At 40.0% G+C, this 61,243-nt stretch overlaps 4 protein-coding genes across 9 annotated transcripts; 2 read left to right on the top strand and 2 right to left on the bottom strand.

Annotated features, from left to right (window-relative positions):
* Positions 1–3,286: 3,286 nt before the first annotated feature.
* Positions 3,287–6,819, top strand: LOC143875662 (uncharacterized). The gene is made up of 11 exons (XM_077377268.1): positions 3,287–3,457; positions 3,534–4,163; positions 4,253–4,405; positions 4,476–4,559; positions 4,643–4,744; positions 4,830–5,404; positions 5,498–5,585; positions 5,670–5,765; positions 5,881–6,096; positions 6,173–6,270; positions 6,354–6,819. The coding sequence occupies exons 1-11, from the start codon at positions 3,455–3,457 to the stop codon at positions 6,502–6,504; spliced, it is 2,196 nt and encodes a 731-aa protein (XP_077233383.1). The 5' UTR covers positions 3,287–3,454; the 3' UTR covers positions 6,505–6,819.
* A 16,723-nt stretch (positions 6,820–23,542) lies between these two features.
* Positions 23,543–25,975, bottom strand: LOC143875661 (uncharacterized). The gene has a single exon (XM_077377267.1). It carries the CDS (start codon positions 24,953–24,955, stop codon positions 23,543–23,545), a length of 1,413 nt encoding a protein of 470 aa, XP_077233382.1. The 5' UTR covers positions 24,956–25,975.
* A 2,544-nt stretch (positions 25,976–28,519) lies between these two features.
* JAC1 (J-domain protein required for chloroplast accumulation response 1) lies at positions 28,520–36,703 on the top strand. 6 transcript variants are annotated; one of them, XM_077377151.1, is made up of 14 exons: positions 28,522–29,826; positions 30,523–30,704; positions 30,798–31,190; positions 31,290–31,394; positions 31,481–31,887; positions 32,029–32,196; positions 32,331–32,442; positions 32,532–32,707; positions 32,851–32,962; positions 34,218–34,297; positions 34,667–34,732; positions 34,820–34,897; positions 35,719–35,948; positions 35,980–36,358. In XM_077377151.1, the coding sequence occupies exons 1-14, from the start codon at positions 29,351–29,353 to the stop codon at positions 36,023–36,025; spliced, it is 2,631 nt and encodes an 876-aa protein (XP_077233266.1). In that variant the 5' UTR covers positions 28,522–29,350; the 3' UTR covers positions 36,026–36,358. The 6 variants fall into 6 exon arrangements, with proteins under 6 accessions (XP_077233268.1, XP_077233266.1, XP_077233263.1 ...); XM_077377152.1 differs by having other exon boundaries at positions 29,517–29,826; positions 30,791–31,190; positions 35,980–36,357; XM_077377148.1 differs by having other exon boundaries at positions 30,523–31,190.
* Positions 36,704–37,563: 860 nt separating this feature from the next.
* On the bottom strand, positions 37,564–54,400 carry LOC143875563 (serine/threonine/tyrosine-protein kinase HT1-like). Its single transcript, XM_077377147.1, has 6 exons — positions 53,909–54,400; positions 47,543–47,675; positions 44,351–44,546; positions 42,113–42,237; positions 41,878–42,036; positions 37,564–38,539 (listed from the first exon to the last, which is right to left on the bottom strand). Exons 1-6 carry the CDS (start codon positions 54,160–54,162, stop codon positions 38,231–38,233), a joined length of 1,176 nt encoding a protein of 391 aa, XP_077233262.1. The 5' UTR covers positions 54,163–54,400; the 3' UTR covers positions 37,564–38,230.
* Positions 54,401–61,243: the final 6,843 nt, after the last annotated feature.

Below are 61,243 nucleotides of genomic sequence, written 5' to 3'. Positions count from 1 at the left end.
TGGGATTTTAGGGTTTTGAAAAATTAGGGAAACCAAAAATTAGGATTTTAGGGAAACCAAATTTTTGGAAAACCAAATTTTTAGGATTTTAGGGAAACCAAAAATTAGGGGTTTTGAAAACAAAAATCAGTTTGAAAATCAGTTTTCTGAAAACCCCTAATTTTTAACCCCTAATTTTTTAGTAAACCTATGGTTTAAAGTCCTAAAGGTTGGTTTAAACCCCTAAGTTTTTACTAAATGTATGGTTTAAAGCCCTAAAGGTTGGTTTAAACCCCTAATGTGTTACTAAATCTATGATTTAAAGCCCTAAAGGTTGGTTTAAACCCCTAATGTTTTACTAAATGTATGGTTTAAAGCCCTAAAGGTTGGTTTAAACCCCTAATTTTGTACTAAATCTTTGGTTTAAACCCCTAAATGTTCGTTTAAACCCCTAATGTTTTACTAAATTTATGGTTTAAAGCCTTAAAGGTTGGTTTAAACCCCTATTTTTTACTAAATGTATGGTTTAAAGCCCTAAAGGTTGGTTTAAACCCCTAATTTTTTACTAAATCTATGGTTTAAAGCCGTAAAGGTTGGTTTAAACCCCTAATTTTGTACTAAATCTATGGTTTAAAGCCCTAAAGGTTGGTTTAAACCCCTAATGTGTTACTAAATCTATGGTTTAAAGCCCTAAATATTGGTTTAAACCCCTAATGTGTTACTAAATCTATGGTTTAAAGTCCTAAAGGTTGGTTTAAACCCCTATTTTTTTACTAAATGTATGGTTTAAAGCCGTAAAGGTTGGTTTAAACCCCTAATTTTTTACTAAATGTATGGTTTAAAGCCGTAAAGGTTGGTTTAAACCCCTAATTTTGTACTAAATCTATGGTTTAAAGCCCTAAAGGTTGGTTTAAACCCCTAATGTGTTACTAAATCTATGGTTTAAAGCCGTAAATGTTGGTTTAAACCCCTAATGTGTTACTAAATCTATGGTTTAAAGTCCTAAAGGTTGGTTTAAACCCCTAAGTTTTTACTAAATGTATGGTTTAAAGCCATAAAGGTTGGTTTAAACCCCTAATTATTTACTAAATCTTTGGTTTAAAGGCCTAAAGGTTTTTTTAAACCCCTAAATGTTCGTTTAAACCCCTAATGTTTTACTAAATTTATGGTTTAAAGCCTTAAAGGTTGGTTTAAACCCCTAAGTTTTTACTAAATGTATGGTTTAAAGCCGTAAAGGTTGGTTTAAACCCCTAATGTGTTACTAAATCTATGGTTTAAAGCCCTAAATGTTGGTTTAAACCCCTAATGTGTTACTAAATCTATGGTTTAAAGTCTTAAAGGTTGGTTTAAACCACTAAGTTTTTACTAAATGTATGGTTTAAAGCCGTAAAGGTTGGTTTAAACCCCTAATTATTTACTAAATCTTTTGTTTAAAGGCCTAAAGGTTGGTTTAAACCCCTAATTTTTTAGTAAATCTATGGTTTAAAGCCCTAAAGGTTGGTTTAAACCCCTAATGTATTACTAAATCTATGGTTTAAAGCCCTAAAGGTTGGTTTAAACCCCTAATGTTTTACTAAATCTATGGTTTAAAGCCCTAAAGGTTGGTTTAAACCCGTAATGTTTTACTAAATCTATGGTTTAAAGCCCTAAAGGTTGGTTTAAACCCCTAATGTTGTACTAAATCTTTGATTTAAACCCCTAAATGTTGGTTTAAACCCCTAATGTTGTACTAAATCTTTGGTTTAAACCCCTAAATGTTCGTTTAAACCCCTAATATTTTACTAAATTTATTGTTTAAAGTCTTATAGGTTGGTTTAAACCCCTAATTGTTTACTAAATCTATGGTTTAAAGCCCTAAAGGTTGGTTTAAATCCCTAATTTTGTACTAAATCTATGGTTTAAAGCCCTAAAGGTTGGTTTAAACCCCTAATGTGTTACTAAATCTATGGTTTAAAGTCCTAAATGTTGGTTTAAACCCCTAAGTTTTTACTAAATGTATGGTTTAAAGCCCTAAAGGTTGCTTTAAACCCCTAATTATTTACTAAATCTTTGGTTTAAAGGCCTAAAGGTTGGTTTAAACCCCTAAGTTTTTACTAAATGTATGGTTTAAAGCCCTAATGTGTTACTAAATCTATGGTTTAAAGCCCTAAAGGTTGGTTTAAAGCCCTAATGTGTAACTAAATGTATGGTTTAAAGCCCTAAAGGTTGGTTTAAACCCCTAATGTGTTACTAAATCTATGGTTTAAAGCCCTAAAGGTTGGTTTAAACCCCTAATGTGTTACTAAATCTATGGTTTAAAGCCCTAAATGTTGGTTTAAACCCCTAATGTGTTACTAAATCTATGGTTTAAAGTCCTAAAGGTTGGTTTAAACCCCTAATGTATTACTAAATCTATGGTTTAAAGCCCTAAAGGTTGGTTTAAACCCCTAATGTTTTACTAAATCTATGGTTTAAAGCCCTAAAGGTTGGTTTAAACCCGTAATGTTTTACTAAATCTATGGTTTAAAGCCCTAAAGGTTGGTTTAAACCCCTAATGTTGTACTAAATCTTTGGTTTAAACCCCTAAATGTTGGTTTAAACCCCTTATGTTGTACTAAATCTTTGGTTTAAACCCCTAAATGTTCGTTTAAACCCCTAATATTTTACTAAATTTATTGTTTAAAGTCTTATAGGTTGGTTTAAACCCCTAATTGTTTACTAAATCTATTTTTTAAAGCCCTAAAGGTTGGTTTAAATCCCCAATTTTGTACTAAATCTATGGTTTAAAGCCCTAAAGGTTGGTTTAAACCCCTAATGTGTTACTAAATCTATGGTTTAAAGTCCTAAATGTTGGTTTAAACCCCTAAGTTTTTACTAAATGTATGGTTTAAAGCCCTAAAGGTTGCTTTAAACCCCTAATTATTTACTAAATCTTTGGTTTAAAGGCCTAAAGGTTGGTTTAAACCCCTAAGTTTTTACTAAATGTATGGTTTAAAGCCCTAATGTGTTACTAAATCTATGGTTTAAAGCCCTAAAGGTTGGTTTAAAGCCCTAATGTGTAACTAAATGTATGGTTTAAAGCCCTAAAGGTTGGTTTAAACCCCTAATGTGTTACTAAATCTATGGTTTAAAGCCCTAAAGGTTGGTTTAAACCCCTAATGTGTTACTAAATCTATGGTTTAAAGCCCTAAATGTTGGTTTAAACCCCTAATGTGTTACTAAATCTATGGTTTAAAGTCCTAAAGGTTGGTTTAAACCCCTAATGTATTACTAAATCTATGGTTTAAAGCCCTAAAGGTTGGTTTAAACCCCTAATGTTTTACTAAATCTATGGTTTAAAGCCCTAAAGGTTGGTTTAAACCCCTTAATATTTGAGAAATCAGTTGGTTTAAAGCAGTTGTTAACTTTTTTTCACCACATTCTGTTTCAACAGGTCGAAATCTGATTTAGTGGATTTGATTCCATCTTTTCCCCCTAGTGATCATCTCATCAAACCATGGTAATGCCTCCGTTATTCTTTTAGGCCTTGTATTTTTTAAAATGTTGTATATATCTAATAATGGTTTGTTTTGCAGGCGTCTTATGCTACGTCGAGATGCTGCCCCTCTAAGTTTGACGAATTCTTCAGGTCCCTTGACTTGAGGAAAGCACATACCGATATGCTAGAGCGCGGCCCATTTGGGGCCTTGCTTAATTTGGAAGGTCTGAAATTGCACAAGGCAATTTTGACCGTCCTCGTGCGATGTTGGATACCCGAGTCAAGGGCATTTCAAATAGGTGGCATATTACTCCCCTTTGAGGTAAGGGATTTAGCATTGGCATTGGGCCTAAGCTTGGTAGGAGATAGAATACGAATAGACTGGGATTCGACAGAGGAGGTCGAAGGTTGGAGGTTTTCCGGTGCTTGGGCGAGATTTAGTGAGATTGCAGATGTTATAAGGGCGGAGTCGAGATCGGATGAGATTGCATCCGTCCACGCAACAGTGAGACATTTGTTACTGCTTCTGTGCTGCTGTGTTCTTTTTGCCCGAGCTGACCCTGTGGATCACAGGACAAAATCCTGCCTCTTCCCTTACTTAGGAGCAGAGGCCGTGGGAAGAATTGCTTGGGCATACCCTGTGTACGACTTCCTGGTAGACTCATTGGATTCATATTCGAAAAACGGGAAGACAGGATATATCACCGGATGCGCTATTGTGCTACAGGTGAAGAGTACATATATTATATACATGATTACTCTTTTGTAAGTTTGGTTTTTTCTTCTCTAAAGGTTGACTGTCTGTCTTCATTCCAGGTGTGGCTCTTTGAGCATACTACCTTGTGGGCACCTTCAGCACCAGATGCACATCCACGCCTATTAAAGTGGATCACAGGGATCGATACAAGGCGGACTGACCATGCAGCCTTTATCAGACAGATCCGTGATGGGAGGCTAAAGAAGACCCAGGTAAGACCTAGAGCGTCTGTACTCCCCTAGTACTCACTTCTTGTAACCGAGATTAACTATTTGATTTCAGGTTGTGAGGTGCCTACTACCTCTTCCTCGAGAAGAGGGCCTGCTATCTTTCACGGCAGATGAGGCTGATACTGTGATGGGAGAGGTAACGAAAATGACTCTCTTTCTTGCATAGGGTCGTTATATTCAAGTTATCTAAATTTTCTGTATTGTTGATACATTTATAAGAAAGAAGCTTCTGCGACCGCCCCAACAGTTGAGGAATGCCTCCAAGACATTCGGATTTTAGAGGAAGAAACGATAGCGTCTCTGAGTGATATGTTACGTAAGGTACTGAATTTTAAGTCTATATTCAATTACTATATAGTACATTCTCTGAGTGATATGTTAATAATTTTCCATTTCCACTTTTCAGAGGAGCATACCTTTTAAGGGGAGGACAGGGAGAAAAAGACATGTTGATAGGGAAGTGAAGGAAGACCATGTGTCTATAAGCAAGGCTGATTTTGATTTGTTAGTGGAGAGGGTTAGAGACCTTGAAAGGAGGTCAGTACGACATGAAAATGAAATAGCCGAGCTTAAGAGGATCATTGCCTCGAGTGGAATGGAGGCCGAATCACAGGATGAAGGAAAGGGGGAGATGATGGAAGGGGATGACGGAGGGGTGGCCGAATCGCAGGATGAAGGAAAGGGGGAGATGATGGGACGGGATGACGGAGGGGTGGTAGTCATCCCCAGCCACGATTCGTTGGAGGAGGAAATAAAACGGAATGTCATTTCCATCCCCGACAGTCCACTGAAACCTGTGGCAAAAGTGATTTGGAGTATTGAGAGAGGAGTGAGGCTGCGTTTGAGGAAAACTAAACCCTCTAAACATACTACTACGCCGTATATGGCTTTCGGGACTAAGAAGGTCAATGATAAAGCATTGCTGGTGGCAGACCCGCAATGCCATCGGTTGCTCCCAAAGCTTCTTGCGCTTCCCCCAAGGTAAATTGGATTTAAGCCCTTTTCCAAAACTATCATTTGTAAATCCTAAACTATCTAGCCTTTGTAAATCCTAAACTATCAGGTGTTTTGCAGCGAACGAGTTATACAGGTCAACGACGACTTCCTGTGTGCTGAGGACTTGGTTATCCTTAACAACCCCAATGAGTGGTTAAGTTCTCCGGTAAATAATTTGGTTATTTATGCTAAAGCTGAATTCTTTCACCATCGATATTTGTCTCAAATCTCTATATGTTATTTTATGTAGATTATGAATGTATACGCCGAATATCTAAACGTTCGGGACGAAAATAAAAGAAAGCCTGCAGAAAGAGCCTGTGTGGCCATTAGTACCTTCCTCTTTGTAAGAATAGATAGTTTTTCATTCCCAATCACAAGTTATTTTTTAGAGGTGGTTGTTCACAAGGTTTGAATTTGTTTTCGTCACTCCATTAACTTCTCTTGTATTATGTTTTTAGGATTGTCTAACTAACAAAGAGTACACTGGCGGAGATAGTCTTATGAAGTATGTGAAACGATTAAACGACTACCCGCCGGATACCCTAAAAAGAGTCTTATTCCCGCTGCATGTCCCTAACCATTGGATTCTCCTGGTCCTCGATATGGTGGATGAGAAGTTCTACATCTTCAACTCCTTGCGAGAGCAGATCTACTATAGAGATGTTCTACCATTGGTGAGTTCGCGTCCCACTTTCCTTCGTTATATTTCAATGTATATAAAATCCTTAGCTTGTATGGATTGTTTTATAGATACGATACCTTGAACGGCTATACATAAGTATGTGGGACTTCGATGTAAGCAAGTTTAGAGTGGTGGAAGTCGAGAAGAGGCCCTTACAACTCAACAGGTAATAAAGTTCACTTAAAATCAGTTTGGAAGTTTAAATTTATTGTGGAAGAGCGTGGTCGATGATGTGTTGTTGTTTTGCAGCAATGATTGCGGGCTGTTTGTGCTTAAGGAGATGGACTGCCTTGCACGTGACGTTCCGCCTGAGTTCAGTCAGGCAGATATAGCGCTGATGAGACGACAATTGTTTGAGGATTTCTTAGAAGGCCGGTGTGGCACGGTTCTGAACTTGTAGGAGTTCATGAACAGGCAGGCTTGGCGAGGTTGAATTCCATTTGAAATGTAGGTTTGTAAGAAAAAATATCCTTGTAATGTTTATATGTGGGTAAAGGCTCGGAAGAATTCGAAATCGTTTTTGATATCAACATTGTATTTGGTTTGTCTTTTTCTACCAACCAGCAGAAAATGCTGTTGTAAATAAGATAGGCTGTACACGGATATGTAAGTGGTACACATTCCAACACGAAAACATGTCATCTCTGTTGTTCTATATGTGGATCTTATCAAATACATGGATGATGGTTTTTACTCTATAAATTTGTTTTAGATTTTGAGATCCAATGTAAGCCGAAAGTTGATTACTTCAGTCGGTAATAAATTTGTGACCAATAATCAGTTTTGATCCCAGAATTCCGTGGCCAAAAAAAAATTCGTCGGAACCTTACTGCGGAATTCCGAAAAATGATTCGGAATTCCGACTTCGGAATTCCGAATTATTTCTCGGAATTCCGCAGTACCCATATCCCAAACGTCGACATTCGAGTTGCGTACTGCGGAATTCCGCGCTATTTGTCGCGGAATTCCGCATGTTTTTTTCGGAATTCCGAGTTTCGGAACAGGCGCGCATAAAGAGTGGACCGACTCGTTTTTCTCATTTTTGTTTCTCCCTTTTTCTCCTCCATCTCATTTTGTTTTTTATTTTTTTTCCCCTAAATTAGTTCCTCTTCTTCCTTACGAAACCCTACATTCCTCTCCTAAACCCTACCCACACCATTTTTCTTGAAACCCTTTCCTCTTTCTCTCATTTTTCGATCTTTTAGGTGTCCCTTCCTCTTCTTTTCCCCAATCTCTCCTCTCCATCCTACATGCAACCCGTTTTTCTTCCTTCTCCCCCCTTCTTTCGTCATATTCTTCCATTTAGGGCTTCAAATCCCTCTTTTTCTCTCTTTTCTTTCCTTCTCTTCAAACCCTAATTTTCCAACCATGCCTAGAACGAAAAATCCTAAGTTTGGCCGTTCCTCCGGCGGCCGAGACGATGAAGGACCATCAAGAAAGAGAGCCAAGGCTAAAGCTCCGCTTCGGGAAACTGAGTTTATTTCCGATTCATACTTCTCCTCCGCCCAAGCCAAGAAGACATGGCCAAAACTGGCTAATCGGGGCATCCTCACCGGCCGATTCATTGAGCCCGACGTTCTCCACCATTTCGACCTTCAAGCGCGATTTGATGCCGTTGGGTGGACCCAATTTCTTCATCTCAACGAGCTTGTCTACCCTCGGTTAGTTCGTCTTTTCTATACCAATCTCACTATCACTCCCTCTTACTTCGGAATTGAATCTCGTGTCAAGAACACCCCCATCAAACTCAATATTCATCAACTTGCTGAGATTCTCGCAATTAGTTCCGACGGCTTTGACCATTACTTTTGGCCAAGCAATGGAATCCATTCCCTCCCAGATCTTGATCACGACACTGTGTTTGGCCGAATTACGAAGCACTATCGGCCCAACATGCTTGTGCAAACTTCTCACCTCATACCCGTGGCCAAAATGCTTCATAACTTCATGTTCAACAACTTCACCCCACGCGGTGGCATGACCGATGCCATCCGACCCCTTGAGGCATACATCATATATTGCATCCTTGAGGGTCGCCGGCTTTGTCTACCATACATCATCTTTCGCTTCATGTTCCAGACTCTTTCTCGACATCGCGCCTCATTGCCGTATGGCATGCTCCTTACCTGTGTATTTCGCCACTTCGGTATCACTCTGGAGAGTGAGGCAACCGACACTCCCACCGCTCCTTTTGATGATCGGACCTTCCGGCGCATGGCACTTGCGAATCAAGAAGTTGCCGTTGACCCTGATGAAGAAGTTGCCGTAGACCCTGATGAAGAAGAAGACGAGGACGCTCCGGACACTGAGGCCCCTGCGGCGCCCTATGCCTCTTCGGATTTGTCTCAGGGTTTCGCAGCCATGCAGGAGGCCCTTGAGCGATCTATGACCACACAGTTTGAGCGGCTCACTACCCATGTTGACACAGAGATGTCTACGCGTTTCCAATCGCTCTCGACTCACGTTGACGCCCAGTTCTCTACCCTTTATCAGTACCTCACCGGTGGTCCGTCGAGTAAGCACCCGGGCAATTCCTCTTCTTATCCGCCACCACCTCCTCCAGACCAGTAGATGGATGCAGTTATTTGCTGATGGCTCAATTTTTTTGGTCCGACTCCTTTGCTATATTGTGAGTCTCTTTCTGGATGTTTTGGGCTGTATTAGCTTTATATTTCTACAGCTGCTATATGATGGTTGGATATTTTTGGAGCTTTATATTTCTACAGCTGCTATATGATGGTTGGATATTTTTGGAGCTTTATATAGCTTTATACTTTTTGACAGTGAGTGTGCTTGATCAAGGATACCCATTTTAGGCAGAACAAAACTTGCATTCATAATTGCCCCCATCTGCAAATGGCATGAAAGTAGCATCTAAAATTAAACCTGTGTTGCAAACTTCATTAATCAACCATTTTGTACGTACAAATTGAAGGCTGTACATTATAGGGTATCAAACAGTAAAATTTCTCAAAAATAGACTACACATAATTCTAGGCCATTCCCATATAACTTCATAATCTTCAGATGAATCCAAACTTCTGAATTGCGCAGTGCTTCATTGGTCCTTAGACCAGAAGTTTTCGATAAAGCATTAGATGACGACCCTCCAAACAGTTTCTATCAACGAAATCCAAGTCCCTTCAATTCAAATGATCCGAAAAATAGAACAAAAGAATCCTACTTAAAAGAACGGAGGCGGGCGGGATAGGACGGGCCTGCAATCAAATTTAGTAGAATAGTTTCAAGATGGGGCACGGATTGTATTGAGGATCATAATATAAGAGTAAACAGAAGTTCAAAAATTACATACCAATTTTCCATTGCTGCGGAAGGCCCGATTGTGACCACGTTTGGTTGAGGAGTTACGATGGGCGGATTCTTGCACGATCTCTTATTATGTCCAAGTTGACGGCAAATACCGCACTTATGGTGCACTCCTCTTTGCATCCCTCTCTCCGTTCTCACTTTTTTCGGTCGGCCTGGCTGTCGTCTTGATTTTGGCGGCAATACCAACGGCAAAGGATGGGTACACTCCGGCCATTGCGATCGGTCTAACGTGGGATAAATTGCTCCATCGTAAGTCCTCCGATACGTATCGGCATGATACCATTCCCCGCAGTAACTGTATGGGTCTCGTTGGTCCAGTCCCATGGCTGCTATTGCATGGGAGCACGGCATTCCCATCGTTTGAAACAAACGACACGTACATGTTTTCTTTTCTAAGTCCACCTGTGGAACCAGATCCGGGACGGGGCGGGAGGGGACGGGCCCCCGCGCGAGTCTCTCTAGATCGTCCACGTGAAGGAGAGCTCCGCCAAGGAACTCTCGAAAGAGTGCCCCTCACAGCATGAGCGGCGATGTAAAGTGAGATACCTCTCGATTCGGGGGACTAGCCCAGATTCGAGGCGTACCTTAAACAAAGAAGAGTCGCCATCCAAGGAAGTGGGCCCTGGATCCCATGCTGTGCTCTGTTGCAACGGATAACCAGAGATATAAAATAGGGTTCGTGCCTGATGACGAATGAGGAAGGGATTAGGCGCCCCCAATTCGCCCAAGTGCTAGCACCTGGTCTCTTATGCCATTTATTATTAATTTTGAAGAGTTTTGGGCGAAAATCATGCGAAATGAGAACGAATATCTCCGAGATAACGTCTAGCTAATCATGCATGTCTCGGAGATGAATAAGAAGCACACACAAAAGAAATGAAAGATATGTCGCCTAAGAATAGCTAGGTTGTGAGTGCCATGCCTAATTGGTGTCTAAGTTCTGGTGGACAAGCACATGCATGCTACAGCTAAAGGTATAGGATCTGTACATAAAAATAAGAAAACACAGCAAAACACACAACACAACACGACTCGACACATGACCCGACACGACAAACCCTAGACTCTAATGCAATACTTGACTCGGACCAGGATGGCCATCCATCCTAGCTGCACTACGTATCCCGGCCTCGGGAAGAATCAGAGCCAACGTAGTTCGGTGCCCTATTCTAAACTACGATGCCTAAAACTCTAGGACCGCTATCCTAGACTCGATCCACTAGACTCGACTGATGTTTAAAGCTTTTTGTGCGATTGCTTAAATTCAAGTGGATTGTAATTTTTAGGACTCTATATGCCCTAACTAATGCAAGTTGATTAGCCTTAAGCTAATGCAGGTGGGCCCTATATCCTATGTGTATCTAGGCTGTGCAACATAAAGAAAACCATGGGCTGACTATATGCTTCCTAGTCTAGCCATCGGTTCGACTAAGTGTCTGACCGATCGACTCGAGGCCTCCTAACTCTAGGGACACTCACACGACAGGACACACCACATCAATACAAATCAAGACCGACTCCTAACTCTAAAACACCCTAAATATCTAGGACAGACTCCTAACTCTAGGGGAAGATCTTTTTGAAAAGGTTTTGAAGTTTTTTGTATTTTTTGGAGGTTTTGAAGTTATGAAAAATGGTGAAAGTTGTGAGAAATATTTACAAAAAATGGTGACTGAAAATGGTGAAAGGGTGTAAAAATGGTGTCTAAAAATGGTGACTGAACTCAGGGTGCCAGCAGCACGCCTGAGCTGCCTACGTACCCCTCAGCTAGGGATCAAGCCATCCGTAGTTCGGACAGATTTTCCTAACTACACTCTACTGACTCGAGATTTTTGAGATTTTTGATTTTTCAGATGTTTTTGAATTTTTCGACACAAGAGGACAAAATCCTATCATCACAAGGGGAGGACAGACTCCTGATATCCCGCAAAGGTTGGACAGCATCCTATGCTTTGCGGGGGGATGAACAGAATAACAACTCTGCAAGGGTTGGACAGCATCCTATACCTTGCAGGAGTGAATAAAATCACGTGATTGGATGAGGGGATGGACAGAATCCTAACCCCTATGATGATAGGACAGACCCCTGAAAGACTGAAGGACTGACTCCTATGCTGAAGACTGACTCTGAAAGATGGAAGGACGGAATCCTAAACTCTCTATGACAGACTCTAAAAAAAAGAAGAAAACCACACAAACGGGCCCCACATCAGCGGGCCCCACATAAACGGGTCCCACACACAGCGGGCCCCACACGTCAGCGGGTCCCACACCAGCGGGTCCCACACCAGCGGGTCCCACACAGCGGGCCCCACACACAGCGGGCCCCACACACAGCGGGCCCCACACAGCAGCGGGCCCCACACAACAGCGGGCCCCACACAGCAGCGGGCCCCACACACAGCGGGTCCCACACACAGCGGGCCCCACACATCAGCGGGCCCCACACATCAGCGGGCCCCACACATCAGCGGGCCCCACACATCAGCAGGCCCCACACATCAGCGGGCCCCACACACAGCGGGCCCCACACATCAGCGGGCCCCACACATCAGCGGGTCCCATATCAGCAGGCCCCACACTCAGCGGGCCCCACACAGCAGCGGGCCCCACACATCAGCGGGTCCAACATCAGCGGGCCCCACACATCAGCGGGGTGTCTACAATCACAAGCAACTCAAGCCTCCAAATAAAACTCAAGAACAAAAACAAACATTCAAGAGAAACTACTTACATGGACTGCTAATCGAGTTTAAAAAAAATGATCAAAGCTCGGAAAGATTTGAAATCAGCAGCTTGATCCTCACTCCTTTCAGATTTGCAGACCTCGGATCTTGGCCGGAGATGGAATCATTGCAGGAGGTAGTAAAAATCGACGGAATCCGATGATACTGACCGAAGAAGGGAGAAATTTGCCGGAGATCCGCCGGATCTGAGACGCTTGTGGCGTAGATGGAGATGAAGAAGGTGACTGGTAATGAGAGATGTGCGATCGGATTCCGGCAAGGAATTCGCCGGAGAAGATGACTGGCCGGATCTCTCTCTCTGCCGATTTTCTTCTTTTTTTTTTCTTTTTTCCCCCTGGTTTTTCTCCTCTGCTCCCTTTTTTTCCACTGTCGATTTCCTTTTTTTTTTTTTGGTTTTTTTCCTTCGTTCTCCCCTCATGCGAGAGACCAGGGGGAGACACATCATGAGTCCGAGACTCATCATGAGTCTTCATGAGGGGAGAAAAATGAGGGTTTTTTTGTCCCCCTCATGTCCCCCCATTTCCTCCCCATTTTCTCATTTTTTCGTAAAAAAAAATAAAAACAATCATCACAAATGGCATCGGATGCCATAAAAAAAATAATAAAAAAAAAAAAAACATACTCATTACCGGCCATTTTAAAAACAAAGGAAATGATGACTGTCCTTATTCTCTCTTTGAATACAAGCGCATCCCACATTAGCGGGTCCCACACAAGCGGGTCCCACACCAGCGGGCCCCACACAAGCGAGTCCCACACAAACGGGTCCCACATCAGCGGGCCCCACATCAGCGGGCCCCACACAAGCGGGTCCCACACAAATGGGCCCCACACAAACGGGCCCCACATCAGCGGGTCCCACACAAAAGCGGGTCCCACACAAGCGGGCCCCACATTCCCTTTTGCTCGGATTAATTTCATTCATTTTCCGTCTGACCTCGGGATTTTATTCGAATATGCGGGTTTAGGGCCTTGTCAAAATGGGGTGTCTACAGATGCCCCTCTTTGGCAGAGTGTGCTTGTCGCGCGAATGTCAAAGCTGAACAGACAACACATTTTGACTGGCCCAAAATTTATTTTACAAAGATTGAACTCGTGGAGGGAACAGATGTCTCAGGGGTCTCACTCGAATTGGAGGGAAGGGATGCCTCAGGGGTTTTGAATGAAAAGGATTTTGATTATTGGCTTGATGCTCTCAAAGATGCTCTCAGAGAGACTTTCGTTTTAAAATTTCACATTCAACATGACTTAATATTAATTTGGTGAAATGCTGGACACATAACTCAGCATTCAAAACATATTGGTGAGATAGCCTCCCACCAGAGAAATAACTCGAGTAACACATCGGTCACACTCGAGTAACACATCGGTCACACAGGTATTCCTGACTCCGCGCTTGGGTGACGGCACACTGTGGAACGACGGACCATGACTTGACAACAAAATAACTAGAGAGAGTTGTTGTCCAGCTTTTCACCAAATTAGACAAGGAAGAACAACAGTTGAATGAAAATTTTGATCAGGGGTCCATGGTAATAAGCCATGAAGAGCCTTGCAGAAAACGAGGGTCCACGGTGGTGAACCGTGAAGAGCCAAGCAAACGGGAATCGAGGGTCCATGGTAGTAAGCCACGAAGAGCCTCGCGGAACGAAATTTATTTATATTTTTTTATTTTTAGGAAACTAGAAATCGAGGGTCCACGGCAACAAACCGCGAAGAGCCAAGCCATAATCCGGGGTCCGTGGTAATAAGCCACGAAGAACCTTGCAAGAAAGATATTGAGTGATTAATGGATTAGAAAAACTGAGAATCAAGGGTTCATAGCCATAAGCTATGAAGAGCCAAGAAGTAATCGAGGGTCCACGGTGACCAGCCGTGAAGAGCCACGCAATGAATCTAGGGTCCATGGCAAGAAACCATGAAGAGCCCAGCAGAAAGGAATTTAGGGTCCACGGCAATACTCCGTGAAGAGCCAAACATTGAATTTGGGGTCCATGACAATAAGCCATGAAGAGCCCAACATGCAGAAACAAATGATATGTAAAAGATATGAATGGAATGACTATGAATAGTGGGTCCATGATATTTCTGGAAGGACATATCACGAAGAGCCAATCGGGGAGCATGGGTCCATAGTATACCTGAATGGTAGACCATGAAGAGCCAAGAAGTAATCGAGGGTCCACGGCAACAAACCGTGAAGAGCCACGCAATGAATCTAAGGTCCATGGCAAGAAACCATGAAGAGCCCAGCAGAAAGGAATCAAGGGTCCACGGCAATACTCCGTGAAGAGCCAAACATTGAATTTGGGGTCCATGACAATAAGCCATGAAGAGCCCAACATGCAGAAACAAATGACATGTAAAAGATATGAATGGAATGACTATGAATAGTGGGTCCATGATATTTCTGGAAGGACATATCACGAAGAGCCAATCGGGGAGCATGGGTCCGTAGTATACCTGAATGGTAGACCATGAAGAGCCAAGAAGTAATCGAGGGTCCACGGCAACAAACCGTGAAGAGCCACGCAATGAATCTAAGGTCCATGGCAAGAAACCATGAAGAGCCCAGCAGAAAGGAATCAAGGGTCCACGGCAATACTCCGTGAAGAGCCAAACATTGAATTTGGGGTCCATGACAATAAGCCATGAAGAGCCCAACATGCAGAAACAAATGACATGTAAAAGATATGAATGGAATGACTATGAATAGTGGGTTCATGATATTTCTGGAAGGACATATCACGAAGAGCCAATCGGGGAGCATGGGTCCATAGTATACCTGAATGGTAGACCATGAAGAGCCAAGAAGTAATCGAGGGTCCACGGCAACAAACCGTGAAGAGCCACGCAATGAATCTAAGGTCCATGGCAAGAAACCATGAAGAGCCCAGCAGAAAGGAATCAAGGGTCCACGGCAATACTCCGTGAAGAGCCAAACATTGAATTTGGGGTCCATGACAATAAGCCATGAAGAGCCCAACATGCAGAAACAAATGACATGTAAAAGATATGAATGGAATGACTATGAATAGTGGGTCCATGATATTTCTGGAAGGACATATCACGAAGAGCCAATCGGGGAGCATGGGTCCGTAGTATACCTGAATGGTAGACCATGAAGAGCCAAGAAGTAATCGAGGGTCCACGACAACAAACCGTGAAGAGCCACGCAATGAATCTAAGGTCCATGGCAATAAGCCACGAAGAGCCTAGAATGAAATTTGGGGTCCATGACAATAAGCCACGAAGAGCCCAACAAGAATAACAAGTAATGGAGATGAATGAAATGAGCATGGAGAGCGGGTCCATGATATATCCTAAAGGACAGATCACGAAGAGCCATTCAGGGAGCAAGGGTCCATGATGTGCCTGCCTGACAAACCACGAAGAGCCTTGGAAGGACAGTGATATTGCTGAGAATTGATTGATTTCGAATGATGATTTTTTTTTTTTAGACTGATTGCCTCTTGCCGAGGAAATTGGGAGTATGAGTTCCTTGCTGAGAATTGGACTCAGATAACTTGCAGGGATTTGGATATTGACCATTTTTTCTGATTTTGCCGGGGATTGAAGGCTGCGCGAGCAAATTCTAGACTCCGCTTGGGAAACTGATTTTCTTAGGAAGTTGACCTTTCAGAGAGTGCACTTGTCTGAGAAGTTTGAAGTTTGGCTCGAGATATACTCGTACATCTCTTATCTCAAATTACTGAAGACATTGGCACTGATTGCCTTTTGTGCTTGATATCTTTTATGACGCAAGTCATAAAAGATGCCCTTAGTATATTGTGTTTCCATGACAGGAGTTTTAAGGAGGCAGGGCAATGATGGTTGAAGAAAAGATGCTTCGTTTCATGAAGGCTCGAGGATGCAAAGTTCTTTTGTATGGAGAGAATAGGACAATAACCATGATGGCTGAGTCTGGAAATCTCTTCTTTCGCATGGCTCACTTTTGGAGGCTTAAGGTCTTGGGTAGGTTTGAACAAGATGTCTCCCGCCCCTTCTGATACCTAAACCAGGATTTACTCTGAATTTTCTTCGCAATTTGGAGGACACGCTCCCATTCTTCTAGCACCCGACAGTTTGGACTTTGCAAGGAAAGGGAACACAAATATGAAGGAGGAATAGATTTCCAAGGACTCAATCAAAGAAGACTCTTATTGCTCGAAGGACTCGACTCGCTTTCGACTTCGCTCTTGGATCTGATGTGTTATTTTTTAAGGGTATGGCTTAGCCACTCTTAGAGTATTTCGAAGACCGTGTCAAGAGGCACCACTATCCTCTTTCGGTGTTTAGGTCATGGTTATTATCCCTTTTGGATTGCTCGGTTTCAATGCCCCAGTTTAGAGGAATGTTAAAGTAAGCTTGCTGGCACTACTTGGACCCCGAGATTTTACGCTGGTTGAAGGCTGTTTCTCCATCTCAATGATTCGCTTTTTTGTTGGAAGTCATTGCCATTGATCAGATTGCCTTTTCAGGTTTTCAATCTGACGGACCGCTTGCCCTAACTTTTGCCTGGTTCGCCCTTTCGGGTTTTCAATCCAGCGGGCCTGCTACCCTAACTTTTGCCTAAGCCGACTTTTCAGTTGTCAACTTAGCGGGTGAATGACCCTAAATTTTGCCTAGACTGCCCTCTCGGGTTTTCAGCCTAGCGGGTCTTCAGACTCCATCGTTTTTTTTTTTTGACTTTGAACCTCTGCTTGTTCATCAGAAGGACTTTCTAGGCGGGATTGGGTTCAAAAGGGTTGGATATTTCCTTTGGATTTCAAAGTTTCAACCGAACCTGGATTGGTCAGGTTGCCTAAGTACCCCAAAAATGGAGGATCAGGTCCGCGTAGTTTGCTGGGGTTTGGCACAGAATGATTTGGTTTTTAGCTCAAAGGTTGAAAGGGAATAATTTGACTTTTATTCCAAAGGTGGACCGAACCTGGATGGATCAGGTTGCCTACGTACCCTGTAGAAAGGGATCAGGTCAGACGTAGTTCGGGTCGAAATGCCCCTGGTTTGCGGGTGTTTGAAAAGAATGTTTGATTTTGTTGAGGCTCGAAGGTGTTCGCAAAAGGATTTTTTTTGAACTTGGGATTTTTGGCGTTTAAGGCTCAGGCGTCCAAGGATGGCCTTCTGATGTTTTGGCATACAAGCTTCTTGAATGGCTAAGGTTCAATGGCTTTGAACTTTTTTTTTTTTTTAGGAGTCTGGCGGCATTTCCTGGCAAGACTTCATCTGTACTGCGCAAACTTGACTGATTGAATTCCCACTTTGTCTTTGGGATCTTGCACTGATGCTCAGTATTCTAAGACTCAGGGTCTTCTCTATATGCTGAAGATGCTTTAAAACCGACTCAAATTCTCGGGATTCTGATATTTCTAAGGAGTTGACGTGGGGCATGCTCCCTTCTCCTTTCGTCTCTGGATTCTATCTTTCTTTTTTTGTTCATTTGAAATGCGGGAATGCCCTTACCCTTTGATTACTTTGACTTAGAATTCCATCGTAATGTATAGCCCAAGTATTCTTTTTGGGGTTCATGTTCTATGCTCATGACTTTGTTGTCCGAAAGTCTTCTCTCAATTTTTCATTAACTTCACTTGATATCTAGTATTCTTCGTTTGAAATTTTCGCTTTTTCGACCCGATGTCTGAAGCTGAGGGTGACTCACGTTGAACAGTGTCAAGACACGCTTCCGGTTTATCCTCATAGGACCAAGCAACACTTATTTGAACCCTCTAAATAGATTTATCGATTCTTTGCGCTCTTCGGGAGATTTTGCCAATCCTTATTTCCCGAGTTTCAGATTTCGATACCCCTATCCATGGTATCGATTTCATCTTCAAGTGGCTTTGCTCAACACTCTTCCTCTCGTTTGATCATCTTTCAAATCTCGAGGAGAATTTCATCGGCATCCTCGTCCGAGGAGGGTGTCTTAATTTGTTTATTAACATTAGATCCAAGAGTGAACATTTGCAAGAATATTGACGACACTGGAATCAAATGTTCATTGCATTGAATGTTTGAAGTACATACAATGATTTTTGACGCGCCACGATAGGCTCTCCATCAAATTCAACAAAAGATTGGACATTGGCTCACAATGAGAGAGACCAATAAACACAACATACCTAGAATTGATGTTGACATGGCTAGACTTACCAACTTTGACAGGAGGGTTGGTATACACACTTCAAAACAAATTTCAAAGATGAGACACTTTATCGGAGGCAACGGATTGGCGCTGAAGGTTCAAGGACAACGTGCCTTCATTAATGATGATAATGATTTGAGAGAGCAATCCTGGAGTTAGAATCTCAGAAGGGAGGGCCTCTCAAGTTTCTGTTGACCCAGCTCAAATTGTTCTTTAGCACCTGACAATGGCAAGGCTTTCTCTGGTATGATATTTTCAAGGAGTTCAAGCTCTGACATTTTTCTTTTCCCTTCCTAATCATTTTCCAGCCCAGAGGTGGTATAGGTAGAGGTGGTAAGATCTGTGAAGGGTTGAATGAGTTGAATGGTTCCCATGGTGGGTGAAAGAAGTGCAACACGGTTATGTGCAGGGTTCTCAGAAGCATTTGAGTTCGAGAAGACTGAGGGGATCCCCGTCTATCAGGTCATGGATGTCATCACCATCTCTCTCATTTCTCTCAAGACGAGACTTTCAGCATACTCAGCCATCTGGGCAATGTGAGAGGAAAAAGGTATAGCGGGCTAGACCAAGCGAGTTTAGAGATGAAAGCTTTTTGGGGTTGATGGTAGATGAGTGACTAAGACTCCTGTCATGGACATCATAAACACTAGGCTCAATGAGAATTAATCCCATAGCAATGTAATGTGCAAGTTGAGACAAAAGGTAGCGCCAACACATCCTTCCCTTGGATCAAAATCCGACAGCTTAACGGTTGTACATGAAGATGTAGTACGACAAGTACATGGTTTGTCAACAAGCCTAAAAGGATGATGACCACACTCAAGGTATTTGGAGAAAATTCGACAGCATAACGGCTATAGTAGGAGAGACTCAGCAACTAAACATGAAGAGTATGCCGTCATGGTCAAGATAAAGCAGGGCTCTCAGCAAGAACACACACTCCGGTAATGATGATGGCAAGATAGACTCATAATCGACATGCGGAGTGATCTGATCAGGATCGATCAAATGATCAGGCTCACGGAAAACAGATCATGACTAAAAGAGCCAAGAATCTTATGATAATCCACAGAATGGATAGATGGGGAAAAATTGATTAGATTAGAAGGAAACCTAACTAAGAAGCAAGCCCTAATCTAATAATAAATATATACATATATATACATCCTAACCAGGGGCACCAACCCTAGTCTAATCTAGCGGAGTCGAGAGAGTCTCGACTCATGACAGACAAGTGAGTGTACTAGGACTGCGTCTGTAGCCACATAAGGTGGGCTACAATAATCTATAGATAGGACATGGCTCCTAAACCTAGGCTCCAACATGTGTAAGCCACACATGTTCGTCCTTATATGAATGCAATATACTTATATAAACACGGGTACTTCCTAGTTGGGTTTCACTAGGTCAGTAAGTATATACATAATATATAAAACAAAGTAGGGCTCCGAACTCAATCTATCGGGTACTATGCGTATGAAACATACTTAATATGTATAACTCAAGTGCACCGAGTGTTATACATAGTATGCTTCATTGCTCATCGGCTGCTGTAAACACAAGTGCACCGAGTGTTTACGGCTGCAGCGCTGGCGCATAGCTTGGAAATAGATTCAACAGCACCATCAGGGTGTAATAACATCCCAGTCGGGCACGCATTGAATCTATCCCGTGGAGCCAATAAAAAAAACAATGAAAATCAAGAAATAAAAAATATGACAATGCCTACTGTGCAGTGTGTGAATCCCTTGTTTTAATTACGCACCTACTTGGTGCCCCTGGATTTCTAACGATAAAGTTCCCATTTAGCTTGATTTTGACCCAAATTTCTTCAAAATTAATAAAAATGGCATTTTTACAGAGTTAGGCAATGTTTCAAGAACTCCCCAGCAGAGTCGCCAGCCTGTGGAACCAGATCCGGGACGGGGCGGGAGGGGACGGGCCCCCGCGCGAGTCTCTCTAGATCGTCCACGTGAAGGAGAGCTCCGCCAAGGAACTCTCGAAAGAGTGCCCCTCACAGCATGAGCGGCGATGTAAAGTGAGATACCTCTCGATTCGGGGGACTAGCCCAGATTCGAGGCGTACCTTAAACAAAGAAGAGTCGCCATCCAAGGAAGTGGGCCCTGGATCCCATGCTGTGCTCTGTTGCAACGGATAACCAGAGATATAAAATAGGGTTCGTGCCTGATGACGAATGAGGAAGGGATTAGGCGCCCCCAATTCGCCCAAGTGCTAGCACCTGGTCTCTTATGCCATTTATTATTAATTTTGAAGAGTTTTGGGCGAAAATCATGCGAAATGAGAACGAATATCTCCGAGATAACGTCTAGCTAATCATGCATGTCTCGGAGATGAATAAGAAGCACACACAAAAGAAATGAAAGATATGTCGCCTAAGAATAGCTAGGTTGTGAGTGCCATGCCTAATTGGTGTCTAAGTTCTGGTGGACAAGCACATGCATGCTACAGCTAAAGGTATAGGATCTGTACATAAAAATAAGAAAACACAGCAAAACACACAACACAACACGACTCGACACATGACCCGACACGACAAACCCTAGACTCTAATGCAATACTTGACTCGGACCAGGATGGCCATCCATCCTAGCTGCACTACGTATCCCGGCCTCGGGAAGAATCAGAGCCAACGTAGTTCGGTGCCCTATTCTAAACTACGATGCCTAAAACTCTAGGACCGCTATCCTAGACTCGATCCACTAGACTCGACTGATGTTTAAAGCTTTTTGTGCGATTGCTTAAATTCAAGTGGATTGTAATTTTTAGGACTCTATATGCCCTAACTAATGCAAGTTGATTAGCCTTAAGCTAATGCAGGTGGGCCCTATATCCTATGTGTATCTAGGCTGTGCAACATAAAGAAAACCATGGGCTGACTATATGCTTCCTAGTCTAGCCATCGGTTCGACTAAGTGTCTGACCGATCGACTCGAGGCCTCCTAACTCTAGGGACACTCACACGACAGGACACACCACATCAATACAAATCAAGACCGACTCCTAACTCTAAAACACCCTAAATATCTAGGACAGACTCCTAACTCTAGGGGAAGATCTTTTTGAAAAGGTTTTGAAGTTTTTTGTATTTTTTGGAGGTTTTGAAGTTATGAAAAATGGTGAAAGTTGTGAGAAATATTTACAAAAAATGGTGACTGAAAATGGTGAAAGGGTGTAAAAATGGTGTCTAAAAATGGTGACTGAACTCAGGGTGCCAGCAGCACGCCTGAGCTGCCTACGTACCCCTCAGCTAGGGATCAAGCCATCCGTAGTTCGGACAGATTTTCCTAACTACACTCTACTGACTCGAGATTTTTGAGATTTTTGATTTTTCAGATGTTTTTGAATTTTTCGACACAAGAGGACAAAATCCTATCATCACAAGGGGAGGACAGACTCCTGATATCCCGCAAAGGTTGGACAGCATCCTATGCTTTGCGGGGGGGATGAACAGAATAACAACTCTGCAAGGGTTGGACAGCATCCTATACCTTGCAGGAGTGAATAAAATCACGTGATTGGATGAGGGGATGGACAGAATCCTAACCCCTATGATGATAGGACAGACCCCTGAAAGACTGAAGGACTGACTCCTATGCTGAAGACTGACTCTGAAAGATGGAAGGACGGAATCCTAAACTCTCTATGACAGACTCTAAAAAAAAGAAGAAAACCACACAAACGGGCCCCACATCAGCGGGCCCCACATAAACGGGTCCCACACACAGCGGGCCCCACACGTCAGCGGGTCCCACACCAGCGGGTCCCACACCAGCGGGTCCCACACAGCGGGCCCCACACACAGCGGGCCCCACACAGCGGGCCCCACACAGCAGCGGGCCCCACACAACAGCGGGCCCCACACAGCAGCGGGCCCCACACACAGCGGGTCCCACACACAGCGGGCCCCACACATCAGCGGGCCCCACACATCAGCGGGCCCCACACATCAGCGGGCCCCACACACAGCGGGCCCCACACATCAGCGGGCCCCACACATCAGCGGGCCCCACACATCAGCGGGTCCCATATCAGCGGGCCCCACACTCAGCGGGCCCCACACATCAGCGGGTCCCACACATCAGCGGGTCCAACATCAGCGGGCCCCACACATCAGCGGGGTGTCTACAATCACAAGCAACTCAAGCCTCCAAATAAAACTCAAGAACAAAAACAAACATTCAAGAGAAACTACTTACATGGACTGCTAATCGAGTTTAAAAAAAATGATCAAAGCTCGGAAAGATTTGAAATCAGCAGCTTGATCCTCACTCCTTTCAGATTTGCAGACCTCGGATCTTGGCCGGAGATGGAATCATTGCAGGAGGTAGTAAAAATCGACGGAATCCGATGATACTGACCGAAGAAGGGAGAAATTTGCCGGAGATCCGCCGGATCTGAGACGCTTGTGGCGTAGATGGAGATGAAGAAGGTGACTGGTAATGAGAGATGTGCGATCGGATTCCGGCAAGGAATTCGCCGGAGAAGATGACTGGCCGGATCTCTCTCTCTGCCGATTTTCTTCTTTTTTTTTTTCTTTTTTCCCCCTGGTTTTTCTCCTCTGCTCCCTTTTTTTCCACTGTCGATTTCCTTTTTTTTTTTTGGTTTTTTTCCTTCGTTCTCCCCTCATGCGAGAGACCAGGGGGAGACACATCATGAGTCCGAGACTCATCATGAGTCTTCATGAGGGGAGAAAAATGAGGGTTTTTTTGTCCCCCTCATGTCCCCCCATTTCCTCCCCATTTTCTCATTTTTTCGTAAAAAAAAATAAAAACAATCATCACAAATGGCATCGGATGCCATAAAAAAAATAATAATAAAAAAAAAAACATACTCATTACCGGCCATTTTAAAAACAAAGGAAATGATGACTGTCCTTATTCTCTCTTTGAATACAAGCGCATCCCACATTAGCGGGTCCCACACAAGCGGGTCCCACACCAGCGGGCCCCACACAAGCGAGTCCCACACAAACGGGTCCCACATCAGCGGGCCCCACATCAGCGGGCCCCACACAAGCGGGTCCCACACAAATGGGCCCCACACAAACGGGCCCCACATCAGCGGGTCCCACACAAAAGCGGGTCCCACACAAGCGGGCCCCACATTCCCTTTTGCTCGGATTAATTTCATTCATTTTCCGTCTGACCTCGGGATTTTATTCGAATATGCGGGTTTAGGGCCTTGTCAAAATGGGGTGTCTACACCACCTCATCAACGTGGTACTTGGACTTCACCTCATATACGGTCCAACCACACTGGTGCGCCATATAAGCACCTGCTAGAATACATTGTTCGGCCAACCAGTCTTCCGCGTTTGGGGTCAAACGAGTCGTCCACTTCGTACCTGCCTTCTGACGGTACTGAAAGAAGTCAGATAGTTTCCATCTTGTCTGTTCCACAAGTGCTGCAATAGGCAGCTCCCTTGCGCCCTTTAAAAGTGCATTGAAGCTCTCAGCCGCGTTAGTTGTCAGCACGTTATATCTACAACCTTCAAAATAAGAGCTGGCCCAATTTTGTTTAGGAATCTCCGATATCCATTTCTCTGCACTTTTACTCATGGTTTTAATACTCTCCATCGCATCCTTAAAAACACCCTCCCTTAGGGAATATGCAGCATTTATAAAAAGTTTCCGCAGATCTTCACTCTTAAATTTTCCATGGAAGTTGGCACTGAGGTGGTGGATGCAATAGAAATGGTACGACCCTGGGAGAGCTTCCGCTACGGCTCTAGGCAACCCCTTCATCCGGTCAGACCCAATCGTGATGACATCTCGTCCTGCCGAAATGAAATTCTGACGGAACAAATGCAAAAACCATACCCAGCTTTCATACGTCTCGGCCTCGACTACTGCAAGTGCCAGCGGGAATAACCCATTGTTGCCATCTATCGCAGTTGCGGCTAGTAGAGTCCCCATGTACTTCCCCCGCAGATGGGTCCCATCAATTAGGGCGAGGGGCCTAACTGTTCGATTGAACGCACTAATGCTAGGGCCAAATGACCAAAAGAAACGCCCAAATGTATCATCCCCTCTTGGCCGCAGGTCTCGAGTTCGGCACAACTGCACTACTGTGCCAGGATTCCTTCTTACCAACTCATCAGCATATGCAGGCAGGATGCGATATGACGCTTCGGCATTCCCACACATAATTTCCTGTATGATCATCTTTGCCATGTGGGCTTTTCGATACGACATTGTTATACTCCAGTGGGCCTTGATGTACCGTCTTATCATAGGAGCCCTAACATCTTCTGGGCTTTCGAATAAGGCTAGAGAGCACTCAGCAGCCCACTTTGCTGTGGCCATGGGATGATCGTTCCCTTTCATTGTGCTTGAGCATGTGTGCTGAGGGATAAATGTTTTTACCTTAACATAATATGTATAAGTGGTCCCTGTGATACGCCATGGGCATGTACGATCCTTGCATCTAACGCCGTACTTTGTGGGATTTGTCTCTTGTGGGACAAACACAAACCGATGCCGGATTGCGTACTCTGTGACTTTCTTCTGAAAGACTTTAAGATTTGGGAAGATTGCCCCGACCGTGAAATCCTCAGGTCCCACGATCACATTTACTTCATCACCCCCTACAACCATTTCATCCGCTTCCATCGGCTGCCTTATATTGGTATTTCCCAAAGCATCGCCTACATAATTACTAGGTTCATCCTCCTCCTCATGACCCAATTCATCATCGTGACCGAAGTCCTCTTCATCATAACGGAATTCCTCTTCATCATAACCGAAGTCGTCTTCATCATAACCGAAGTCCTCTTCATCGTCGTCATTACTGCCATCGTTCGGTCGAACCAAATCAATATCATGAATATCACCTCCAAAATCCCTACAGAAGTCCCAATCGTTTATGCCTGGTTGGCTTTTCTCAAAGTCGGTCTCAATCGCGCCGGTCTCATTCAAAGTGGGATCTTCAAAATCCTGATTCAAGTCCACTTCATACCTGCAGATCGGTAGCCAATTAAAGTTAAAGTAATTGATGATCCAATGAAAGGAATGAATATTAATCGCACCCAACGTTCAATACTATAATTTACCGATGTATGGTATGAATACCGCCAAGCGTTCTTTTCTCTTTTCGACCAACGGCCGTTACAATCGGTGATGCAGAAACCACGGGGACAGTACTAATATTCGGCCTCGAAGCCTCTGCAAATGAGGAAGGAATCGTAGGCTCCGGAGAATTGTTCCCTCCGAATCTGAACTCTTTAGTTACATATAGGCTCACAGTGTTAATGACCGTACTATCAAAGAGCATCATTACTAGATCAAGGTCGTTGTCATCTCGAATATCATATAAGATGATATGAGATGAGTCGAAAACATATCGACACTTTATAAATAGAGAAACGTCACTTCTATTGGTCCCAATTTTCCTATGAATTAGATTCTCAAAATCTCTATATTTTGCTCTCCGACCAACAATAAGAGGCAACATCTTGCCGCCCACGTATTCAAATGATAGCACATCCTTTAGAGTGCCGTCGATGTGTAAGACAAAAGAAGCCCTTCGTTCCTCTCTCCTGTAAAGACAAAATTAAACACTTATTAGAAGTTGTTTAATGCAATTTAAATGTGCTAAAAATGGAAATAGAGGAGAATGGAAAGGGAACTACATACCTTTTCATGGAAGGGAGGTTAGTATTGGTGCAATGCAATAGAATGATACTTTGGAGTGAACCAGTCGAATGGTGGTTTATGCCCCTACAAAGGAAGCAATGGAATGGGGTGTAAACAAATAATGTGTGAGGAATTATTGATTTAAACCATTCATATTTGAAAAATGAGGGGTTTTCTCAACTGAGTTCTAAATTATTAGGCGTGTAAACCAATGATATCCCACACATTATTGGTTTAAACAATTGATTGTTCAAACTTTAGGGTTGTAAACCAATAATCTGTGAGAAATTATTGATTTAAACCATTGATATTTGAAAATTTAGAGGTTTTCTCAACTGAGTTATAAAATATTAATGGTTTAAACGAATGATATCTCACACATTATTGGTTTAAACAATTGATTGTTCAAATTTTAGGGTTGTAAACCAACAATCTGTGAGAAATTATTGATTTAAACCATTGATATTTGAAAATTTAGAGGTTTTCTCAACTGTGTTATAAAATATTAGTGGTTTAAACCAATGATATCCCACACATTATTGGTTTAAACAATTGATTGTTCAAACTTTAGGGTTGTAAAGCAATAATCTGTGAGAAATTATTGATTTAAACCATTGATATTTGAAAAATTAGAGGTTTTCTCAACTGTGTTATAAAATATTAGTGGTTTAAACCAATGATATCTCACACATTATTGGTTTAAACAATTGATTGTTCAAATAATCTGTGACAAATTATTTCAAAAATTAGCTGTTTTCTCAACTGAGTTGTAAAATATTAGGTGTTTAAACCAATGATATCTCAACTTTTTACAAACTGTAGGTTTAAACCATTGATTTTGCAGAAATTACGAATTTTCCAATTGATTTTCTACAAAATTGTGGTTTAAACCATGCAGATTATGGGTTTCAAAATATACTTCTGACAAACTATTGCTTTAAACCATCTCTTAAACCATTGATCTTTGAAAAATGAGAAAATATATTAAGGGTTTTTAAAAAACGATTTTTCACAAATATTGATTTAAACCATTTTTTCCAAAACTCTATTGGGTTTTACCTATTGATCTTTGACAAAAGAGAAGGAGAAAGTCACGGTGAGGCCATTTCCGAAAAAAAAAAACCCATCTCAAAAAAATAAACTCACAGTCAGAGGGGTACCAGCCTCTTTTGTGCCGGTGGCGGGGAGAGAGAGGACCGGCGAGAGAGGTAGAGAAGACCGGCGAGAAGACCGCCGGAGAAGACCGCCGGAGAGGGAGAGAGAGGTGGGTGGGTAAAGTGCTTTGCTTTTCTGAATTTGTAATTTTCAACAGCTGAAAGTAATCATCATAGTTCTCAGTTGATTTGATAGGGGAGAGAGAGGGAGAGAGAGAGGGGGAGAGGGAGAGAGAAGAAAAACGTATGTAAGGAAGGGTATTCTCGTTAAAGTCACTCAATATTAGTCATTTTCAAATCTCCCCTCTGGACACGTCATTATCATAATAAAGGCCTTTTTTTTGGTCATTTTCTCATATATATATTCTGTTGCCCTTTTCAAAAAAAAAAAAAAACAATTACAAAAGGTTTAACAAACTGCACGAGTGTTATTATCAAAGCATAGAGGGTGGATATCATTTCTCTTTATATTATCTATTAACGCTAACTCACCTCCCAAATAAAAATATAAAATTTTAGAAGCACATAGGAGAGGGGTCACATCGAATGGTCACCACACGTACAAATATGGATGACATAAATCTCTACTAAAAAATCAATAAATACAAATTCTGATTTCTTCGGGCCATTAGTGATTAGTATGCCAAAACATATGTGGACCCCATGAAAGCCGTGGGATATGGATCATCACTCTTCTTTTCTTCCAAAAGAATAAGAGCTTTTTATAATGACACCCTTTATGACTCTCCTGATTAGCGCTATACATAGATTTTTTACCACATGTGTGATATTATACGCGATCTTATCCGTTGAATGATTCTGGGCCCTTGATTGGTACTCCATTGTTTCAATATTGGCACTCCACTTGATATCATAACGGATGGACCCATTACCATGCCTACGGTAATCTGGTCCATTGATTTTATTGAAAATCACAAAGCCAGCCTATCGCCTTTGGTCCCATTCAAATCGGATGATTCTAGACCTTGGATCAAACACAATAAAAAAGACATCCCTTAAGATTGACTTTGAGCCGTTGATTTTTTGCAACCGTCCAGATCAAGCACGATAATAATAATAAAAAAAGATATAATTTAGGATGACTTTAAGCCATTGATATTTTGCAACTCCCAATCTTAGAGAATTAGATCACCGTCCAGAACCAAATCTGGACCCACTTTATCGCCCCGTGATCAAGGGCCCCGATCCCAAATCATACCTGCCACGTGTGCATTGGCTAATGATTATTTTCTTTTATCACGACAAGATCGTCTTGCTATTCTAGCCTATCCCCTTATCTACTGTAGTGTCATTATCAAAACGACGGAGTGCGACTATCATTATTCCCTCTTGTGTTTTTTCAAAAAAAAACGAAAAGTCACGAAAATCTGGGCGCGTGGAACGGAGAGTAGGGGCTCTGCTATCACTTTTCAAGAAGAATTTCAATCCTCTTCTTCTTCCTCCTTTTGTCTTCTTATCCTCATGGGATTCTCAACTTGTGGCTCCCGTTAAACCTAACCCTAACCCTAGCCATTTTTTCTTCTCCCACAAATACCAGAAATCTAGAATTTCCCGTTCCGTTCTTCGCAATCACCTGAAACTCTGCGATTTATGAATCCTTCAGAGAGCAAAACGGATCGAATTTACCTTCCAGATTAGTGAATTTCTAGTTTCTACTCCTCGACGGTATTTTATATGCTTTTGATCTTCAGTATTAAGTAAATGAGGAGCTTGAATTTAGGTTGCTGGATCGGGAATAGGAATTGCATGTGGATCTGTTGGAATTCGCGTTTTTCTTGTTCGGATCTCTTAGAAATTTGAATTGGATCTGTTCTTGTTTTGTTGTGAATTGGATCTGTTCTCGTTTTTGGTAGACAAGATTAGATGCTCGTTTTACAGCTGCACGATAGTCATAGATGGCATTGGATCTGGAATCTGAGAAGAAAATTATAGGTTTTATGGAATTCGGCCCCCCCGCCATTTTTAATTTTGAATTTTTTGCTCTTCAGTTCTGATTCGTTTTATATTTTTGTAGATTGAAACTGCAGTTCTCATCAACAAAATTCATCAATTGATCTGGATTTTGTTTTCAGAAAAAGTTATTGACAAGTATTTGCATAGAAATTCTGTTGGACTAGAGTTTCCCCAAATCTCGTTATTTAGGACTAGGTTTTAGCAGTTCATGTATTGATCGATCTGAATTTATTTGTGGAATGAAATGGAGAAATTGTCTTTGAGAGATCACGTTCTTCTAGGCTATAGTCCTCCTAGTCCTAGATCATTTGGAAACCCTAGCTCTTTGCCTAATACACAACACAGAATCTCAGATATTGATTTCAATGACGTGTTTGGTGGTCCCCCGAGGTGTTCGATTCAAGATCGTCACAGCCTGGGTGAAACTTCGGATTCCTACTCATTCAGAAAAGTAGAAGAAGAAACTCGTAGTAGATCATGGTCTGCGACGGGCGAGAAGCCTGTGTTTGGTGAGGACAGTCCCAACCGCCGGAGACACCTTGGCCGCGACTTCTACAATGACATTTTCAGGGGTGACAATTCTTCAAGCTCGGCACCTAGAAACCCCGACCGGGATCCTTTCTCTACATTGCCATCTTCGCAGATACAAAGCCCTATTCACCCTTCAACTCCCAAACGTGAACCACTCAGTGAAGAATCATCACTACCTCTGCAGCTCAGGTTTCCTTTTGCTCTTCTTCTCCATTGTTCAGCAAATAAGAATAGAGTAGTTGATGCATAGCAAACATAGACCAGAACTTGGAAATGTTTAGTATTGCAACTAATCAATGTCACAGCAGTCCAAGGAAAGCCTTAGCCCTATTTGTTTTAGATCTTGAGAACCGATTGTTAATCCAAAACTGAGTATTGGACTCAAATTTACATTTAATTTTGAGTCCAATAATCAGTTTTGAACTCGCAATCGGTCTAAACAACAAATTTACCTGTCCTTTTTGTGTATTTTTGCATATGTTTCTGTATATCAAGATACTACTTTACATATCCATTTCTTTTGGAATGTGTTGTCAAACAAACTACCCTAACAATCACTGTTAGGTTTCAACCCTAATGATCAATCTTGGGTCCCATGTGGCATGCATGCATGTGATCGGGGCCATTGATTTGGTGGAACATCATGAGGCAAGGGGCCATTGTTCACCCAATCAAGGTGAGAACAATGGCAATGGGCCAGACGGTTGGTTGCCCACTGGATCAATGGAGCCAAAACATACACATACAAGTCTGGAGCAAAATCTCCCTGCTCTTTGTTCATGTTCCATGCCAATGATTAATGTAGTCTTCTATTTATATGAAGTTTTGACTTCCATTGACTGTGATGTTCCCTTCTTTGACTTGCATTGGTTTAAAAATTTCCAGCCTCTCTTCTAAACTTGCCAAAGGGGTGGACTTTGCAACATTCAGTACCCCTATTTGCCATAGCCCAAATAAAAGCAGGGACAGTGCCTCAAAAGCGTTGGGTTATCCATCTTCTCCAAGTGCCTATGCATCTAGAGTTGCAGCCCAAACAGTCTTGGGACAAGATGACTCGAGAAATGAAGGTCAAGCCTATCGCCAGAGCCCTTTATCCTACCAGTTTTCTATTAGCTTCGATGGGTCATCAAAATCTGATGAATCTGCTTCACAGGACACAGAAGAGCAGTGTGTAAAGGATCCAAACAATTCAGAAGTTTCTCGTGATAGCAGTCAATTTCACTTCTCTATATACAAATGGGCAAGCAAAGGAGTAACACTGACAATGCCTGTTAAGGGTGTTAGTCGTTCAAATTCAAAAGAACGGGATAAAAATGAGAGCATAGTTAGTGAGTTGCCTGCACCAGTTTTGCAAGGAGTCAGTTCTCCTTCCCTTGGTGAAAATCTGTTAAAAAAGAGTAGGTCCTTCAGGAGTCAATATGATGAGCAAGATAATAGTTCATCAAAGGATATCAATATAACGAGGAGCAACAATACAGCTGAGGAGGTGGTGCCTTCCAAACCTGAATTGAAGCCCCTTCATAGTCTTTTCAGTGATCTTGCTGAAGAACCAGGTAAAATTTTCTTGCCAATTGTGGTTCATTGGAACTAATAAGATGTAATACAGGATGGGTAAACATATTCCGGCTTGTCTGGTATTTTGCCTGACATAGGTTTGTGTAAGGGAGCGAAGAAAGAAGTGCGGGTTTCCCCACAAGAAGCTTGCAAATCTGAACTAAGGCACCTTCATCAGGTCAATGACAATTCTGATGGACCAGGTAGCTCCAGTAAGAATGTCAACTGTATTAGTTCAATGGAGTCCTTCTAAATTGTTACCACTGTCACTTCTATCTGGTTATACTAGGAAATGATGAAATGGTTCAACGGGGTGGAGATAAAGATGGGGTGCTGAAAAGCAAGAATACATCAGCAGGATGTGTTGAACATAGAAAAGAAAAGAAGCGGACGGGGGAAAAAGGCATCTTAAATCATTCTGAGGCAACTAAACCAACCTCACAGGAATCACCATCAAATTCACAGGACAAAATGCTGGGCAACCGACTTAAGGGAAAGGTCAAAGAATTTATCAAAATATTCAATCAGGAAGCTTCTCCAAAGCTCACGGTTAACGTTGGCACTCAAGGTCAGAGTTTTAGAAGGAAATCATTTACTGTTGGAGACCCAGCACCCATTTCTGAAACAAAGGTGGATGAGAAAGAGAAGATGATCAATTCAAATGGTAAAGGAGCATTGCCAGATGCCCCTGTTGTGGTAAGAAACCATTTAGGCCGATGTTCAAGTAGCTAAAGATGTACACAATCTTATGTTTTCTGATGTACCTGCAAATTAGTAAGCTTTTTAATAGAAATTGGATATCCCTCATAACTTACCAAGTTCTAATAATTATTTCAGGAAGCTTCTCCAAAACTCATGGTTAATGCTGGCACTCAAGGTCAGAGTTTTAGAAGGAAATCATTTAATGTAGGAGACTCAGCACCCATTTCCGAAACAAAGGTGGATGGAAAAGAGATGATGAGCAATTGGAACGGTAAAGGAGCGGTGCCGGATGCCCCTGTTGTCGTAAGAAACCATTTAGGCAAATGTTCAAATAGCTAAATGTGTACACGATCTTATGTTTTATGATGTGTCGGCAAAGTAGTAAGCTTTTTAATAGAAATTGGATATGACTTACCAAGTTCTAATAATTGTTTCAGGTAGATCAAACTTTGAAACAAACAGAGCAACCATACTTAGCTATAAACTTCAGTGCCGAAAACATTTATGATTCTTCCAGAGAAAGAAATGGCATCCCAACGACATCCTCTGGTTAGTTTTATTTTATTTATTTTGATAAAACATGGCTTAGCTGCACCTTTCAGGGAAGTGATAGTTTCAGTGTAATGTTGTGTGATGAGATCATGAGACAGCTTCTCCAAAACTCATGGGTAATGTTGGCACTCAAGGTCAGACTTTTAGAAGGAAATTGTTTACTGTAGGAAACCAAGTATCCATTTCCGAAACAAAGGTGGGTGGGAAGGAGGAGAAGAGCAATTGGAACGGTAAAGGAGCATTGCCGGATGCCCCTGTTGTGGTAAGAAACCATTTAGGCGGATGCTCAAGTAGCTAAATATATGTACGCAATCTTATGTTTTTTGATGTATCTGCAAATCAGTAGGCTTTTTAATAGAAATTGGATATCCCTGGTAACTTACCAAGTTCTAATAATTGTTTCAGGTAGATCAAATTTTGAAACAAACAGAAAAACCATACTTAGATATAAACTTCAGTGCCGAAAACATTAATGATTCTTCCAGAGAAAGAAATGGCATCCCAACGACATCCTCTGGTTAGTTTTGTATTCCTTTATTTATTTTGATATAACGTGGCTTAGCTGCACCTTTCGGGAAGTGATAGTTTCAGTGTCCGTTGTGTGATGAGACTTCTCTAGATCTTGACCCTCTCCTCCTTAAACTGAAATCCATTTTTATTAATTTGCTTGTAATTATTGTCATCTTTGTAGATTTTATTTTTCACAAATAAGTTGTTTTAAATGCTAGCAGGAAATTAAAAACAAACTTCCTATGACAAAACCTTGGGATGCTTGATGCCCATCTGGACATGGGTTAACCTGCAGGAAATGGGCGGTGTTTTATAAATTCAGAAAATTGGTACATGGGCAAATGGCCTATTCCTTGGGTTTACCAACCATAAGATGTTTCAGGGGTTACTTCTTGAAATAGAAGCGATCTACCAAGGGTTACTTCTTGCCAAAGAGAAAGGATTTGACAAAATCTGGGTCGAACCTGACTCAAAAATTGCAATTGATTCTATCAATGGTAGCATCGAGAATCCATGGAAAAAGCTGACCATCATGGCCAAAATCAAAGAAATCCTCTCATCCCTCGCCCAATGGAAGGTCTCCCATACTTGTAGAGAAGCAAATGTTGCCGCAGACTTCCCCTCCAAAATTGATTGTCCTTGTAAGGGGGACGATATCCCTCTTGTAGAAATTTCCTTAGAAGCACGAAGCGGGGGCGGGGAAGCATGGGGTCTAGAAGAGTCTAAGTTTGGGAGCACCATAGGAGCGTGTATGCAATATTTTCTTTATATATCTTTCTAAATTCAAGTCCATTAAAAAATAATAGTTTCAAACCATTTTCATATTTATCTTTCAAAATTTAAGTACATCTAAAAGCTAATTTCTAACCATTTTCAACATCTTCATTGGTGTGCACTCGTTCCTCATGCCTTCTGAAGTTGCACAAGCCTTTGTGCTTGCTCCAATGAAGTGGGTAGAAGACAACACTTAGGCTGTCCTTAGCAAATGCCTGTGCAAGTCAGCATTTTCAACATCCTCTCTTCAGTTTATTACCTTGTAACTTTCTCAGGAAGAAGTGCACATATGGAGTGTGTTGCATCACTATTATGACACTATCTTATACTTGAAATTAAAAAGGAAACGAAATTATGAATATAACATTTTATAATACGTCCCTTTTCTTAGCACCTCTTGTGAAGTCTTTTTGCATAACTGGCCCATTTTATGGATACAAGTCCTTTTCATAAATAATCATTTTTCAAGTATCATGTTTGTTTGTCAGGATCAACTTCAGAAAGTTTTCAGAGTGCACTTGGCAATACAGAGGAACCTCACTGTGAAGATCTCCTAGAGAACTGCATGGTATTTGTGTCTTCAATTCCAGATATATTCACATACAGTTTCTATTGTCTAGCATTTTCTCCATTTTTAAGCCATTTTTGTTTGTCGCCACAATCCAGGGAAAACATAGATAAGCCTTATTTATTATGCATAAGTCACCACACCAAGGATTCATTTAGCCAACCCCAATTAGTTTGGGACAAAGGCTTTGTTGAGTTGAGTTGAGTTGAGTTGAGTTGAAGTCACCACACCAGTCAACAAAGGCATTTCCATCTTTGGAAGTTATACAGCAGAATACATGGCCTGCGTTTCTTATGTAGTGTAAGAAAAATCCCAGCCAGTGCCCACTCGCTCCACTAAAGAGCTACTTTTCTTTGGATCTGTTGCCAGGTGGAACATATATCTGTGGACCAGAAAGAACTCCCTCAAATTGATCAACATCAAGAAGAAATTCAAGTATTGTGTTCTATTCTGAATTTATCCACATGGAAGTACTTTGTACTTTGGTTTTAACAACGGCTTTTATTACTTGAGTTACTGCAGATTTCAGCAGCTAAGATACGACAATGGTCAAATGGAAAAGAAGGAAATATCCGTTCACTACTATCAACTCTGCAATATGTAAGTATGGTTATCTGTCAAAAGCTGTAACTTTATTTGTGCGGTGTATTTAGACGTAGTTTGTTGTAAGGCGGCCATTGGGATTTCTTCAACAAACAATTACCTTACGATGATATCTTTTATAGAACGGGCTATACAAAACGAATTTTCAACTCCAACCTACAGGTCAAAAGTAACTCCTTATGTTACAGGTCAAAAGTAAAGAAATGTAGAAGAACAGGAGAAGAAGAGAAAGAAAGTAGGGTTGAGCGGGATGAAAGAATTTGTTAGGGTTTTATTGGCTATCCCCACAAAATTGATACTTTATATAATGCCATTAATGAAATTAGGGTCTATGATAACGTATATAACCCACATCAAAACCCATAAAACTACTAACTAAAGCATAAAATAAACCACTCAAAATATGTTCTAATCTCAATATCCCTCCTCTATCTGGAGTAAATGCTCAGCTTGGAACAAATGAATCTTAATCTAATGAAGCTTATTGGTTTGGTGAAAATATCTGCCAGTCGACATAGTGACTGGAGAGGGTTTACACTTCCTTGCTAATGACTATCACAAAAAAAAATGGCAGTCAATCTTAATGTGTTTGGTCCTCTCAAGGAATATCAAGTTATTTGCAATACTGTGTAGCTTCGTTGTTATCGCATTATTAAGGGTGGATTGTGTGCATCCATAGGGATTAGAAGCGCCCTAAAATGGGGTGGGGATACCCTATGTTAATTTAATCCTTAAGATAGTGATTAAGAAATGTAGTTAGCACATAACTACGCTTAGAAAAAATTTATTTTCATCTCATAAAGTATTGCTCTGTACAGGTTCTTTGGCCAGAGAGTGGATGGAAACCGGTTCCTCTAGTTGATATAATTGAAGGATCTTCTGTTAAAAGAGCCTATCAGAAAGCTTTACTGTGTTTACATCCCGACAAGCTACAACAGAAAGGTGTTTCAGAGCATAAAAAATATGTCGCAGAAAAAGTCTTCAACATTTTGCAGGTATATGTACTTATCTGGAAATCTCAATTGTTTTGGAAAAAGGCATTTTTTGAGTGTTTAAAATATATGTACTTACATCACGGATACATATCTATTGCCTTATGTTCATCCTCGAAGAGTCAGAGTTTAAAATGCATCACCAAGAAAATAAATAAATAGTCTTCTGTAGATGGATAACAAGAACAAACACGCTTATTTCTTCATAAAATGGAGTGTTCTTGTTTCATAGATCTCCCAACAAACTTGCTGTTTTATTATTTGGCACCAATTCCAGAGTCACAATCTTTCTCTTTTATCCCCCTTTGCACTTCTAACAAGTTTTCCTATCATTTGATATGAAGAAACAGTACCAGCTATTACTCTCTTGAATAGGAAACCATATCAGCTATTGCATGAATTCTAGGCCTTCATCCAACAAATATACTTTCGAATTTCAAGTCCTTGATAAACTTATACTTTTCTTCCTTACAGGAGGCATGGACTCATTTCAGTGAACTCTGCTCTCTTTAACATCAAGATGCTTAATGTATCTCTTGTTGACAAGGACCTGGTTCATCAGATGCTCATATTCTGTTAAAAGTACATATTTTAAATGTCTACATGTATCACTTCCCTGATACATGTATATACGTATATATACTGTATGTGTAAACATGTATTCCATCATTGCCTACTTTGCTTTACAAAAATATACAAATGTAATTTGATTTCTTGGCTTGAGCCTGCACTGATAAATCTGTTTAAACCAGTTACCAAGTGCTGGATGAAAAATATCATTTGAATATAATGAAACAAAAAGCTTCACATCTGTTGCACTCAGTCTAGGTATTGCATGACAGTAGTAAGCTTAATTACATTTAAAAAGGAATGCTCATTGTCATAAACAATTCTATTTCTTGTGATTATAAGTGGTCTAAGTGGGCTAGGCCTAATATAATCGCGCACGTACGTGTGTGTGTTTGTGTGTGTGTGTGTGAGAGAGAGAGAGAGAGAGAGAGAGAGAGAGAGGGCGGAAAGGAGATTTCTTTTGGGGGATTAAAAAACAAGGTGCTGATTCTGGGGTTCTTCTCTCTATATTTTCTTAACTTTTGTTGCACTTTGTATTTTTTGTGCTACTTGTTTCCTTGTCGCTCGAAAGCGACTCGGATTTTAGGAAATAAAAATCAAATGGACCCTTACCACCATAGGTAGTTTTTATATGGTGCACGCAATTTTAAAAAAAAAATACAATAGGGCCCACTCCATTGGATAATCCAAGCCATTCATTTGTTAGGCCCCAACGTAGATAGGCCATGCTCCTGAAAATTATCTCCATAGTATATGATTCTTAAGCTTCGATGTATAGAGTTTTCTTTAACGTGCCGTGCCGTCCCTATACAAGTCAGTGTTAGGATCATACTATGGAGATTATTTTCAGGACTGGGCCGATGGGTCCAAATAAATCAACACAAAGCCAATATATAGAAGGCCCGTTTACGTTGCCCAAGTCTTATCTCATCGTTTGGTGGGGGCCCATTTGTAAAGAATAATCAGGAACTAGGCGTTGATACAACTAGATCAACAGAACGTGTGGGCTCGCTTCATACACTGGGTAGGCCTAGCCCACCAATGAATGAGGCCTCACCGATTCATCTATCTTTTAACCAAAAGCAATATAAATATGAGAAATTATAAATTGAAGGGTGCCCTCGCAAAAACCAAACGGCAAGGGCAGTCCGCAGTCCCATTAAATTGAAGTTGGGCCTATAGATAGCTCAATGCGAGTAAAAATGTAAAGTGCCCCGCATAGAAAAAGGCCACATTGTGCCAGACACACTGTTTCTTACTATATTAGCAATGCATGCCAAAAAAACAAAAAAAAAGAAAAAGGCGAAAGCAAAAGGACCAGCAGGTACCATGAGAAGTGAGAAAGAAATATCCATACATCCAGACGGAAGTAGAGCCTCCCCAAATTTAAGAAAGAATGCATCTCCAACCGCCCCTCCAGGATTGAGCTTAAGAAGCTCCTCTGTACACCACCTTTTTGTTGTATTGATAGCCATATTATATTACCTATGTTATGTATGCCCAGAAATAAGAACCATGAAGAACTACCTACCTCCCTACCTACCTGAGATCATGCACTGTCATCATGTCTCATCACCATTCTCCCAACACACTATATCTTCTCCCTCTAGCCCTCTTACAGCCCAGTTTATAACCCCCATCAGTTTCCATGCCCTCTGCTATTAAGTTCCAAGCCAGCCAAGAGATAACCCCACTTTTGGCGACAAAAAAGCATGCAAAATTGGCTCAGTAGAAAAAGAGCCATTTGTGAACCAGAAAGATCTCCAGTTTACGAGAAGCAATCGTTGAAGCAACTGAAAATGGAGGAGCTGCCTTGCTTGGTGGACTCATCACCCTCCCTAGACCGGTCCATCAAATGACGGGTGCCCGGGGAATCGGCCACCAGGTAACTGCTCTGTCCAACCTCCATTCTCGGTGGAGCCTTCATGTGTTGTGCAGAAGTGAGGGTAGTGAGGAAGTTTGAGAGCATGCTGGTTACATTCTGGAATTCTGGTCGTTCACTCGGCTCTTCTGCCCAACACACCTTCAAGAGAGCAGCAAAATCCTCTGGAATGTTGTCTAAACTGGGCCGTGTTTGCTGAGGACAAAAAAACAAGTGTCAAGGATCAAGATAGAGATACATCTAAAACATCGAAATTAATCATTCCATATTGATTCATATGGAATGCAGGTACAAAGAACCCAGTGGAATCAATGTCTGGGTGGGACCTTGCAAGAAAGCCCAAAAAGAATATCAAGAGAGGAACAGTAACGACCGTAAATTACTGAGGGGGATCAGTTTAAGTAGACTAATGCTGCAAGTCATATAGGAGAAACAAAATTCAAGAGTAGATGGGTAGCTCATGGCAACAGATATTAACAAGATAATTCACATCTGAGATCAATTTAAAAGTACATTGCCGCAAAAATATCACAGCAACTAATCTTTTTTTTTTTTTGAATAATAAACTAGAAATATAAAATAGTAGCCAAAAAAATCAGATATAGGTTGATTGCAACCATAGGTCAATTCCTTAGAAAACCTTGCAGAAATCTGCAGCAAGAAGGCTCTTGCAAGTTGAAATTTCTCTCCAAGAAAACTCCATGAACAGTTCTGTAGTGAAGTCCATGAACCAAAAAAGAACCAGTGAAAATTCCCACGACAGCTTTTGCAGCAGATTCACACACAAAATCTATCCACTAACTTGTATGGATGAGGGTGGGCTTCCATCATCAAGTTCAGCTTATTCACCACTTGTTGAGAAATCACATTCTCCCAACTAACCAAATCAATGATGAGTTTGGTTCCATGTCCTCCTAGAGAACAGATGGTAAAGAATATATTATGTCTCAACAATGTCCTTCCTTATTAGGAGTTTGGAAAATCTCATACCAAGCAAGAGGTCATAAGAGTCGTAAGAGTCTCCACAAATAATATTGCCATCTTCTTCCAAAACTCATCCATGGCCTTCCCCAAATTCTTTCTCAAAGCCTTGTTCTCCCATGTCTTCTCTCGTTTCTTCTTATAATATCAGTTGTTGTCGTCGAGCTTGAGGACATTTGGATGAAATGTGTCCAATCTTTCTACACCAAAAACAATTTGCATTGGTTCTATTAGGGACAGTTTTGGATGAAGTCTATTGTCGAGCCATGTAAGTATCAGTTTAGGGTTTAGAGGCCCGACAATTACCTTGATTCAGACCTTGTTGGCAGATATTTGAGGCTGGAGAGAAAGATCTATTGCTTCCCAAAAATGGAGGTCTAAAAACTCCTTTTGGATTTCTTTTATAGCTTGAGAGTTTACTTGAGCCTCAGAAATAGCTCCAAATGTATGGACGGCAAAGTGTCGTAAATGTAAATGGATGCGCAAAGTCTCAAAGCAACCAACAGCACTCTTTTACGCATTGAATCTTCATTGTAGTCAAGAACTTCCCCCATTGTGGTTACCCAGTCAAGATACTTTTTAACTTCTAATCCTCCATAGGTTCAAAAATTTCTTCCTAAATTCCTCATTCTCATCAATTATTTTCTTGTGAAAATTGATTCATGGGCACGAATTGTAGACGAGGAAAATAGCGATGGGGTTTAGCTTAATACCTAGGATTTACCTCTTCAACTCCTCCCAAGTTGATCTCAACAAGTTGTCACACACTCGGAGTTTTGAAGCATCTCTAGATTATACTACATGAGTTGAGCAACTCTCTCATTCCTTCATCTCTCGGACATGCTTCATCCATTTGTTATTGAATTAATCTGCCTTGTTAAATTAATTCCCCAGCTTCCTCAAGATTCTTGTTTTCTTGTACAACTTCCCTAGAATCAGAGGCCTTTTCAGGAGGGATCTTGGCTCTGCTACTAATTTCTGGTGTGTTTTATCACATATATAAAATCGGGTAGATGACTAGCTATTGGCAGTAGGAAATTTGACAGGAAATCTCGTGGAAAGCCATTTCGTGGCTCACTTTTACAGGAGAAAACAGCCACCTCAGATGAATAAAATGAAACATACAATATTTCCTAAAAGATAAGTCTATGTGGCTGTTCTCTCCTGCAAAAGTGAGCCGCAAAATGGCTTTACATGAAATTGCCTAGGAAATCCCTGACAATAGATATCAACAAGATAATACAAAGCAGAGATCATATATTTTTTTTAAATGAAAAGCAGAGATCAAATTAAAAGTAAGGGTGCGTTCGGCAACTATTCTTTTACAAGATTTCCCCCTTTTTTAGGGGTGGAGAATGACGAAAGCCAAAAAAATCTCAAAAATCATGTTCGGCTGCGTGACCCACTAAGGTCTGTTTCAAAATTTTCTGCTACTTTTTCGACTAAAAAATAGGATTCCTCGAAGCGATAAATAACCGTTTCTAAAATTTCTCTTCACTCCGTTTCCGCCCGATTCTTTAGGCAAGAATGAAAAGTGTTGCCGAACATGCCCTAAATTACTATAGAAAGATCACAGCAACTCACTTTTTTCTTAAATAACATACCAAAAATAAAAAAATTATTATCTTTCAAAAAAAATATACAAAAATTATAGCCAGAAGATATCACATGTAGGGTAATTACAACTGTAAATCAATTCCTTAGAAAACCCTACAGAAATTTGCAGTAAGGCTCTCGAGAGTTAGAATTTCTCTTCAAAAAACTTGAATTACCGGTTTTGTAGTAAAGTTCACAAATAAAAAATACACTGCAGAAAATCAAACAATAGGATTTGCAATAGATTCATGTACAAAACCTAGATATTTCTGCCTACAAAACAAAATCCAAACTTTTTTATTCCACATCAAAAAATTGTCCCAAGCCGACCCCAACTAGTTTGGGATAGAGGCTTTAGTTGAGTTGAGTTGAGTTGAGTATCAAAAAATTGTCCCAAAAACTAAACTCAGTTACATTTTTTTCACTTAAAACTCCCTACAAAACCAATGAATAGTGATGTGAATAGTATCATGAGAGTAGAGTGGGCACTCATTTATTCTAATTCACTTGAGGTAAAAGTTAAAAAATGTACCTATCATACCCCTATGACTTAAAATTTATAAGACTTATTTAGGATGATGGGCTGCATCTGTATAAAAATTTGAGTCACGAACAGTCACAGCTCCTCTCTTTTTTGGCTCATGCTGCTGGTCTATGTTTGGGTCACTAACAGCCCCGGCTTTAGCTCTCCTTGCATAGGTTTTAACGACCTTTGGAAGCTCTAACTTTTGCACATATTTGATCTACTTCATCTTCAACCTCAATATGAGGTTGTACTAATTTAACTATCCAAATATTATCGAAAGAGTACAAAATCATATACACAATTTCCATTAAACTGAAATATTGGTGATGAATCAATCCAATGTTCTTCTAAAAAAATGAACCCGGCATCAGAGAGAAGGGTAATCCATACATAGAAAAGCAATCACTTGGTTTAGGGCACAAAAGCATACCTTAAAAGCCGCAGCATATGCTGCCTGTAGGTTCGACATCCCCTCAAACGGCATGCGGTTTGTAAGCAACTCCCATAGTACTATAGAGAAGCTGTAAAGGTCAACCTTATGATCGTAATGTTTCTTGTCCCCGCGTTGGAGTGTGACCGTGCTGTACAACTGATTTAAAGGGCGTGTTAAGAAGTAAAGTTTTGCTTCAAACTGGAAATAATAGCCAAGAAAGCAGAGATAGTACCTCGGGAGCCATCCATCGGTAAGTACCAGTTTCAGCAGTCATCATTTCTGTCACAGTTTCCTCCCTTGCCAAGCCAAAGTCTGCCAGTTTAAGTCTCTTATGATCTCCCGTTAGAAGTAGATTATCTGCAACAAAGAGGAATTGCCCATTGGGATCAGCCGAGGGACACACCAATTAGGTAATCAGAAACAATATGTGCAGAAGCAAATATAAAATGGCCCCAACCAACATAACTTTTATTAGCTGAAATTATACCATCCAATAAAAACTAACAACTATATACAAGGATAAAAAAACTAATTTGGAACATGTTGTTCAACAACTGAGATTCAAAAGCAGTGGGGAAATATTGTTTCCAACCCAGCAGTTTGAAAGAAATAAAGATGTAACCATCTAATATGTATCCCTTGTTTAAATAAAAAAATAGAGATCGATTAACTAAAGAAAGACTTAAACAATTAGAGAAAACATGAAGGACAAAAAACAACCGTTTAAATTCAACAGATAAGAAACATAGTACGTGATGAACCATCTGCCCAATTCAAATCGTTTCCCTTCTGTCTAAATTTGCAAGCGAACAGATATCTACCACTAATAAAAATATTTTGATCATGTACACAAAATCTATTGACAGAGAAATGTCACACAGTTTCTTCCAATAATATAAAGTTATGCTATTATCAGAGAAATATAACAGAGGAAGTAGTCTCCCCAGCCCAGCAGTTTCAAAGAAATATGGATGTCAGTATCAATTATCTCTTGTTAATACAAAAGTAGAGATTGAATAATTAAAAAGAGACATAATGACTACAACAAAACATGAATGACAAAACACAAGTGTTTTGACTTTAATAGAGAAATATGGGACATGATGAAACAAAGACCTTAAGGTCCTTAAGTAATACTTTTCCTTTTCTTTTGAAATTTGAAAACAATCAGGTTTCTGGCACAAATAAAAATATTTCGAATAGAACCACACACAAAATCTGTTGTCAGAGAAATATAGCAGAGTTTTTTTTCAATAATATAAAGAGATGTTATTGTAAGATAAATATAGCCATGAAAGTAGTGTCCCCAACACAGCATTTTCAAACAAATATGGAAGCACGCGTTGTATTTCCCTTGTTAAAACAAAAGTTGGGATTGATTAATTAAAGAAATACTTAATGATTAAATAAAAATGGAAGACAAAAAAATATGACCCATGAGAAGTATCTACCACAAATAAAAAAATGCTGAGTAGAACTGCACACAATATTTATAGTCAAAGAAACAAAAGAAAGTTATCCAATAATAGCAAGCTATAATTGGATTAATTCACATGGGCCTTCAGCAGGTCAAATTTTAAACAAACTGTCTCAGCTTTGAATAAAATTCTTTTACTTGTTGAGGCCACCCACACGCTAATTCACATATAAGGTATCTGCCGATCAATTTCCAAAACAAGCTATCTCATCTTTGAACAAAATTTTGAAGAGACTGTATATAGATAAGGGAAATGATCTCAAAACTGTTCAATGGGTATTTTGTTTTCCCAAGGAAAAGGAATAACGCTTCCATCTCGAGCGGTAATGAAGGTGACACTTACCAAAGGCCACAATATGCTTAAATCTTGTCCAATAGGAAATTCCAAGAGAAACCACTTAACTTCAAGATAACACATCCTACACCTTTCACCCAACTTTTAAAAAAAAACATAAAAAAAGAAGAGATTAAGCAAATCCACTCAAATGAAACATGTATTTCCATCTTAGGATTTCTCATAGAACAAGTCATCAAAAGCCCAACTTCTACACCCCTTTAACTAAATGGCATGACAAAGAGAACCAACACCTCTTCTTTTACATGTGTTTACATGAATTAAGGTTCACAGGATAGCATGTATCTGATAAATAAAGTAACCAAGTGATGGGAGGAAAAGCGCATGACAAAAGAAGGAATGTCATTCGATGGGAACATTGTTGTATGTTACTAAAGAGTGTTTTCTTCAACCAAATTATCGGAAACATTGCCTATTTCCATCTAGGAGTTATCCCAAAAACTGACCGCTTTTAATGTTTGCAGAAGTTCTGTTGTATGCAAGTTCCCAACCTCATGATATTTGTGAATAGGCACTGGTTATTACAAAGAAATTCCTTACCTTCAACACAAATTTATTTTAAGAAAATCTTAAAAACAAGTTTGAACAACAAAATCAAATCTCGTCACATAAGTGAAAAAGATTCAAAAACAAATTACCTGGCTTTAAGTCACGATGAATGATCCCATTTGCATGTAAGCATTCCATGGCACGTGAGATGTCCAATGCAAAGCTGATTGAAAGCTCCAGATCCAGAATATCTGGGCGCAATTCTCTCAGATACTTTTTAAGTGATCCACCCATCAGAAGCTCAGTGACTATCACCATATTTGAATCTTTACAAGCACCAATAAACTGTCCTAGGAAAATGGACAATCTCAGCAACCGAATTTACAAGCCAAAATATGAACAAACAGAATTTTCTCCAAATCACTACAAGGAGTCAAAAGGGCATAGTAAGTTTCTTTTTTTTCCCCTCTTTCTTAAAGATGGGGTACAAAAACTAAAATCTGACATGCATACTACAAAGTGCAAAATGATTCTCCAGTCGGCAAGAACAAGGCATGTATGACTAAAAGATACAAGCATATGGTCTACCTGTAAATTATTTTTTTCTCACGAAATGCATTTCTTTGTTTTTAAGCATAAATCTCAGCATTTATTTGTCTGTTTTTCCATAAAAATATGTGCACATCTAATCCCATTGATCTAGAACACTTAAAGAACATCACACAGAGAATATGATATACAAGATTATCATACAAGATTAGCAAGTGGGTAGAAGGATGCTGTCCCCATATACTTGCACTTCAAAACAAGTCACATAATGGTATTTATGTATTTTCGGGGATGTAATAATCTGCGATTACCCGTATATAACTATATCAATATGTCTATGAGAGCTGATTCCTCACACCTTATTTTGATAGACATACACATCCCTTTATTCTAGAGTTTAAACTTCTCTAATTGCCACCTAACCCTCTCTTTTATTATGGAAGACCATCCTCTGTCACATTGCATTATTCACAATAAAATTGTGCCAGGATCATAATTTTATAACAGACGGGTGTCACAGACATCACATGACCAACCACATCCATGGAAACAAGGTAAGCAACCAAGTGAACATTGTTCTTGGGTTTTGACATTTGAGAAAAAATCGTAACGAAAAAGTGAAATGTCAAAATCCTTCGACCAGTTTTCTCTCATCATTTGATCAGAGAACCCTTCTCTCACAAAATTGTGATAGGTAAATGGGAAATGGCACAGTAGCATCTAAAGGATTGATGGATTAAGGTATAGACGTCACAGGCAGGCGATAGCCTGGTTCCACACTTCCACTGCAAGACTAAAATGATTATGGAAGCAGGAGACTGATTGGTTCCACTTAAAACTTATTCAGGATATTGGAGGCATGTTTTTTTTTTTTTTTAATGGTTAGGATATTGAAGGCATGGTTACCTCAACAAAAAAAAATTTCTTGTGTGTCTGGGGGATTGAGGGTCAGAGAGAGATGCAAGAACCCCAAACAAAATAAGATGGGATTATACCAGATATTTTTTCGGCATTGGAAACTGAAAATCTCAACCAAAAGAGAGGGAACACCCATATCATTAGCAGATTCTATTGAAGCCAATAGCCCACAATCAACAAAAAAGAAAAACTTTTCAGGCTAAGGTCATGCAATGAGAAGATCTTGGGAGCATAGCTGATAAGCTGATACACATTAGGGCCCACCACATTATTGCAGGAAAATGCAAGAGAGTACAGTAGAAAATTGATACCGAATGCCAAAATTAGATCAAGCGGTAGAAGGAGAGAACTATAGAAAAAAGATGTATCGTAGGGCAAAGACAAGCTTCAAATCCATTAACATAACCATCCTTTAAGAAAGAAGGTCCCATGGCTTCTCCCCAAATCCCTAACTTGTTTCTCAAACCTAAACTCCCTGTTCTGCTTTAATTATTAACTCCCAAAGACACCTAAAATTCACTTTGCTACACAGGGATTCTAAAATCAAACAATCGAAAAATATAGCCCCATTACTATTCTCATTTTCCTCATATGAGGCCCATCAAAACCAACTAGAACGCATTCCTAGCTTCCATTAACTATGGCCAAAAGTCCCCTTCGTTACAATAATACCCGCTACCAAGTTTCAGCCTAAGACCTTAAGACCACTAAAACCCATTTTAGAAAGAAAACAAGTGGTCATGTCTTTCAAATTACACAACTTAAAACCCACCTAATTGATCCTAAAACTCCATTAAAAAACACAAATGTTTTTAAATAAGAATAAACAACCGCTGGAAATTTTAGACCAAAAGAACCCTTCTAATCAATTCCCTGCAAAATGGAGAAAAATCTTCGTTTAGTTCTTTCAAATACATGTATCAAACAATTCTAATCCACTAGCTTCATCTCCAATAAATTCATTGAAAAATTTGAGGAAAAAAAATACATGAATTTAACAACTATCAAGCTTTGAAATCACCGTCTTGAGTGATTAAAACTTATAAGACCAAAATCAAACAATCTCCTCCATCCACTTCTTGATCACCATAACAAGCTTCCTTGCCTTATCATAATAGTCAATTGAAATTCCCCTACGGTTATAAGAATACCTACTCAATGTCAGACTAAACGGAGACCTAAAGACCCCTACAACTCAACTATAAATACAAACACTAGTTACCCTCTTCAAATGGCATTTCACTTAAAACCTGCATAAACTAATCATAAAAGTAAATTAAAATTTATCATAAATATCCACAAATAAGAATCGTCAAACCCCTGAATTTTAGGACCAAAAAAGCCTCTAGATCCCTATTATCTTCAATATTCTGTATAAAGGACCTAGGGTTTTCTGTTGCATCATCGACGAATGCCTTGTCATCAAATAACAGACCCCATATGCAAACTACTCAACAAGAAAGAGTAACATCATTTACCCTCTTCAAATGACATTTAACTTAAAACCTGCATAAAATAATCATAAAAAGAAATTAAATTTTATCATAACTATCTGCAAATAAGAATTGTCAAACTCGTGAAATTTTGGACCAGAAAAACCTCTAGACCCCTATTTATCTTCAATATCATGTATGAAGGATCTAGGGTTTTCCATTGCATCATGGATATTAGAAAAGCAGCGTGAAGGATTTTCCTTCTAATTTTTTTTTTCTCTGCAGCTATGAAAGAGATAATCATCTGTAGAACGAATATCATTCTATACGTAACAGTATCCAATGTTCACCTAATATAAACCGTTTGATTGAATAATAAATTAAAGATAAAAAACAAAAAAAAAAGCATAAAATAATCTACTAAAGTAAACAAAATGATACCGTCACTAAATTCTCGTGCTGTACTCGTGATAGCATGGCGATCTCCCTTAAAAACTTCTGCCTGCGCTTCATATATTGCTCTGGCGTGCTACCTGGTTGTATTATCTTCACAGCCACACTTAAAGATTTATACCTACAAGATATGACAACTCTATATTGTTTAGTAAAGCATTTTGCATCAATTAAACTATATGTATGTGATATATATATATATATATATATATAGAGAGAGAGAGAGACTATATATATATATATATATATATATATATATATATATATATATATATATATAGAGAGAGAGAGAGAGAGGAAAGTGAAGCTACACCGCCGGCTTAAAATACAATGGGCCCACATTGTTTTGGTGATCCAAAGAATTCATTTGATTGGCCCTCACATAGATAGGGTGTCCACCAAAAATCAGCTCCATAGGATCATCCCAACCCTACGATTTGTGGAGGCAAAAATGAACGTGTAAAAACCTTCACAAATTTGTCCATTTTTGCCTCCACAGTTTGAAGGGTTGGGATGATCCTATGGAGCTGATTTTTGGTGGACAACCTATCTATGTGAGGGCCAATCAAATGAATGGTTTGGATCACCAAAACAATGTGGGCCCATTGTATTTTAAGCCGGCGGTGTAGCTAAGTTAGCTACACCGGCGGTGTAGCTTCACTTTCCTCATATATATATATATATATATATATATATATATATATATATATATATATATATATATATATATATATATATATATAGTTAAGTGAAGCTACACATACGTGTAGCTAACTTAGCTACACCGACGGCTTAAAATACAGTGGGCCCACATTATTTGGGTGATCCAAACCATTCATTTGATAGGACTTCACATTGATAGGGTGTGCCCAAAAAATCAGCTCCATTGGATGATCTCAACCCTTCAAACTGTGGAGGCAAAAATGGACAGATTTGTGAAGGTTTTAACACGTCCATTTTTGCCTCCACAAATCGTAGGGTTGGGATGATCCTATGGAGCTGATTTTTTGGGCACACCCTATCTATGTGAGGGCCCATCAAATGAATGGTTGGCATCACCCAAACAATGTGGGGCCCACTGTATTTTAAGCCGTCGGTGTAGCTAAGTTAGCTGCACGTATGTGTAGCTTCACTTATATATATATATATATATATAAGTGAAGCTACACATACGTGCAGCTAACTTAGCTACACCGACGGCTTAAAATAAAGTGGGCCCACATTGTTTGGGCGATCCGAACCATTCATTTGATAGGCCCTCACATTGATAGGGTGTGACCAAAAAATCAGCTCCATAGGATCATCCTAACCCTACAATTTGTGGACGCAAAAATGGACGTGTAAAAACCTTCACAAATCGGTCCATTTTTTCCTCCACAGTTTGAAGGGTTGGGATGATCCAATAGAGCTGATTTTTTTAGCACACCCTATCAATGTGAGGGCCTATCAAATGAATGGTTCGGATCGCCCAAACAATGTGGGCCCACTGTAGTTTAAGCCGTCGGTGTAACTAAGTTAGCTACACGTATGTGTAGCTTCACTTAACTCTCTCTCTCTCTCTCTCTCTCTCTCTCTCTCTCTCTCTCTCTATCTATATATATATATATATATATATATATATATATATACGTCCATATTAGAGAGAGAGAGAGAGTTAAGTGAAGCTACACATACGTGTAGCTAACTTAGCTACACCGATGGCTTAAAAAACAGTGGGCCCACATTATTTGGGTGATCCAAACCATTCATTTGATAGGACCTCACATTGATAGGGTGTGCCCAAAAAATCAGCTCCATTGGATGATCCCAACCCTTCAAATTGTGGAGGCAAAAATGGACAGATTTGTGAAGGTTTTTACACGTCCATTTTTGCCTCCACAAATCGTAAGGTTGGGATGATCCTATGGAGCTGATATTTTGGGCACACCCTATCTATGTGAGGGCCCATCAAATGAATGGTTTGCATCACCCAAACAATGTGGGGCCCACTGTATTTTAAGCCGTCGGTGTAGCTAAGTTAGCTACACGTATGTGTAGCTACACTTTTCTTATATATATATATATATATATATATATATATATATATATATATATATATATCAAGGTAGTAACTTCCCTCGCAGCACCAAGCAGTCACCATCTATAGAATAGAAAATGTAAATAGAAATTCACAGACAGCCCAACAAAAGAACCTGAGAAGAACTGTGTGATCAAAACAGTGCTACATACCAACCAATAGAAAAATAGCATATAACTAAGTACATTCATATGACAAAAAGACACGCAGAACTCCAAATAATCTGTTAAAGTATTCATATGTACATTCAGTTCTTTTGAATGATCCAAATGTACATGGAAAGAATATAAGGGTTCTTCTTCTTCCACCAGCACCCAAGACACTTGAACTCAAACAACCAATGCACCATTCAGTGAGCTTTCCATATTGAACAAACAACCAGAAACAATAATCAATAACTACCATTCAAAAAAAATGACAAATAACTTGTGTTATTTCTCTAACAGTATCAAACAACGCAATACAAAAGAGACAGTATAGCAGGAAACTACAAGATTAGCTATACAACAAAAACACTAAGATAGATCAACGTACCTGAGATGATATAATGAGAATCAAATTAGCTTTGATGTTCCAATGTAAGCCAGGATAGAGCTCATCACCGTGATGCTAGGACCCTTGTGTCCTGATCATAGTTTTAAATTTCGGCCGAAATATTTCGGTGGCAGTTTGGACAGAAACCGAAAGTACATTGAATCGGAAAAATATAGGATTTCACCGAAATTCTGAAATTTCGTTTTCACCCTTATTTACATATTTCCACCGAAATTTTAAGATCTCCATGGAAATTACCGAAATTTGCACCAATATTTTATATATGTCCATGGAAATTTTTAAAAAACCGAAATTTTTACTAAGGTATCACATGATTTCGGCCGAAATTCCCACCGAAACCGAAATAAGTTGGTGGCCAAAACCGACATTTAAATGCTTGGTCCTGATCACAAGGATGTGATGCTACAGCCTCATATTGTATAATAAAGTTGAGATCTAAAGTGAGGTATAATACATTAATACACACTTAATGGGGTGTATTGGTCATTTATGGGTATTTTGTCAAAAGGTGAAGGATTGGAGTTACTGATGGTGTTTTCTCAAAAATGAGAGATCGAATCTCAGCAGCTTCCTTAAATACGTATCACGACTCAATAAATTTAGGGATCCCAAAGAGTGTAGTAGCATAATGCTTGGTTAGACTTGGTCAGAATTCAGAAAAAGATAATTAAACACAAATACCCGAACAATCTAAACTGCGTAATAAACTTCTGGAAGCACATGCACTACAATCACCAAATGCATATTCTATCAAATATGCCGCTGTCCTTTATGTGTTCTACAATGTCTCATTCTATAAACACATTACGGCCATATTAGAGAGTTCATGTTAACATGGTTTTAAATTTCCATTGAAACCGACGCAAAACCAAAAAATTTCCATTGCCATGATTCCATCCCCATCGAAACGCATAACGAAACCAAAATGGCAAGCGTATTAATGATATATTATACCAATATTATTACATAATTATATGTATATGAATTACAAATGAAACATGGTGTACATATTATGTCTAAATATTTATATTAAAGCAGTCAAAAAAATAATATTTATATTAATAACATATGATATGGTATGTAATGAATTACCACTTATTCGCGATAACGCATGTCATTAAGTGGTCGATATTGTTAAATCATTGCGGGTGGGTTTTTGGGATTATGTGACGGTTTAAAGTGTATATTTGTGCTTATTTTATCACTCCCTCTAGGGGTGTAAATGGATATTCGAAAATTTGATTACCATCCGCATCCGAATCCGTTTAAAGCGAATATTATCCGAATCCATTTCAAGCGGATATTATCTGAATCCGTTTATGAGATATCCGGCTCTTAGCGGATGCGAATCTAGTAAATGGTATATTCGATCCGTTTAACATCCGAATCCGAGAAGTACATCATTTTTATTTATTATTAATAATATCATTAATATTCATTTTTAGTAATGACACACTATCTTTTGTTTCTAAAAGAAAAGTGAATTTTCCTTTTAGGAAAAAATTAGGGTTTGAAAGTTAATTTTGAGAAGAGAAGGTAGAGGTCTGGTTTTAGGGTTTGAAAAATCGAGGAGTAAGAAGGAGAAGAAAGATAAAGTGCTGCAATAGAATGTTCGAATTTACCGGATAAACGGATATGGATAATATCTGAATTCGAACAATATCCCCCGGAATTGAATTCGGTAATAGATATTAAATATCCGTCGAATTCAAATTCGAATCCGAATTCGGATAGTGTATACTTTAATCGAATTCGGATATAGCCATATCCGCTTCAAATTCGATCCGTTTACACTCCTAACTCCCTCAAGTGTCGTCTTTAATATTCATCATTTGCAAGTGTGCTTACGTTTCGGTGATTTTACGGGAGTTTTACCAAAAATTTCGTACAAAACTAACATGTTTCTATTTCCGTAAATCCTGAAACACATACCGAAACTGAAATTTGAAACCTTGCATGTAAATGTGAACTGACTTCTCAATCATCAAAATTTTTAGGGCTTCATGGATGCGGCACATGTGCTTAGTGTCAAAACTTTCTAAGTGTTTGACACAGCTACCTCCAAAAATCTAGACATTGCAGCACTTCCATAAAGAAAATAGACATAACAAAAATAAAAGGAAAAGGACATTTGGGGAAACAACAATTTAGTTCCAGCCAAAATATCAATTAGCGAAAACCAAAATTAAAAAAGAATCAATAACAATAACAATGAATGTCATGCCATAACTATTTCAATAATCAATTGCAATAATGAACTATTCAAGAAATTGTTCCCAAAAATGGACATCATACAAAAGAAACCTTGGAGCATGTGTCACTTAAGTTAAAAGCAATTCCTCAGTGGCAAGTGCGGATATGAGAATTAGAGCAGGGTAAGTGAAAGTCTCTTATGCAGGAATGAGATATGCCAGCCCGCATCACTTAAAGCACCCAGGGCATCACCCCAACTCATGTCTTAGGAGTGTTGTATCATGGAATTTCCAAATATTCACACGTGTCACATGGCAAAAACAAGAAAAATATAAATTTCCAGGTAAGTTGTGAGTTCTAATTCAAAAAAGGGAGACAAATAAAAAAACGAAAGAAATGGAAAATGCGCTCCATACAAAGCTCACACTAAAAATAAAAACCAAACAGACAGGATAAATCACAACTACATTAAAAAAGGGCGGCCCAGTGCACGAGGCTCCATTAAAGAGAGCAATCGAGAGAAACAAGAAAGTTTCCATTAAAGAGAACAATCGAAAGAAAATTTGAGTGAATGGCAATTTAGTCCCAGCTGCCATTAATGAGAATAATCGAAAGAAAATTTGAGAGAATGTCAATTTAGTCCTAGCTGCCCGGCATCTATAATTTTTTCCCGATAGAGATACGGCATGGAATGAAGTTTCTTAATCAGGTAAATTCATTATACTGCAATGACATGTGGCTCTTTTTATGACATCGCGATGACTCTCTGATCTATATATTCTAGTGACTCACTGATATATATCTTCCAGGGTTTTCCATGTGTCCCCAAGTGTCGCGTGGCAAATAAAATTAATAAGTAAAATTTCCAGGCAACACAATAAATTTCAATTCAAGAAATGGTGAAAGTAAAAAAGTGAACAGAATGAAATTCTCTGCAGAAAATCTTACTTAGAATCAAGATCCAGAATGCATTCAATCTCAAGAATCACAAGCTCCATTGTCACGGAACTAATTCATCCCATCATTCTACAACAATAAACCGTATTTATGAGAATATCACTCTCATTCCATGTTTCCTTCGACTCGCCTTTTTATAACCACGTCTCAATCACACCAAATCTTTGTTCATATGAATCAAAACTACTTACCAGCAATCAAAATTTCAATGCAAAAGAATAAAAAAGAAAAGAGAATTAATAAAATAAAGCAAGGTCACGCTCCTACTCAATTTTCAAGAACTTCAAATTCTCCACACCTAATTTCTTAATTTCTATTCGAGTCTGAAAATCACCACTAACATACAACCAAACACAGTCCATCATCAACGAAATCGAATCAACGAATTATCAATAACCGAAAAAGAACAAGAATTATCACTAACAGAACACACAGCATTTTCATCAAACACAAACAAACTGATTCAACAAAATCAAAGAATTTCATCAGAAAAAAAAAGCCCTATGTCACTAAATCTATCAACTACAATTGATAAACTCAATAGAAGTAAAATCAAGAAATCAAGGGATTACATGCCCTCGTAGACTTTGGCATGACCTCCTTCACCGATCTTAGGGCCAACATAAAGGAGTTTTGGATCGATGAGCCATCGATCTTCGATTGTCGGTTCATCAGAAACGGAATCGAAGTTCCTCATAACCCTATCCCCTGCCTGATCACCGTTGTTTCCTTCTCCTCCCTCTCCGATTCCGATCTCTCTCTCCTCTTCTGGATTTACTCGAGACAGATTTGAGGTTTCCTTTCCAGAAACCCGTTTTTCTACCATTTTCCCCTTCTTCTAGGGTTTTCTTGCATTTGAATGAGATAAGTGGGAGAAAAAAATGCTGAGAAAGAGAGGGCAGAAACCAAAATGAAAAGAACAAGAAAATGAAGATTGAGTTTTTATAGAGAGAGAGAGAGAGCGCTTGGATGGTTTTAGAAAGGGTTTTGAACGCGCGGAGAGAGAGAGAGAGAGAGAGAGAGTTGACTCTTATTAGAGAGGAAGAAGAGGAGGGAGAAAGCCCTGGGACTTTTTGGCTATGCCTGTGTCAATACGGACATGAAGAGCAGCTTCTAGAATCTCTCGGTAACAGTCTCCGTGGGACAGTTTAGGGAAACCCCCATGGTTTTCAATATAATTACGATACGGACATTGATTTTTTATTTTATTTTTACGTCTTTCATTTGTGCATTTATTTTGGGAAATGATATCACCACTACTGTATTTGGATTAGACCTGGCAAACGGGCCGGGTCAAAGTGACCCGGAAAATTCTACGGGTCATTGACATTGGACCCGCACCCGGCCCGTACGGGCCGGGTCGACCCGCGGGTCACCCGGATTGTTGACGTATTTTTTAAGAGTTTTTTTTTTATTTAGGGATTTGCTAGCCACCTTCTCCTGGGCTATTTTTCGGCTTGTAGCCTCTCCTTTGCTGCAAAGATTGGGTGAAGTACGGTCTGCGGCAAAGGTGGCTAGCAATACAGAGAATAAAGAGAAGTAATCATTACGGATTTTTAAAAGATTCTCAGAATTTTGTAAGTTTGAAATGAAAAATTACCGCAAAAAGGTCAGAAGTAAAATAATTACATATAAAATATGACAATTACCGAGAAAACTACGGAAAACAGTAAAACAATATGACAATTATAAGAAAAAAACAGTCTTTTGCACTTTTTTTACGGGCACCCGCGGGCACCCGCGGGTCCACCCGACCCTGCCCACTTTTGACGGGCCGGGTGGACCCGCGGGTCAATTTCTAACGGGTCACCAATAGGTGACCCGGACCCGGAAATTTACGGGCGGGCCGGGTGGACCCGCGGGTCCGGGTCACTTTTGCCAGGTCTAATTTGGATGAACGCATTCCTCACTTTATTAAAAAGTACGGTGTGGCCCGCACCATATGGTGATCCAAACCGTCCATTAGATGGGCCACAGCCTAAATAGGTTGTGCCCCAAATATCATTTCCGTTGGTTGATCTTAACCCTCCGATCTATAGAGGGTGAAGATCAACCCACTAATATTCAGTCCCTCTATAGATCGGAGGGTTAGGATCAACCTATGGAAACGATCTTTGGGGCACGGCCTATTTAGGCTTTGGCCCATCTAATGGACGGTTTGGATCATCCTATGGTGCGGGCATAGTAAAGAATTTGATCATCAAAATATGGTAGCCGTGAACTCGTGATATTATTTCCCTTTATTTTTTATCCAATTAGTTAATGAAAATTTGAATTTTCAAATTTATGTGAAGGTTATTGAAATTGGTTATCCGAATGGGTGTTATATAAGGGTGTCAATTTTGGCTCGGGCTCGGAAGCTCGCTCGAGCTCGGCTCGAATCCTTAACGAGCCAAGCCGAGCCGAGCCCGAGTTAGGCCAGGCTCGGCTCGGCTCGGCTCGTTAAGAATTTAATATGTTTAAATATATATATTATATATTAATATATACACTAAAAGGGTTGTCTAGGGAATGAAAGGGGGAGGCAAAATATCTCACTTCTTTTTTGGAACCCCATTTGTTACTTGGACCACCCCCCTAGTGTAAAAAGAGTAGTAAAAAAACACTAGATGGGGCTGTCCAGGGAAAATGAGGGGCGTAAAATTAAAATAATTCGAGCTCGATTAGGCTCGCGAGCTTGGCCGAGCCTGACCGAGCCGAGCCGAGCCTGGTTCGAGCCCGAGCCGAGTCTGGCTTTTGAGCTTAACGAGCCGAGCCGAGCCTGGCCAAGCTCGGCTTGTTTACACCCCTAGTGTTATAGGAAAGGAGTGTCATCTTTGGAAAGGTAAATTTCGAAAATTTTACTTGCCGAGCCGAGCCTGGTTCGAGCCCGAGCCCGAGCCGAGCCTGGCTTTTGAGCTTAACGGGCCGAGCCGAGCCTGGCCAAGCTCGGCTTGTTTACACCCCTAGTGTTATAGGAAATGAGTGTCATCTTTGGAAAGGTAAATTTCGAAAATTTTACTTATTTAGACCATTTTAATACTTGTGCATGCCACGTGTACAGTAGAGATCAGAGCAAATTATTAACCTGGAGTTTTCATAAGGAAGTTTTTTTGGAATTATGAAAAAGATGGAGAACTCGATCAATAACAATCTCTAGTTCTAAGAGGGTGTTGTTACAATGTAGAAGGTTCATAGCAACTTAGAAAAATCCCTACTAACTTTGATAGTCTGTGAACTACCATCACTTTTTTTAGATTCTAATTTAAGGCTTTGAGTTTTGCTATTTATGATTTTTTTTCTTTTTGTATTTTAAATACTTCTTTTAATGAGTACGTATGTTGACATTGTATCATATATAGCCACATAGTTTGAGGAGGAAATGAGACCGGGACCCAAGCTCCTGGCTACTTGATTTGTGTAACAATGGCTTGCATCCCATGGTTTTTAGTTGCCACGTGATTCGTGCGCCCTTTGGTTTTTTTTTTTTTTTTTTTAATCATCCGTCATTATAGAGCTCAGATAATCCAACTATTCCGATTGTCTGGTTCTAAGTTACAAGCGTTACAATTTCTAGTAAATTGTAACGTGTTCGCAGTCTCCTAATGAATCCAAAACCTTCGATTGTTCGTCTCTGAGGTGGCATTGGAATGGTCCAACCGCACCATAACGTGTTAACCATCGATGAGTTCAATGGCTTAGATATTTGGATCTTCTTATTAATGAAATTATGAGAGGCTAAGGAATAGTCTAAAAATAGAATGATCCTAATTCCTAACCCTCTTATCTGTCGGGAAGATAGCACATTGCAGAAACCTCTTCAGATTGGATGTTTAAGATTATCCTATGGAGATGATTTCCTGAGCATGACTTATTTACGTAAGGGCCCTATAAAGGAATCGTAAATTCACTTAATGCAATACCCAAAACTGGTGGCATCATTGTAATATAATAAAATCCTCTGGTCAGTTACAATCTAAGTTATCAAGACTGCCATTTTTATCTCTTCCGTGGTATCTAGGCGGAAATTAAAATGTCACATACAACTCCTCGAAATATCGACAAAAGTAAAATGACAAAGCCCGATTTTCTCTACACTAGCAACAAATGAGCGATTCAAGGATAACAAAAGTCACTTTTACGCTCCTTCCTCATATCAGTCATATGGCAAATTTTGGGCCCCACTTAAATCTTATTTAAATGATCAGAGCCGTTGATCTGAATCCCAATTAGGGGATCAACGGTCTTGGTTTAATGTAAATGACCCACATGCCCCTGCTGCAAGGCCTAAAAATTACCTTTTACCATTGATGGTGATGGTAAAAGTGATCTTCGTGTGTGACTGTTATCCATGGTAAATAGATCTGTCACATCCCATAAATCCTCCCACTGGGCGTTCTTGACCCAAAAACTAGTGGTTAATAAAAAGACTGGTTAAAAGAATAGAAACGTAATATAGTATAAAAATCTCCACAAATTGGAGGGTTAAGATTGTTCAATGCAGGAGATTTTTACCAGGTAAGCAGTACCATTTGGATCAATGGTGACGATCAATTATAGGGTCCCACTTGGGGATATGCATGTGCAATCCGGATCGCTGATCTCGCCACGTTGAGATGAATGAATGAGAATAAGGAAAAATCCTGTTTCATTTCATAACGCGAGATCTCGGGAGACGCTCTGGGCCACGTGACCCGGTTCTTAGCTTCTTTTTTTATTTAATTTTTACTCATGGGGTCGTGTCGGTGCGGTTTCGGTCATGAGAAAAAGGTAGTAAAAGGAAGGTGGGGGTGGTTGAAGAGAGTCACGAGTCGGATTTCTTCCGGTCCAAGACTTTTCATTCCCACCGTCTATATTCGATCTCATTTTTTTCTTTATGATATTTATCATACTAGAAAGAGACATCTTTCAAATCATCACCCCTTACTCGTACCACCTTCCAATTCGAAATCTAGCACTCCAACAGTGCTGCATAGAAGCTCATAACCTAGGGTTTTGGCTTAAGTGTTAGGGTTTAAGTTTGTTAATTGTGATCCTGATTTAGCTTCAGGAGATGAGAATTATGAAAAGACATTTGGGTACATTTGTTGCTTATTTGATTTCCTATATTACATGTCATGGGTTCAAATCTCGAGAGCACTGAATAAAAATTAGGGTTAGGAGTTAATTAGAGGCTTCATCAAAGGCCACTACTACATAGGGGCAAAATTGATTAATTCTAATTCTGGTTAATTCACTTTTTTAATGTGTTGTATCAGCAACAATCAAATCTGATTAGATGGAGGGAGGGAGAAGTTTGAGTTGCGTAGATTATTTGAATCGTTCCAGCGTCGACATGATCTGAACTGTTCATTTGAGAGAACTATTGTGAAAATCTGATCAAATAATCCTAACAGTTTTTCACCATCCGTCGTCTAGAATTGTTTCGTAGGAAATGCAGGTTTTCAACGTATAGAATCTACACAGGAAGGGCACTAGCTAGATGAAGGGTCCACATCATGTTTACGGTATGTCGAAGTCTGACATGAGGTTTCTCGTACAATTTGATCGTGAAGCTTGATTATGGTTAATTTTAATGCCAAAAGCAACGTTAAGATTAGGATTATTATAAGAGCTGGGGTGATTAAGAAATGTTCATCTATTTATCACAAATAAAACTCATGTTCACAAAAAATCACGATTTTTTTTCGAATTTTCTGAATTAGCCAATTTCAACTAAAGAGATAAATGTTAGAATTAAGCTTAATTAAGATTAAGTATTAAGATTAGGGATTCGCCGATCCATTTAAGTACGTAAAAATATACATACTGACCCATGTTTTTTTTTTTTTTATGGTGCAATGTGTACCCCCGGTTCCTGCTCTCGAGCGCAGATAGCTTATATGTGCTCGAGTGTAGGAAACAAGGGTGGGGCCACATTGTTGGGGTGATTCTAAGCATTCATTTGAAAGGCTCCATCATAGATGGGGTGTGTACCAAAAATCAGCTGCATTGGATCATCACAGGGTGTCCATTTGTGGGGGTGAAAATTGACGGATATTGTCGTCCATTAATCTGTCCATTTGTTCACTTCACAAATGAACACCCTAAGATGATCCAATGGAGCTGATTTAGTAGGACTATTCCCATACGGATGCACGCAATGGCCCACAAACCACGTGCATCAGGGTGAGTCCGAGTGGGATTGGAACACTCTACGTCTCCGTGAGCCAACACCCTTTTCGGCTTAATTGACACATCTTTTCTGTTGAGTTTTCTAGATTAGCCAAATTAATATAAATTATTTACCGTCTTTTTTCTTAAACGATTGATCAGTATTTTTTTTGCACGTGATAATTGTACCATGACGTATTGGTGCTTACATGTAAGCAATGAGCCAATGATGATCTCGAACTCGAAGAATATCTTAACATTCAACGGCTAAGAATAGTACATCTAATTTTACCACTTATTATTAGCAAGAATGCTAAACTGACGGGCGCCCTTGCCAAAAAAAGCTACAAGGGTGCCCCAGTGGACCATTTTTCTACCAGTATAGATGCACTTTGGTGAGATGGTCCAATGGGGCAGCCCTTGTGGTTGGTTTCTGCAAGGGTGCCCTTCAGTTTAGCAGACCTCATTCGCAAATAAGACATTAAGTACACTAATTTTTTTTTAGCCTCTAGCCTTTAACAAATATGGGAAGTGATGTTGAAAGGATTTGGGTTTTTATGGCTTTCATGGGATTGGGATGACAATAATAGAGTAGGTCTGCTTTATGACCGTATCACGCAACAAAGATACAAGACCTTCCTTTTCTTGCTCTCCTTTTCCTTTCTTTTGGTGTTTGACTGGAGACTATTCTTTTTTAACAAGCTGGGTCATGGAGCATGCATCCCTTGAAGAAAATTATTGCATGGATTTGACAGAAAAATGGTGATCGTTGAGTAGAAAAGATTTAGTGTAGGACAGCTATAGATGTGCTTGAATCAACAGCACCAAATACATGAAGGACAGAAGGAGGTTGTTTCATGTAAAAGGTGAGTTTGGTTGTACAACCTACCTATTAATTTGAATTGCAGGAATTTTATGAAAGATAACTTCAAGTCTTCAACCACCTCATCGAATTTTTACTTCGAGGGACATTCAATTTATGATAAGAGGAATGCCAAAATGAAGAGTGCCCCTTGCAACAACAACAACAACAAAAAAGAAAAAGAAAAAAAAGAAAACAGTGCCAAGGGCGCTCACATTGGATCTGCATTATCAAGGCGCATTTATTATTCTTTTACTTATATATTTTAAATACTATTATAATTGCACCTTGATGATGTGGATCCAATAGGGCCCTTGCGGCTGAATTTTGCAAGGGGCCCCTTCACTTTAGCATTCATCTTATGATAATCTCCCTCTATATTAACCTTAATCATATAATAACTCTCTAAATTGTGGAAAGAATTTTTTTTCCAAGAAAAATGTTTTTCTTGCAATCCAAAAAGTGCTTAATTGAACCCATAATTACAAAATTCTACAAAGAGTAATGTTAGGGAAACCGAGAGTACCACCGAAAAGGGGACCGAACAAATGGGTTATCGCCACAATATCACAAGTGACGTGTCCCAGCCCTTAGATATAGGAAAATAACAAAAGCATAATTTTTTGTGCACACGTCACATTCGATCTCATTGCAGGTCCCTTGCTCGGTGGTATTCTCAGTTTCCATATCATTTTCCTTCTACAAAAAATTGAAAAAAATTCTTCGATTTTTTTTTTTTGTTATCCTCTACTGTGAACTTGATAAAACTGTAAAATCTAAAAGGGAAACGATATCAGCACAACCGTGTTTAAATAATTGCGTTATCCCGTCTTATTTTTATTATTTAAAATGCTGTCAGAGATTATTACAGTTTCCCAAAAAGCTCTCACGAGCCAACTACAAGGAAAAGACA

Source organism: Tasmannia lanceolata, unplaced genomic scaffold (assembly GCF_043159265.1).
Source record: "Tasmannia lanceolata isolate RefF3 unplaced genomic scaffold, GAP_Taslan_0.1 ptg000004l, whole genome shotgun sequence".
Lineage (NCBI taxonomy): Eukaryota > Viridiplantae > Streptophyta > Magnoliopsida > Canellales > Winteraceae > Tasmannia > Tasmannia lanceolata.
This window is presented reverse-complemented; position numbering and strand designations above follow the sequence as displayed.

What these genes read in the sequence shown, in the direction of transcription:
- JAC1 (XM_077377148.1), top strand. Translation starts at nt 29,351, where the DNA reads ATGGAGAAATTGTCTTTGAGAGATCACGTTCTTCTAGGCTATAGTCCT. An exon ending in ATCTCCTAGAGAACTGCATG is followed by an intron (nt 34,298 to 34,666) that starts GTATTTGTGTCT and finishes ATCTGTTGCCAG; the next exon opens with GTGGAACATATATCTGTGGA. An exon ending in AACATCAAGAAGAAATTCAA is followed by an intron (nt 34,733 to 34,819) that starts GTATTGTGTTCT and finishes GAGTTACTGCAG; the next exon opens with ATTTCAGCAGCTAAGATACG.
- LOC143875563 (XM_077377147.1), bottom strand. Translation starts at nt 54,162, where the DNA reads ATGGTAGAAAAACGGGTTTCTGGAAAGGAAACCTCAAATCTGTCTCGA. An exon ending in ACCGATGGATGGCTCCCGAG is followed by an intron (nt 42,037 to 42,112) that starts GTACTATCTCTG and finishes CCTTTAAATCAG; the next exon opens with TTGTACAGCACGGTCACACT. An exon ending in CATATGCTGCGGCTTTTAAG is followed by an intron (nt 38,540 to 41,877) that starts GTATGCTTTTGT and finishes TTTTGTCCTCAG; the next exon opens with CAAACACGGCCCAGTTTAGA.
- LOC143875661 (XM_077377267.1), bottom strand. Translation starts at nt 24,955, where the DNA reads ATGGAAGCGGATGAAATGGTTGTAGGGGGTGATGAAGTAAATGTGATC.
- LOC143875662 (XM_077377268.1), top strand. An exon ending in TGAGTGATATGTTACGTAAG is followed by an intron (nt 4,745 to 4,829) that starts GTACTGAATTTT and finishes TCCACTTTTCAG; the next exon opens with AGGAGCATACCTTTTAAGGG. An exon ending in ATGAGTGGTTAAGTTCTCCG is followed by an intron (nt 5,586 to 5,669) that starts GTAAATAATTTG and finishes TATTTTATGTAG; the next exon opens with ATTATGAATGTATACGCCGA.